The sequence below is a fragment of the Haliotis cracherodii genome, unplaced genomic scaffold (assembly GCF_022045235.1).
Source record: "Haliotis cracherodii isolate W230 unplaced genomic scaffold, xgHalCrac1.p SCAF_7, whole genome shotgun sequence".
Lineage (NCBI taxonomy): Eukaryota > Metazoa > Mollusca > Gastropoda > Lepetellida > Haliotidae > Haliotis > Haliotis cracherodii.
The window spans coordinates 22140475-22193999 of record NW_027266330.1 but is presented as its reverse complement, the minus strand read 5'-3'; the positions used below and the strand labels follow the sequence as shown (position 1 = coordinate 22193999).

Genomic DNA, 53525 nt, shown 5'->3' with positions numbered 1-53525 from the left:
TCCCCAAACACCATTAGAGCATAAATAAGTGTAACATACCATTTAACACCAGAATAACCATATTATATTGACCAAATACAATGCCTTTTCGTGGCTTGTTATCGAAATTCAATACCTTAATTTAAAGGACAGATGAGGGGATGAACGACAGGGTCTAATGCTTGAGTTCCCTAACCCCTACTTTCTCCCAAAACGTCATTGTTGCCTTAAATCTAAGGCTTTTCTGCATTTGATACTGCCTTCTCTTCTGTGAATGTGCATGACCATAACAAGTATCCTACTGAAGTTAAAGGATTCCTACTAAATGCATGAACTTTGTTGCACAAGATATATTGCCTATGTGATGTGAAATAAAGAAGAGGCTAATTTTTAAATATTGTCGAAATTGATTTCCATTTACAATTCATGTTTTAATAAATTAGTATATTTATGACATTATGATATCAGTATGCATATCCTGATGAACATTCTACAGGTTTAACCCCACTGTGCCCTCATCCCAAATGTTGTAACAGTGGATTATAGGGGATTAAATATATTTCCTTGGAACGGAAGTATATTAAGCTTTCTGATAACGTTCAAACGTTAACTGTAAGCATGAGTTCAATCATAATATGACATATCAAGGCATTGTTCACTTCTGGTCTAGACCTAAGTTAGTGCATGACACCAGAACTGGAGCATGATCCTCGGGAATACCACCCAGTGCACCCAGGGCAAATGCAATTGTGATTATAGGAGTTGAGCAAGCATTGGCAGTGATGATCGCCGTGCCTGGATCAAGGTTTTATGGTACTTACCAAATATCAGGTCATGAAAGGTTAAATGGGCGTGCAGCACAAAGATGCCTCGATGTCAGCTTGTGTTGTTACGAGCAATATATATATATATATATATATATATATATATATATATATATATATATATATATATATATATATATATATATATATTAATAATTAAATAAGTGGAGTAAGATTGAACACAGTTTTAATAGGCTAGCGCTTTCAACTCGTACCACGAGTCTCATCAGGCCATAACTGAATATATATATATACAATAGTATAAGCTATAAGAAAGAGTTTCTGATCACAGATGCAAAAAAAGAGGTGAAATGCTAATAAGACAAAGCAACATAAGTATGAATATATTGCCGATGTTACGTTAAAGCTTAACTCATTCACTCACTAAAGTTCATTGAAAGTAAGAAACATAGACTCATACCAATCATCTTGCATGCCACACTCAAGCCGTTGTCATGTGTCAAAGGAAACTGTTTATATCTGACTAGATTACACCATGAGCGTTCTATCGACATTATTATATTAATAACGTCAACTTGTGGACTAACTATTGCCTCTTGCTGCAGTCCGTAATACCACATGTACGTCTTTTTATGGATATTCACAGATAACGCATCATGCTATATTACTGGTAACGGCATGGTTGAATATCGATAGATGTATAGCTAACATATTAATCTTTGCAAAAGAACAACATCAAAGTTCTAGATAATCATGGACCATGAATAACCTATCTATCCATTTGACGACTTATGGACAATTCCAAGATAATCTGATTAATTTATCACTTTAAGAAAAAAAGGTCCGGTATATAATGCCAAAACAATGTTAATGTTCTAGATATAAACTTTACAAGCATGTGGGTGGTTGGTTGGTTTGTTGTTTTACGCCACACTCAGCAATATTCCAGCTTTTTTCTTCGAGTCTGGACCAGACAATCCAGTGATTGATATCATGAGCATCGATCCACGCAACTGGGATCGATGACATGCATCAACCAAGTCAGCGAGCCTAACCACCCGATCCCGTTTGTCGCATCTTACGACAATCATAGTCACCTTTTACGGCAAACATGGGTTGCTGAAAACCTATTCTACCCTGGATCTTCACGGGTCTTATGAACATGTGACCAGATCTGCGTGTAAGACCTATATCGCTGACATATTCATCTATTGACAGATAATGAGAGTTTTACCTTCTTGGTAGCATATGAAGGCAGCAACGGAGACGGAGTTACAAGGAACGTCAACCCATACTTGCAGTAAAAGGTCACTATACTTGTCGTAAGAGGCGACTAACGGGATCGGGTGGTCAGGCCTACTGACTTGGTTAATGCATATCATCGATCCCAATAGCGTGGATCGATGCTCATGATATCACTCACTGGATTGTCTGGTCTCGATATTTTACAGACCGCCGTCATGTAGGTGGAATATTGCTGAGTGCAGCATAAACAACAAACAAAAAAACAGTTGATTATACCCTCCTCCTTAGGCATTTGATTTCGTTCACTCAGCAGTTATAGTGTGCATAAAATAATACACGTAACACTGCATTTTGATTGTATAGTTAACGGTTTGTTGAGAAAGCAATTTAAATGTCCCGCAGATCAGAGTGGTAATGTTCCATGTTTTTATGTGTGGAACTTCATGGACATACAATTACAGTGGTAATACTTAACGTTTGGGACCTATGGAATTATAATTGTGTTTAGTAAAAATATTACTTGGTAAATGGTCATCTCGTAAATAATTCATATTGATCGTTAAAGATCGAAGCATCGCATGAGAACACCATAGGGCCACAATACTTGGCTCAACACTAACATCCACACGACATTCACAAACACAGGTTCCCTGTCTTGTCCCCTTATTGTGGAGGCATGGGGGACCCAGGGATGGGATGTGTCAGGGATGGCAGTTCGCTGTGCTGAGTTTTATACCTTGACATGATCCACTGAGATCCAATATTCCCTGTAGAATCTTGTTTTTTTATTTGTTTCGTGCTTAGTTTTTTGGGGGAGAACTCAGTTGTAATTATATGTTGGTCTTCTGTTCATTTTGCACATGCAATCAAAAAGTGATATGTCACCATATGGTCTCAGAAACCGAAACTAAAAACTGAGCAGCTTCTAGGTTAAGGCGTCTTGTTGCCACACCACGCATCTGTTAAGTGTGAACGCAATGGGGGAGGTGCTTATGGCTGCATAAACTGAGCACCTGAACGGGTTTGAGCTTCTGCTTCAAACGGGTGTCATGAAGAAGACACACGACAAAAGAAGCAGTGTCATTAAAAAATCTTCGAAACGAAGACGTGCTTTTGTTGCAAAAGCAAATGAACCGTGTATCTTTTATCTGTTTGTCGATGATATGGGCGTAGATTTCAGTGACGTTATCACTGCAGCATATGAATATGGCCAATATTGACCAATCAGATTCAACCTCTCGTATCACTTGCATTTGTTTCAAACAAAACGGTGGCGCCCAGTCAAGACGATCTGATCGATAATTAAGGTCTATGATGTTATAAAACGACTCTTACATCGCGAAGTGCATCAAATCACGTGAGCACCTTGATTAAAAACATGAAAATATTTAGAAAATATCTGTTGACAACGAGCTAGCGGTGCACATGCTTTGCAAATACTGCAGTCGACCGAAATCTGCATGACACTTTACGAACCGGATTTCGATTTCGGTGCGCGATTTTGATTTGACTATGCATAGACTCGTTAGTCCAGCCAAAATGTAACTCCATAATACCAGCCTAGTTCGGCAAGGTAGGAAACTGGACTTTTATAGTCAGTTAACTCACTTGCTTCGGGAAGATGGTCTAACACTGCCCACTAGGGCTCACTAGCTTCAGTGCTGGCTAACGCAACGCCATCGTCTGTAAGGATGGCGAAATTAAACCTTGAGGCAATATTTATTCGCATTTATGAACTCTGACTTGTTACCCGTGATCTTTGAAGATTTCGATATTACAATTAATTACCACACAATTAATTAATTTCTTCAACCCAATAAAACAGACAAAAAGAAGGATGGAAGCTCATCGGATGTCGTTATTTGGAAATACCCCTGATTGCTATAGTTTAATAAAAAAATATTCCTGCAACGAAAGCATTTGCGGATGCCAGATTGCTCGGATACAAAGATGTCTGAGATTGATTATATCCCGCTCTTTTAAATGTCTGCATAGATCAAACAATGTATAAATCATATACCTCACCAATAAAACAAAATGTAAATACAACTGACATTATAACAGATGACCGCAAGATGAAGCCTTCACTTGTACCTTAGTTCAACGTGTTACCGGAAAATCTATAAAAAAAATTCCCACATCGATAGCAAAGCTGACCATTTCAGCCCCTGCGTTATACAAAGAAATTGGAAACATTTCATGAGATATTCTTTGAAAATTATCGCTACCCTCGTTTGAAGTTCACCTTTTTTGCCATGGAAACTCAAAACATAATCCTTGAATAGCACAAGGCTCCACTTCAGTGTATTAACTCATGTGTAAACAAAGTTTTATGAATGAATACTGAATGTTGTACGAGTTATGCTCTGGATACGAAACGTGACGGACGGACCACATTTCTACATCCCAAACAAAACTTCATTTAGGCGGTGACGGTGGGGTTGCCTAGTGGTTAAAGCGTTGGCTCGGCTTGACCCGGGTTGGCGCAGCACAGATCGCGAACTGGTCGCGATTTCTGGAACATCATGCGGGTTTCAACGGGTAAAAAACAATAGCAAAAGCAACAACCGTTCCCAGAGAATTGTCAGAGATCAATGCCACTTAACACAGTGTTGTTGTTGTTTGTTTTTTATTGATCAGTTAACTGGAAACTACATCAGAATATCCAGCTCATAGTCTGTGCCATAAGCTTTTTCATTTCATCGCAGGTTACATTTGGCGCATATAAATCAACTGGGGATGAACACAGCGTTATGCTTTAACCCGTTGATGTCAAATACACTATGGATCACTATAACGTTTGTGGGGAACAGAGGCAATAATGTAGACATAAACTAATGTCAATAAGAACAGATCGTGTAGCACCTGATTTGAATACCAAACATTTGTCAAAGTAATATGCAAGCATCATTCCAAATATACATTTGTTTTGTGAAAACATCGTCAGCCTAAAGATATATTTACTACAGTTGGTATCTTCGGTAAGTGGACTCAACGTATACCTGCTTTTCCATCAATGCATATACAAAATGATGACTCAACTCGACACACATTTGGAAACAAACTGACGGCGGATTGTCGTTACTTGTTGAAACCGAGATGCTTTTGGGACCTACATTAACACGGACATTCTATCTATATCAAAGTTTTTAATTGTGTAATCGTGTAGTGACTGCACACCTGGGTGCAACTTTTATTTTAAGTGAATGACATTGCCGTAGCCGCCTTTTTCTGCCGTTTGTAAAACTAAGGGATCTCACTCCGAATGGAATGTTTGGGACAGATGACGTCTCGACGCCATGACTCTCCGCGTTGAAATAGTTCCTTTTAAATAATTAAAGTTTGATGTTTAATGGATTGTGTTGTTATGATTTATGTATCTGTCAATATAAGGATTGAAGTTGTATTTGTTGACGTTTATCAGCTGATGAAGACAGTGCCTCACATGAGCAAATTTACCAATATGCGCGAATTTGCTCACGTGTTGTTAGAGTGTTAAATATATAGAATAGTATGACGTCTACTTAAGTACCATTTTATAACGTCATTTATCATATAATGGGTAGGGTCACGGATGGCCCAGTCGTCTGAGGCGCCGCGATCCGCTGAGCAGAGTTTCGTCCCTTGGGCACGCCAGAAACCTATGAGGGCGGTTCGCCCCGATTATGTTTCTAGGTTTGTCAGTACCATACCCGTCCTCATGGGTTTCACCGAAGTGGTAAACGTCTGAGACCTGCATCACTTCGGGCTTTCTTCCCACATTAAGCTGACACACAGTGATAATGGAATAACTGGAATAATGTTAAAAGCGGCGTTAAACCCAACTCACTCATATAATGGGTATGTTTCACGACAGGATAAAGCCAACGGATAAACACGATATCCGTAGGGGTCATATGCGGATAGAGATGCAAATATCAAAGGTCAAGTAGGGACTACTTTCAGTGTTTATTAACAAACATGGTGTCGCCATTGTCATTCGGTGATCGAGTCAGAATTAACCATCGGGAATCTGGAGAAACTACTGGGATAATTGCTATCAGAATCAAAACTATTGTCACATATGCTGAAAATCAGTGTCTAACTGTAACACAGTTGAGGCATTTTACATGTCTTGGCAACTTTGGAGATATAAAGTGCGAAACAATTTTGCGAGGGCACCAGTTGCCATATCTGTGCTCGCAGACCTCTGCGATCAGTTGCCATATCTATGCTTGCAGACCTCTGCGGCTTGGAACCTTTTCCACAAATTTAAACAGCTGGATTTGGCAGGAATATGTTCGAATTGTTACCTTGTTTCGTTTTCTACATCTGACTGCGCTGCGTGTTATGACAGGACAGACCTACTGTCAACAACGTCTGTCTGTGGCCGAGACGTCTCATAGACTAGGGTTAGAGTAGCTTCCCTTCCCGCGTCATGACCCGGAAGTGACCTTTAGGTCACAGTGAAGGAAGTAATCTATCGAGGTAGGTGTGCCCTAACTGTTTGTTATCTCGCACGCCTGCAAACAGATAACTGTTCAATAATCAGGGCCAATACTTGCTGGTATATGTCACGATACTATCGGGACGCCAAATGTGGTACAAATATCCTTGTATACCAGCTGTATATATGCCGTGGAACCTGGCTATTAAATGCTTCGTGACAACAGTACGTTTCTACTTTCGTTTTATAACGAGGTGGGACATGCCACTCATACAAACCACGACCCACTTTAATGCTGTTACGTTGTGCATGAATAGCTCTGTCACTTGTATGTATGCATATATGTACCAGCTAACGCTGCGCCAATATTGATTTATTGAAAGCAGGTATTTTCCTTTGACATTTAGACGGCCTCAGTGGTCTAGTGATTGAGCGTTTATCCGGGACGTGGAAGTAGGGGGTTCGATCCCAGGATCATACCAAAAACCGTTATAAATGGTATTTTTTGCAAATATAAATAGAACACGGCATATAAAATCGGAATAAGTCCGGACTAGTACAATCACACACACACACACACACACACACACACACACACACACACACACACACATACACACACAGAAAGAGAGAGAGAGTTGTGTGAAGGTATGCGTTGGCTGACATAAGCAGGTGTTTAAACAGTGGTCGTTCAAAACAGTTTTCGGGTGATAGATCCCTCTAACCACCTAGGCTGCTGCAAATATGTATTATGTTCATGACACTGTTTGTGACATAATGGATTTTTGAATTGATTTCTACAGACATGACATATTTTGGGATATTTAAAGGTATGTGTTGATTTGTCTGATATAACATCAGGAATAACTTAACACAAAATGTGATATAGGAAAATATTCAATTTGATTGGTTAGAGGTCTTAAATCACAATGAGCACCTTCCACGGCCCTGGCGCGGAACAGTCTAATATTTACAGAAAAGTACTTGATAATGAAATGCTCAAAAAAAAGTATAGTGTTGTGGTAAATATAACATTCTATAGACAACAATGTTGTGCAGAAAACAGGATAGCAATCGACTGGGAAAGTGTATTTCCAGCTTTGGGCATTAAAGACTAAATGATAGCGCTTTTCTAAACGTGCTGGCGTCAAATGATTTGCTCACAATAAGTAATGTGACGTCATAATAGTGCTGTGCGGTGCAGAACTAAACCTTGAAAGACATGCTAATTACTCTACTACCAAGCTTAAGATCAAGAAAAATATGGAACTGAGAGATCGCTCATTAAAGTTTTCTGTCTTCAGAATGGACAGTTTCCCGAAGTGTTCTGTCTGTCAGCAGCAGTTTAACCTGAAAGGTCCAGTCCCCTACTTACTGCCCTGTCTACACGCTGTGTGTGAGACGTGTGTGACATCTGCAGCTGGTGGCGTGATATCATGCTCTACATGTCAGAGGAAGGTCAACCTCACAGACACAAGTCTCCAGAAGGATGCAGTCAGACAGAAGGAAATATTCCACCTGACTGTCAAACATCGACCCACAGAGCTTCTCTGTACACACGAAGATGACAGCAACCAGGCTGTGTGTTGGTGTCGGGAGTGTGAAGAGTTCCTCTGTGAATTCTGCCAGAACATGCACAACACCTTTAAACTCACCAGAAACCATTTACTGCAAAACTTTAATGACATCAAGCCGGTTGTCTCCAACATCCCAACCCCTTGCAGTATCCACAACCATGACTCTCTTTATCTTTTTGATCGAAAATGCAACATTTTGATTTGTGCAAGATGTAGAATTGAAAATCACGCAGATCATGAAGTTGAGAAGCTAGAGGTGTTTGCTGAAAGTGTCACAAAACAGTTAGTCCAACACAAACAAGACCTATCAACGTTACAGAATCGCCAACAATCACACATTCAGAATATCAGACAAGGAACCGAATTCACAGACAGAACACACGACACTGTGAAGGAAACTATTGGCCATACGTTCAGATCTCTGCGATCGCAGCTTGATCAAAGAGAGAAGGAACTTCTGACTGATCTTGAAAGTCAGACTGAGAAGACCAAGACACATCTACAAACGCGTCTCACCACATCTGAAGATGATTTGAAGACATGCACTGATGTTTTAGACTACATCAATAAGGTTCTCCTCTATGCCTCACAAAAAGATCTAACGGAGTTGGGGAGTTCCGTCGGGGAGACAACACGGGCCTTCCTGGACACGACTGTGCCTCAAACACATGGCATACCTGTAGCTGTCTTTAACACAAACGGCTTGTCAAAACTGAAATCAAATATATCAGAATTTGGTTCCACCTTGACAAGAGAAATAGAAGAAGAAAACAGAAGAGGTATTTATATGAAAGATAATTGTAAAGTCTTTTCTCAGGACTCTGTACAATTAGAACACGTTTTCATTGTGTTCACTACTGTCTCTATAAGCCTCTTGTGGTATAGTTACACTGTGTATTTTCACGTGGTTAGTGCGCTGATGTTGGTGGGCTACATTAAACTTTACTCGGATTATGCAACATCACTGTATTGTTTCAGACCAGGAATGTCAATCTAAACATGACTCCAGTATGCCAGAGTTGGAGGTAAAACACAATACGGTGAGTTTTGTCAATGATAAGACATCATTATTTCTAAAATGACCAGGGCGGTCGGGTAGCCAGCCTAGTGGTTAAAGCGTTCGCTCGTCACGCCGAAGACCCGGGTTCGATTCCCGACACTGGTACAATGTGGGTAGCCAATTTCTGGTGTTCTGGTGTGATATTGCTGGAATATTGCTAACAACGGCGTAAACTCAAACTCACCCACTCACACTAAAATGTGCAGCGTGCACGTTCCTGCTTTCAAATGTATCAATAAACACAATCATGATAACTTTCGGGTTGGCTGGCATTTGAGAACTGCATGTCGGTTTATGGAATATTAATTATCTATTCCAATATATTTTCAGCAGACTGCAGAACTAAAGACACAATTTGACTCAGACAAGAACAATATTGAAAGGCTTGAAACGCTAACAGATAAACTAAACGCTGAAATCACACACACACATATACGTTTTTGGATCAGTAGTGCGTAATACCGGTACGATTTGTCAAACATTCCTTCATTGGACCAGGCATACTGCCCATGATTGACCAGCTAGAAGTATTTGATACGTGTCAAATCTTATTTCGTTTAACGATTGCTCTTTTACATGTTACCTAGATCAGCGACGCTTACACACAGCTCACTTTCTGGTTTTCAAGCGACTTACTCCGAATAACTTAATTATGGTGCACTTTGTGTTTGGTGATTGTTCATTAATGTCATGTGTGTATGTTGCATCAATTATATGTAGGTATGATCGCCGATAATGAAGTAATTAGCCAATAACACTTTGGCCCGTCTTGGCCCGTCCCGGCCCGACTTTTAGGCAATGACGTGATTCTTCCTTGCACAATATGGAGTGGGGTTCGCTCAGTCGTAGTGATGCTACCCCCACACACAACCGATCCACCGCCAAATCTGTCTTGAAATCTCAGGTTGACATTGGCTTGACGTTCATTTCGACGTCGTCAGCCAAGACTACCCTATCATCTGAAAACACGCTTACCCCAGTTTCGACGTTATGTACACTATTGAAGTCTGTTGGAAATGTGACGATTAGTTGGGTGGCACAACATGAGGCCGTCGAGCATGGAGATGAGCTGTATGGAGACTTAGATTAGACATCCAATCGTCTGACGCGTTACTCGTACTCCAGTTGCCCGATGAAAGTATGAAGCAATTTGATTCGCCGTTTGAGTTTGATTTCGTAGAGCCTGGTTTCGATTCAATCGATCGTGTCCTGGGTCGTGGGACACGTTGAACGGGGTCGATCTTCAATATTTTGGGTTTGTTGGTACCTGTTCAATAATCTTCTAATTGCACTTTGTGAAACATTAAACGTATAGCCCACTGAACGCAGTCTTCCGTCAGTGTCCAGCATACCAATACGCTCGCACGCTCCGGACGTTGCAGATGAGACATCACTTGTTCGTACACAAACAATGAATGAAATCAAGTAAATCACAACTGTATGATAATCAGAATCAATAAGATTGACAGAAATAATTGTCCATATAAATAAATCGACCCTCCTTGAAAGTGTCGAAATCAGGAATGACATCTCAGGAAAGGAAGGGCGCTGCTGCGTTCAGCACGTGCAAACTGTCGGATATGTTTTGGTATTATGTTTTACAGACATAAACGTTCTTGGATAGAATGTTTGTCGTCAACTTATCTTTGTTCTAAAACTTTGTATTAACATTTATATTAACGATTCCCTACTTTTTTTAAGAGCATATACTATCTCCATATTTTATTTTCAGCGCATTGACGACGAAGAGAACGTGGGGAAGAGAGGTTCAATAGCCATCGATTTCCTGCTTGGTAAACGCTTATCTCCCTTTTTCAAGCTTTCCCTTTCTTAACAATCATGTTACAGGTCTAACTTGGAAATCACTCTGGTGTCATAGTTGTCTCAGAATGTGAAATGTAGTGAGTTAAACGTGTACGTTTCCTATGGATGTCCTCCATTAATTATGACGACAATCACACCACTATGTTTCATCTTGTATGAATGATGCTTGAAATATTGATGGTGCAGGTTTGGTCTCTGAATGCGGTGTTCATCTACTGACGCCAGGTGCAGTTGACAGGTCGATGGTGCTGAAGTGTGAGTATATTCAGCATCTTCCCCTGTAACATACATGTAACTACCGTATTGCCAAATCATGTGTGACCCTTGTGCTGTTTGTCGGGTACTACACTATGGGACCTGCCTGGTTGTGTTATCATTACTAGTATTTAAGTATTTGAGAAAACAAGTCATGCTTACGAGGTTTCGGTAGACAGAGCATGCCCTGGGGAGAGGGAAAAACCAAGGGGGGGAAGCCTCCGCGGTTTTTCCCGACCCCCAGGACATGCTCTGTCTACCAAAGCCGAGGGAAAGTGTTTTTCCATACTTATAAACCGAAAAAAGAAACTTAAAACAACATTTATCAACATTTTTATGTTTCGAACATACTTTCCATGAACCTTAGGAACCGCGCGAAAAATATCTGTTGCTGGCGTACGATCTTGAAAAGGACATTCTAAAAACCAGCGAGGCTTATCAACACCTCTGTAGCCTCGTGGTACACTCACTGGGCTACAGATACGAAGGTTGCGAGTTTGATCCTCGGGAATATGAAGAAAACATTTGTCATTTGATTTTACATTTCATTACATGTTACAATTTGAACGGAAGTTACATTGATATAATACCCAGGACATTATATCAGTTGAATATCCTATAAAATCCCTGGTATATTATTTAAAATCCCAGGGACATTACAACGTTCCTGTTTATGAGATTTAACCCGACTGGAAAGTAAAACCTCACAATAGGTTTTAATGCCTATAGAAAGAAGTCTCTTACTTAATAGCGATCCCAATGAAAAGGTTTATAAATAAGGGTGAGTATGTATAAAGCTTGTACATTTTATTATATCCTTAAAGATGATGCGTGGCACCCCGCATGGTTTATTCTCCCTGCAGCTTTTAATTGTACAATAAACAACTCTGACTCCTCGTTTATTTCTTAAATCATATCGAAACACCCAATCCCACCCAACAACCACCACACACACACCACCACCTAGACAAACATCTGGTCTCTGAGCCCAGAAACTCTTTTCAGTAATCTAGACTTGCCAAACATTATAGATTTGCATGGGTTGTATTGAATATATTTGTATCAGGGTCTGTATGACAGACTAACCACCACCACCCCTAACACACACACACACACACACACACACACCACCATCACTACCACCACCACCAACAACAACCCCAACACACACACACACACACACCACCATCACTTTCGGATACGGTTTTATGCAATGGATTTATCCTGCCTGGGGGCGGCGTTAAACAACTAAGAAACAAAAGACAAACATATGTAAGCTACGTTCATATTTTTTAGGTTTACATCTGCAATATGACAGCGACAGAGCCAATCTTGACTACGTCGTTATCTACACAGGAGGAGAGCTGGTCAACAGGAAGTCAGACACCAAATTTGCAGGGGAGGGACGACTGAAGAACTACAGGGGCACCTGCAGCAAAGCCCCCCTCCCCCAGCCTGGCTGCCCCCAGTATTGGGAGATGGAAACAAGGGTCCACCTGGAGAACCCGCTCACAGAGAACGCCCTCATCCTGGAGGTTGGCGTCTGTGCTGAGGTAGAGATGGACATGAGTTACTGTGTACAGGACAGTCCTCGTGCCTACTGCATGGGCGTCTACCACTGCCCTACACACGGCGGGATATGCAGGAGTACGTGGAAGGAGGGGAAGGAGGAGAGCGATGGTCTGCATCTGCCTGATACTCTCACCAACACTGCAGGGGCATCGGCCACGCTGCATTACGGCGTTGTCTACGATGACGACAGGGAGAAGATTGTCTTCATTGACGTGAAGGAGAACAAACTGGTGTCGATGTTAGACAACGTAGACTCCAGTCAACTACTGTGGCCAATGTTCGGGGTGTACAACCAAAATTTCGTCACTGTCAGCATGAGACTTGTTGTTGGCAGCGACATCTACATGACGGAGGAGAAGAAAGCAATGATTGTCATGGCACTGTCGTGATGTCATGACATGATACAGGTGGCCATGTTGACGAGTATAAACACACAGAGACTTGAATTTATTTAAAGGTTGAAGACAGAGTGTGCTTCAACAGTAAGTGAGTGAGTGAGTTGGGTTTAACGCCGCTTTTAACAGTATTCCAGTTATATCGCGGCATGTCAGCTTAATGTGGGAGGAAAGCCCGAAGTGATGCAGGTCTCGGACGTTTACCACTTCGGTGAAACCCACAAGCACTGGTATGGTGCTGACAAACCTAGAAACATAATCGGGGCGAACCGGGATTCGAACCCTCAATCATAGGTTTCATAGGGATGCAACTCTGCACAGCGAATCACAGCGCCTTAGACGACTGGGCCACCCATGCCCCCTGCTTCAACAGTAATGATAATATTTTAGATGAAAAACATGTTTTATTCCAATGTCTACTATACGATGATCAAAGATCTACATTAATTACGAGTATAACGTCTGAAATGTCAAACTTTTTAATCCCGTCAAACAAGGAGAATGTGTGTCCTTTTTAAACAGGAGGTGTATGTCACTGCCAACACTGGCTTTTTAATATTACAACGCAGAAAGCTATTGCTATATGGGTAAAACATTTGTATCTGTACATACCATCCAGTTTTGTGTATCGTCTCTCATAAGTATTTGAGAGGCGCTGTATTATTATTTTTATGTATTTTTTATGCTTGTTGTTTATTATGTACAGCTGTTAGACGAAGATAAAATACTTGTTTGTTTGTCTGTCTGTAGATCCTCTTCTGACACAGATTGTAGAGCTTAAAGGTGACCGTTATGATGAGGTTTCTCTGTATCGAGGACAGACAACACAATAGCTTAAATTTACAAATCCCTTTCAAGCTAGACGTTTCTTTCTGATTACAATAAATCACCTCGTTATACGGGATCTTTTACTGTCACATCAGAAATTGAAATATTTGTATTATCATTATACATGATTTACTCGCTACATCATCCTTGAATATGTATAAATTTCCGTCCTTCATAAAATAAACGGCTTGGCAGAACGTATCTGTGCAAGTTGGCTTTGGGTGTAATGTAATCGTATCTTTGTTTGTTATGTTTGTTTGTTGTTTATTCCCAGACAGTGTATAATTATTGGAAGTCAAATGAGCTGTAGTCTGTGCATTAAGTTCGTGTGAACCCTACAGTTGGCTGACATTGAAGCAATGATTGTTTGTTTGTTAGTTGTTTTACGCCGCACTCGGCAATAATACAGCTATATGACGGCGGTCTGTAAATGATCGAGTCTGGACCAGATAATCCAGTGATTGACACCATGTGCATCGATCAAAGCTAATGGGATACGATGACATGCATCAACCAAGTCAGCGAGCCTGACAACCCAATCCCGTTAGTCGCCTCTTACGACAAGCATAATCGCCTTTTACGGCAAGCATGGGTTGCTGAAGACCTATTCTACCCCTGAATTTCACAGGTACTGACATACAAACAACGATTTCAAGAACATGCTGTGTGCTTACAAAAGTCAAAACAGACCGTCTTATAGCTATATACTGAAGTTATCATCTTAACCTTTGTCAGGTCCCAAATGGTCAGGGTGTGCATGCCTGCCTGCGTTCTTGTACTTGGCAGACTGATACCGACGTTATAGTGCTAGCCCACTGAGATACCATGCCACAGTTTAACATGAATGCCCCACTCACAGTATATTGATTCCAAGTTGACCATTCCTTTAACCCCTTAATGCCAAGCACCACAATTTGCATGTAGTATCATTGATAAACAGCAATGTATATGAGAAAAGAACATATATATATATATATCAGCAAAGAGGTCTACTAACCTCAAAAACAATAGTGAGTGTATGAGTTTGATTTCACGCCACTTTTAGAAATATTCCAGCAATATCACGGCGGGGGACACCAGAAATGGGCTTCACACATTGTACCCATGTCGGGAATCGAACCCGGGTCTTCAGCGTGACGAGCGAACGCTTTAACCACTAGGCTACCCGACCGCCCCAACAAACAATAGAGATAACCATCCTGTGTGATGTATATATATATGTATGTATGGTATGTGCATGAACATCCATGTTCTTTCAACTTCATGGTTAAGTAAAATGTGTCGTAGTGAGTGAATGTTGTTAACTCAATGATGCCCATAAATAACCGAGTGTGCAAACTGGTGTCTGGAAGCATGATCATCAATCCACGCCATTGAGGCAATCAGCAAAACAGGAAACATGGCCACCCAATGTTCTCAAGTATCCTGTTTCAAATAGCATGAGACATACTCAGGGATCTATCCTTCCGTCTGACGAAGACTTGATAGTGAGTGAGTGAGTTGGGTTTAAAGCCGCTTTTAATAGTGTGTCAGCCTAATGCGGGAGGAAAGCCCGAAGTGATGCAGGTCTCAGACGTTTACCACTTCGGTGAAACCCACAAGCACGGTACGAAGACTTGATACAATTGGCTGGCACCTGGATTCAATCATGGTTTTCTGGTGTACCTATGGGGCGCAACTCTGCACAGCGTATAGCGGCACCTTGGACAGCTTGGCCAAATTGATATTGTGAACCACGATCCATGCTATGGGAGTACCATGACATACAATCTACATCACAGTGTCTGACCAACTGATCCATATAATCGCCTCTTATAAGCATATGCTGCTGGCGACCTATTCTGACACAGAATCCACACAGACCCACATGTATTAAGGGGTGGTGGAGGGACGTACCATACAAACACAGGATCAATCATTTTTTCATCAAAGAAACATTCATGTGTTTGTACACACGTAATTTACAGAAAAATGGTGTTATTGTAAATTTTACAATACATTGTATATTTATAATACATATCCTATCTCACACTATGCATTTCATGCCACTCCTTTGATCCGGGTGTGGAATTAATCCCAGAACGTTTCCAGCTTAAAAAACACTTCACCCCAACACATCCCAGCCGTAACCATGGTTTGCCATCATTACCAACGGTCTATTCACTGTTTGAATCTGGTGCTGATCATGTGACGTCCCCAGCTTACTCATTCTCTTAGACTTTCTTATTGGGTTGCTGACTAACACTAGCAAGTATTCTGACCATGTAAACGATGACATTATTCAATACCATAACATCAGCCTTTGAATGTAAAATTCATAATCTGAGTAGTATTTTCAAAAGTCCTATTGAAAAATACAAAAATACTGAGCTTGATCACGAACGATTTATTTCAGTATGTATATTATGTATAATATCAAATGTACAAATTACATTCGCTCTTTCACCACATGCATTCAATCTTTCTCTTATATCTAACAATATATTTCTACAATATAATACTCTTTTAACCATTCACAGGGACAACTTCACATCTAAATGTCAAGGGAGTGAGAAAGGTTTTCGTGGCTTTTAGTAATATTCCAGCAATATCATGGCGGGGTACACCAGAAATGGGCTTTACACATTGTACACATGTAGGGAATCAAACCCAGGTCTTCCGCGAGATGAGCCAACGCTTCAATCACTAGTCACCCCACTGCCCCTGTCATGACTGAACATTTAGACACCACTCTACTATGTTACACATAGTGGTAAGGAAAAAGATGAAATTAATTTCAGTAATTATGTAATGATCAGTGCTTCTTGTGGATTGGCTAGTTCACATCATTTGCTCCACTGGTTTCATTCCAAGTCGGAAATCAACCCCGGATTTTGGCTCGACGGGCGAAGGCTTTATCCACTGGGCTGACCGAGCATCCCCTCTAAATGTCAAGGATGACCAGGGCACGTTCCTTTAATTCCTCATTACTCCTCCCATACTTAAACAGAGATCACCATGTTGAACAATGCCAAGCAACATATCCTGATCTCAGGTACGTCTACAGTTGGTAATTCACTCAGTCTGAAGACCTGTGCTCGTGGAGCCTTGTACATATCGCCTGTGACACGTGACTGACAGGTGTCATGAGTGAGTGAGGATGTTGAGCGTGTGTTTCAGCCGCTGTATGGTGTGGTCCCTCCCTAGTGCGAGCATCATGTCCACCACGCGAGGCCCTTCCTGTAACACACCCGTGATTAGGCAATCTTTCAACATATGTTTCAGGCAATGCAATGGAGTTCTTTTTAGGGACGTAAAACAGCCAAATAAGAGAAGACAGAATTGTTTTCAGTCTGACTTATTTCAAAACAGTATTGTCCATTGATAAAAACAAATTCTCCTTTTCGAAGAGGGCTTAAGTATGTAAATATACTTATATATAAGATATGAAAATGTAATTGCATAACAGAGTCACAGTTTGAAAACATGCTCATCCTTTTTCTAAAGACTACTTTTCAAGGTAACATATAATATTGGGCTGAAGATAGACATCCTAAGGTTTTGAAAGATTGAAGACAATGGAGGGTTTGCTATATCTTCAGACAGAGAAGGATAACATCAGAGTAAAAAAATCTGATTTAAATGATATTGTGATAAAGCTTGAATGACTTGAAACAACAGTCACTCAGTCAATGATGAAGTCATGTATGTATCTGTCATGTTTGTATGAAGTCATGTATGCATGGGCGGATACGGGGGGGGGGGGGGGGCCTTTTTTTTCTTTGAAAAAGGTCTTTATTTCTGTATAAATTACCACCAAAGACAATAAATAGATCTTAATTGTGCATCCCCCCCTTGTAAAGAAAGCTGTATCCGCCCATGGTATGTATGTATGTATGTATGTATGTATGTATGTATGTATGTATGTATGTATGTATGTATGTATGTATGTATGTATGTAGTGCTTACCTTCAAACCACTGAGTGCCTGCCTCAGACTATGCATGACCGGTCTTGCAGAATATCCTTCACCTCGGACCAGCTCCTGCAGCTCGGTCTGGAGCTGATCAGCATCAAACCCAGTAATGACGGACAGTCGCTGACAGCAGCCCTCCAACAAGTGTGCTACATCAATAGAGGCAGTTTTCAAATCCTGAACAGTCTCCCTCCGTGGTGCGCTCCACAGAAACCTCCAGTCTGACTTCAGAAGATCCTTTGGTTTCATAATCCTGCCCTGAAAAACGAATCAGGGACCGTTGGTTGGTTGGTTGGTTGTTTGTTTAACGCCGCACTCAGCAATATTCCAGCTATTTGACCGCGGTCTGAAAATAATCGAGTCTGGAATAGACAATCCAGAGATTAATATGAGCATCGATTCACGCAATTGTGATTGATGACATGCATCAACCAAGTCAGCGAGCCTGACCACCCGATCCCGTTAGTCGCCTTTTACGACGGTTTCCAAGATATTCCTTAGAATTATTACCAGATGACATAGATCCAAACATAACAAATTTAATAAACATTTTAATCATAGCAGTGAGGGATGTGATAGGCGATGTCATCTTCAATTGTTTGAGACACAAACAATGAAACTAGTAGAGCAAATGGTGTGAACTAGCCAAACAGCATAAAGCACAAATCATTATCATAACTACTGAAATTAATTTCAACTATTTCCCTAGCCTCAGACATGCGTGAGTGGGTGAGCGAGTTACTTATTTTAACATCAATTAGAAAAGTATTTCAGTTATATCATGACATGTCTGGTTGGTGTCGGGGTAAAGTCCGAAGTGATGCAGGTCTTAGACTTTTACCACTTTGGTAAAACTCATGAACACGGGTATGGTGCTGACAAACCTAGAAAGAGAATCGGGGATTATAACCAATGATAACATGATCCCAACACAAGGGAAACTACACACACGCAGTGAATTACAGCGCCTTAGACGACTGAGACAGCCATGCCTCGCCGTTCCGTGTGAACATCTCACATTGGCAGTGAAATATCAGGACAATGCAGAAATGAGTGAGCATGGCTTTATACGCTGCTTTTAGCAATATTCCAGCAGTATCACCGTGGATGACACCAGAAATGGGCTTCACACATTGTACCCATGTCGGGAATCGAACCCGGGTCTTCGGCGTGAAGAGCGAACGCTTTAACCACTAGGCTACCTGACTGCCCTGCTATGAAAAAATGAATGCTCTACTGGCAAGTCTCAAATCCTAACTTGACATTTAATTAAAAAACTAAATGTTCAAAATTCATGACATAAGCCCCACATACAACACTGCACGCTCTGTCACATTAGTGTCTCCTTCTTTTCATGTCTCAAATGTCATTAGGTTTTTCAAGTATGTACACATATGGTAACAAGCAGATTTATATATTTTATTTGTTTGTTGTTTAATGCCACACTCAGCAATATTCCAGCTATATTTGTTGTTGTTTGTTTGTTGTTTAACGCCGCACTCAGCAATATTCCAGGTATATGACGGCGGTCTGTAAATAATCGAGTCTGGACCAGATAATCCAGTGATTAATATCATGAGCATCGATTCACACAATCGATGACATGCATCAGCCAAGTCAGCGAGCCTGACCATCCGATCCCGTTAGTCGCCTTTTACGACAAGCATAGTCACCTTTTACGGCAAGCATGGGTTGCTGAAGATCTATTCTACCCCGGAATCTTCACGGGTCTATTCCAGCTATAACAAGCAGAGAAAGAACTGGTACTCATTCTTACCTCCTCAAAGGCACAGTCAAGGATGTTACCAATGTACTCCGAGCTGAGGATCTGTTCTCTTAACGTCCCTTCACCCAAGCTGAAAACAATTAAAACATCTTAATATATAATATATATAAAAGTCGTGAACATCCGGGGTAGAATAGGTCTTCAGCAACCCATGCTTGCCATAAAAGGCAACTATGCTTTCATAAGAGGTGACTAACGGATCGGGTGGTCAGGTTCACTGACTTGGTTGATGCATGTCTTCGATCCCAGTTATGTGGATCGATGCTCATGATGCCACTCACTGGATTGTATGGTCCAGACTCAAGTATTTACAGACTGCTGTGATATAGCGGGAATATTGCTGAGTGCGGCTTTAAACAACAAACAGACAAACAAACTAATATATAACAAATTGGATCTCATATATTTTAGAACTACTGGTTCATATCTGTCCAGTGTAAAGCAGTCTTCAAGTCTAAGGCCTTGCTACATGTGAAGGTGTCGGCCCACCTGTGACTGTGTCCGGCCAGCACAAGTGTCCGAACGTCTTCTATAACCTGCTGTCTGCTGCTGCCTCTGCCCAGCTTGGCGCCAAGATGAATACGGTTTGCTTCATCCAGGTATTCCGGATCCAGTCTCCCAGAGTTACGACGCAGTCTCTCTAACGAGAACTGGAACAAACAACATTCGATGCAAGGAACAGGACACATTAACTTACAAATTACTTCATGATCGACATTGATCAAAGATTGCCTATAAGCCTAAAATACATAAAAGAATTGGTTCTCAGGCAATGACTTTTGTAGTGGTGCCGGTGGGCAATGTTTTTTTGTTTAGTTCAAACTAGTATGTAACCAAATGAACAGTCATGTACCATCAACCTGGGAAAGGGCCTCCTTACATAAACAAGCACACAAACTGCTATTGCCACCATGACCATAGCACGAGATGTGCAGTAAAGTAGTGTGCATGTAAAGGGAAGTAACTGCGTGCAATATTGGATCGCATTCATTCATTGTCTTCAGAATATCTTGCAGAAGTGCCCTCAGTGCAGAAATGTATCTACCTTGCAGAAAATCACATTTTGTGCAGAACTTGTGCAGAATTTTGCATTTATCTCCTGCAGTATTTGTCAAATACACTGCAGAAATTTAATATGTGAGTCGAAAGTTGACCAGATATATATTTCATTTTGAAGTGAGGTTAATGTTTGTATTATTGCTAACAGGTGCATGTTTGTATGTTTATTCCAGTGATCTACAGATTCACTTCAATTAGCTAGTATAGCCGTGAATAAGTAGATCATAAAACTGCCTGCCAGAAGTGAAACATATGCAAATCTACGAAATTCATGAAAACTTAGCTTAAGAGTTTGCAGGATTGTATGCAGAATGATCAAAATTTGGTTGCAGAATTTACAGAACTTGACCGCAGAATGATTTAGGTGTTGGGGGTGGCTGATTGGGGAGAGGGGGGTTGGTGGGGGGTGGGCGCAGACTACAGTGGGGACTGACAGACATCTTCAAGGTGTAAGCAGAAGGACTGTGTTACCTGCTGAATCATCTCCTCCAGGGAGAAGCCGCTAGTTCCGTCGCTTGAGAAACCACCCCCTATTTTGGTCACGTAGTTCAGCAGAGCTTCTGGGTAATAGCCTTCGTTCTACAAACACAAATATCTTCTCAGGTCGAGGTGCGGTGAAATGGGGTTAAGAAATGACATTCAACATTATTTCACTGTGTGTGGCTGCCTTTACTCATGACTCAGGACTTACATAGGTTTTACAGTACCAGCCTACTGAGATACAGTGATGTAGTTTAACATGGGTACCCAGTCAGTGTTTGACTATTGGAAGTCAAATGAGCTGTAGTCTGTGCATGAAGCTTGTGTGAGCCCTACAGTTGGCTGAAAATGAAGCAATGATTGTTGTTTTGCTTCTTGTTTTACGCCGCACTCGGCAATAATCCAGCTATATGACGGCGGTCTGTAAATAATCAAATCTGGACCAGATAATCCAGTGATTGACATCATGAGCATTGATCCACACAAATGGGATACAATGACATGCTTCAACCAAGTCAGTGAGTCTGACCACCCGATAGCCTCTTACATCAAGCGTCGTCTTCAAAAGCAAGAATGGGTTGCTGAGGACCAATTCTACCCAGGATCTTTGAAGCAATGAAATCAGTTTCAGAAAGCTGTGGCACATGTGACATGAGACATTTCGTTGACGGCTTCTGAGCACTCATTACGCTTTTTAAACAACAGGAAGCAATCACAGAGGTCATCGTTTGTGACGTCACAGGAAACAGCTGATCACATGCTTTTTCAAATGGCGACAGAATAACTCGCCGTTACAGTTGTTTATTTGCCTCTTTCAATAAAGTTAGATACTTGTTCACTATCAATTTATGAACTTTGCAAAACGTACGTAATAACTGTTGGCGATTTCATCTGTGGATTATATATTATAGCTGTGGATTACATATATTGTTACATGTAAAGATTGTGGAGTTTATGAAGAACGATAAACTTTAAACATTCAATTGAAAACTTATTATCAGAAGTTGTAACATGCATAACATTTTTTTAATAATGACAACATTGGTGTATAATAATAACTATACTATCATGAAAGTGTATCCCGTGGATAGGTCGACCCCTTTCTACGGAATCTTTTTACTTGTCCTCAAAATTTTGGCTTATCTGCGGACATATACGGTAGTCTAAAATAGCAACTGCACCACTAATCAGACGTACATATTCTAGGGGGAGTGGATGAATGCAGAGAACATCGATGAGGTGAGGTGAAATGGGGCTTAATATTGCAAGATTATTGCACTCATATTTAGCAGCATGCATTTTCATGTGGGCATGTGTGTGTGTGTGTGTGTGTGTGTGTGTGTGTGTGTGTGTGTGTCCTGACATACAGGTTTTATAGGGCTAGCCCACTGAGATATTATGTAACAGTATATCATAAATAACTCACTCAGACACAGAATACTGACTTTGCCAACCAGTCCTAGTTTTACCCCCCTCATGCTGAGTGCCAGGCAGGGTAACAATAAGTACCATCTTTTAACATTTCTAGGTGTGATGTGAAGATCGATGAGGTGTGGTGAAATGGGGTTTAACGTTGCGTCCAAGATTATTGCACTTATATAGCAATGTGCTTGCATGTGGGTGTGTGTGTGGCTGCTTGTACTAGTCCAGACTGATGCTGATTTTATAGAGCTAGCCCACTGAGATACAATACTGTAGACACAGTAGACTCCAAGCCGACCAGTCATTGTTTTCGCCCGTAATGCAAGCACCAGACAGGGTAACAACAAGTACCATCTTTTAATGTCTTTTGGTGAAGATCGATGAGGACACCAACACAACAGTAGAACAAACCTTGAAATGTTCTACTTGGACATCGTCTCCTCGTTTGGACAGCTTGGTTCCATCCCTGACCAACACACAAACATATATCCGTCAGTGTTAACGTCATTTCAAGAATGTGGTCTCATGAAAAGCATATGATCATCAAAATGTACCATTTTTATGTTAATGAATGTCAGTTTTGCAGGCATTTGTCCGACTTCACGTTCAATGGAAAATCTACATATCATGTAAACTTCACATTAAAAAATTATATAATTATGATTAATACCCTGGACATATTTGCCACAATAGATTCATTTTGAGGCTGATTCATATAACACCATGCTATAAATAGCCATCCAATCAAATTACTCTCACGAGCAAGAGAAATTCTGTGCTCAGTGAGCTTGGAGGTGGTGGCGTCACTTCCAAAACAAAGCTATGGTGGCGATGCATTGATCTCCACAGCACACACAACATGTCAAATGCAAGGTTGCAACTCACTTGTTGAGGATGAGAGGGAGGTGGGCATATCGGGGAGGATCCCAGCCAAATGACTTGTACAGTAACAGATGTTTAGGTGTGGAGGTCTGCCATTCCTACAGAAACAAAGGGAAGACAATAACACCCAATCCTCACACCACAACACCCAATCCTTACATCATGAGAGCCAATTGCCACACCATGACACCCAATCCTCACCCCATGACAACCAATCCTCACACCACAACACCCAATCCTCAGACCACGACAACCAATCCTCACACCACGACAACCAATCCTCACACCTTGACAACCAATCCTCACACCACAACAACCAATCATCACACCATGACACCCAATCCTCACACCATGACACCCAATCCTCACACCAAGACACCCAATCCTCACACCACGACAACCAATCCTCACATCATGACAGCCAATCCGCACACCACGACACCCAATCCTCACACCATGACACCCAATCCTCACACCATGACAGCCAATCCTCACACCACAACACCCAATCCTCAGACCACGACAACCAACCCTCACACCACGACAACCAATCCTCACACCTTGACAACCAATCCTCACACCACAACAACCAATCATCACACCATGACACCCAATCCTCACACCATGACACCCAATCCTCACACCACGACACCCAATCCTCACACTTTGACAACCAATCATCATACCACAACACTCAATCCTCATACCATGACATCCAATCCTCACACGACACCCAATCCTAACACCATAACATCCAATCCTAACACCATAACACCCAAACCTCACACCACGACACCCAAGCCTCACATCTTGACATCCAATCCTCACACCTTGACATCCAATCCTCACACCATGACACCCAATCCTCATACACCACTTTGAAAGTATTTCAGTTTTAAGATGGCGTGCCTCCTTCAAGGGACCAAAGCCCAAGTGACCCCATCTTCCCGAGGCAAGAGCGTCTGATCGACTAGGTCATTGCCTTTGGTAGCCATCTTTGTGAAGCTATACAAGATAAGAACAGCGATATGATTGGATATCGAGTTTTCATTACACAATTCTACGTGAGGTGGCGCCAGGGTCGAGCCACGAAAAGTGGCCTTGATGTGGCAAGGGTAGAAACTAGGCATTGATATAGGCTAGTGGACACGCTTGCCTCGGGAAGATGAAGTGACTCAGGCCAGGTACTGTGCTGCAGACCAAGGATGGTGGTGAAGGTGCATCTGGTTCTCATTCTGACATGAACACAATTCATCTTGTATTAACAGGAAGTTCCCACAACTTACGTCTCCTCGAAGAACATGAGTGATGCCCATGTGATGATCATCTACTACATTAGCGAAGTGGTACGTAGGAAACCTGTCACTTTTTATGAGAACCTACAACAGACACAAAACACACTAATTCTAGTCAAAGAAATTACAGGTTATTCTTTTCAAGTTCTGCCTTATAATAGAAGGGAGTGAGTGAGGATGAATTTGCTCCAATTACAGCGATGCATATCATTACGGACCTGTCTCCAGTCCTCCCCCTTTGTATACTCTGGAAAGATCTTGCAGTGGGACAAGAAGGTGTGAATGTTTCTCCCCGGATCCCAGGGGAAGTGGTTAAAGCGTTCGTTTCTCCCGGGTTCAGTTCCCGACATGGGTACAATGTGTGAAGCCCATTCCTGGTGTCCCCCGCCGTGATATTGCTGGAATATTGCTAAAAGCGGCGTAAAACCATACTCACTCATTCACTCACCGGATCCCCCTCTGCATCGGCAATGTTGTGAGATGTGCGCCCCTTTAACAGGTCGTCCCATGGCTCTGCTGTAGATTCAAGCTGAAACAGCAACATCAAACTTAATGTTGAAGATCTGAAAGAGTACTTCGTCAAAAAGTATAACAAAAAGTTACACAACAACTTTTGCTGTTTTGTCTTGTATGTTATCAATGTTACTCAAAGAAACACCTCAATTCTTATTAATCCGTTCAAAGCTGAACATAACTTTAAGCCCTTATTCTTTTAAGTTGAGAGTATTTTAAGATTGGTTTCAATGCAATAATGTTAAACAAAGTACTTTTATTCATTGCATAGAAAGCGATGCTCATGATGTCAATCACTAGCCTGTCTGGTCCAGACACGATTATTAACACACCACCGTCATAAAGCTGGGCCCAAAACTTTAATGGCCCATCAGTAAAATACAAGTAGCCATTGCAAATGATTTTTTGTTATAAACAATATACTTTGGGGGAAATCTTTAATTCAAATCTAGGAATTTGTAGACCTGAGGACAAATATCGGAATCTGATATCGCCTATATAAATGTGGCATGCAACAAGGGATTAGTGTGGCTAGCTGCAGTGGTGTCTGTGTTTGTTGTTAAAGAATCCCACTGAGTAGGGACGTGAACACACCCACTCATGCAGCATGCTACAAATGATTGGTGTTGGTAGTGTCGTGGTAGTGGTAGTGCTGTAGTGTCTGTGCGTTTGTCATTAAATGCCGCGCTCAGCAACATTGCAGCAATATGAGGGTGGCTGGTAAAATAATCAAGAATGGACCAGGCAATCCAATGATTTTTATTGTAAGTAATGATTCATCTCATCAGGATGGTGGCACACAATCAACCAAGTCACCGTGCGGGTTTGACAAACAAATCCATTAAACTCTCATAAAAAAAATAAACATCCTAGTAGAGGAGCTACAGTAGAACTGAAGCAAGATGTTTCAGCCTCAATTACTATACAAAATGGCTACAAGATTTCAAATTTAAAATACATTCCCTTGGTATGACACAGCCGGGGATCAAACCCCCGACCTTCTGCTCTCTGGCCTACCACTAGACCACAGAGGCGGTCCATGTTGTAAAGACACAAAGCGTCCTATCCTTGGTGAGTTTTGTGTTGAAACCCTAAATCATTGGATTCTGGTACGCCAAAGGGATGAAACTCTGCAAAGGTCCTATCCTTTGAAAGTCCTAGATTGAAACCCTAAGTCATTGGATTCTGGCATGCCTAAGGGATGCAACTCTGCAAGAGTCAATTCCTTGGTGAGTCCTGGATTGAAACCCCAAATCCTAGGAATCTCGCACACCAAAGGGATGCAAGCTAATAGCAGCACAACGGGACCCTGCACATAACTAAACCTGTTGTTTCAGCTCTCAACAGTCTCGCTCACCTTTAACCTGATAACATAGGGTGTATTTCTTGCTAACTTCTCCTTGACCTCTGAACTTGACCACTGGCGACACCTATTGTCGTACCTTGGTGTCTCCCCTCTGCGTGCAGCCTCCTTACGAACAAGTTCCAGTCTTCTCGGTGTACAGAAACAGTGGTACACACTCTCATTCTGCAACAGAAATATTCTGCTTTACACAACAAAACACAGTGGTCTTCACCTTATCTTAAGTACCCAGATTCACATACTCCAGACAAGACAGTTAAGACTTGTGGACTTTATCAAACTTCATTGTTTATCGATGCTAGTTCTTCGTAATGCTGATACTGAAGTTGCCATAGTTACTTCTGTAAATATTTCAAGATAGTTTTGAGTGAGTGAGTATCCATATAATGGTGCAATCTCATTAAAATCAGATCTTAGTTCTCGCTTCAGCTCAACAAAGATCTGAGGCGGCCCATTACGGGTCACGTCAAGAACGACCATAATGGGATGTCCACAGATCTTTGTTTAGCGGGTAGCGAGAACTAAGGTCTGATTTTAATGAGATTGTATAAGGTGGAAACAACAAATACAGACTTAATACATATCAAACCCAGGGCACCGTTCCACAAAGCGATCCCAGTGTGAAAGTATGGGAGTTATGGTCGCCTTAGCGCTAAGATGGCTTTTTGGAACAGGGCACAGGTCTGTGCTCAACACTTCAAGTGTGGGTGTCCATACTTACTTGAACAAGGACTTTGATGCTCTCTTGGTAAAGCTCAATTCTTTCTGACTGAAAAGAAAGGCAAGGAATGATATTTAAAAAAATCATTCGACAAAAGTAAGATCAACATGTACACATTTCAGAAAATGTTTTTTCTATAAAGCTATACCAGTACTTTATTTTTAATGTAGTCCCTGCAATATTCCAGCAATATCACGTCGGGGGACACCAAAAAAGGGCTTCTCACATTGTACCCAAGTCAGGAATCGAATGAGTGAGTATGGTTTTACGCGGCTTTCAGCAATATTCCAGCAATATCAAAGTCGGGTGACACCAAATAAGGGCTTCACACATTGTACCAATGTGAGGAATCGAACCCGGATCTTCGGCGTGACAAGCAAACGCTTTAACCACTAGGCTACCCGACCGCCCGGAAAGAAAGGAGGTGTGCTTGTTTTGTTTTTGTTAACACTGCACTCAGAGCATTATTGCAGCTATACCACAGGGGAATGTACATAATCCAGCCAACACGTCAAGATTCCAGGGTAGGATAGGTCTTCAACAGCCCATGCTTGCCGCAAAAGGTGACTTTGCTTGTCATAAAAGGCGACTAACAGGATCAGGTGGTCAGGCTCGCTGACTTGTTTGATGCATGTCATCAATCCCAATTGCGTGGATCGATGCTCATGATATTAATCACTGGATTGTCTGGTCCAGACTCAATTATTTACAGACCGCTGTCATATAGCTGCAATATTGCTGAGTGCGGCGTTAAACAACAAACCAACCAACCAACCAACCAACCAACCAACATAATCCAATCTGGTCCAGACAATCCAGTAATTAATATTCCAGCAATATCAGGGTGGGGGACAGCAGTAATGGGCTTAAGACATTGTACCCTTGTCGGGAATCGAGCCCGGGTCTAGGGCGTGACGAGTGGATAAGTTGGGTAACCACTAGGCTCCCCGACCGCCCTTGCACTGTCAGACAACTTATACCTGTTTGTACGGACCATAGCTGCCTCCCTGACTGGGCCCTGAAAATGAATGAATATTGACATATCACATATCATATTAGATGTAACATTCATGGATGTACAACATTTGAAAACATCCTGTAGTGAGAGCATACAACATCTAAAAGTGAGTGGATTATCAATCTCAGTTTTAAGAGCTGTATTTGGTGGTAGGGCGAGACATTCCTTACTTACCTTCATCAGGTGAGATACCTGCCCATGACAGCATGTCTTCTAACTTTTCTATTGCATTTGGTACTAAGCGAGTCTGTAAAACAGAACAAAATCAGTGATAATCATTACACAAATATTGTAAATTGAAAGACGTTTCAGCAAATACTGTAAATCTTGAAATTAACGCGAGCGTGAATTAAATGCGAAAAATGCGAGTGGTCTTTGCTTGCATTATTAAACATCGCATTTATATCAACAATAAGACATTTTGGATAGCAGAAATACCAACTTAGACATAGGCTGAAAACATACAACTATGTATTCCACATCACTGTTTATTGAGCAGCACTTGTAACACGTATATAAACAATATCATTCAAACAGTAATTACAAACTGTGAATTGTCACTTAGGTCATCAGTGATCACACCTGCAAGTCCAGACAGACGCCACCCACGCAACAAAGTGTCTTTGTTCTTTGCGACTGCGTCAAAGGTCGACACAAGCCAGCACGCATGTATTGTTTCAGTGGAAGTATTCTATTCTACTCAGCACTAATAGCGGTGCTATTTGGTGTGTAACTGGATTAATGTAAGATTGGATTAAGATGAGGATTCTCCTGTAAACCTGGGGGCGGGGGGGGGGGGGGGGGGGGGGGGGGGTGTGTTGTCGCATTCATATCGAGTCGCACTTTTGGCTAGGGTACAGCGGTCGCATTCTTTTGGAGACGCATTAATTTCACGATTTACAGTACTTATGTACAGAAGGAAGCCGCACATGACAAATGTAATAAATCATGTAAAATTGATTAACCTGATCTGTGTCTTCGATTCGTAGCAAGAACTTCCCTCCTGGTTTTGACTTTGCGAACAAATAATTGTACAGTGCCGTTCGCAGGCCGCCAAGATGTAGCATTCCGGTAGGGCTTGGTGCAAATCGCACCCGAACACATCGTTGGTGATGCAGCTTCCCTGTGCAGTGCAGTCCTCGTCTGAGGCAACGGCTCAGTCTCGACGCAGGCCATGCACCCGTGAGCGCAGCCATGTTGGAATTGGACAGATAAATACGGTTCAATTCCAAAACGGCACCTTATACAAAATGATCATTGAAAATATCAGACGTGATCTAGATCTTCTTAACGAATTTGGGATGCGGCTGACCCAATCGTCCAAGGACATCTTTCACCATTCCGATTTGAACCACATTAGTTGTTCTGGAATGCGGGGATCATCAGCGTTAGAAACTAATATTTTTAGTCCACAAGTCCTTATAATGATAACAAATAGTGAGTGAGTGATTTTTGATGATTGCTTTTAGCAATATTCCAGCAATATCACAGCGGGGGACACCAGAAATGGGCTTCACACATTTTATTCATGTCGGGAATCGAACCCGGGTCTTCAGCGCGACGGATAACAAAAAGCAAACCCTTAAAAAATGACTGAAAAAACAACAACTATTAGGCAGTTTGGCAAGGACTATAGCACTAGTGTCAATTTTTAACGTTGATAATAACTCTGATGAGATAATGATTTCACTCTCTCAGAGCTTTGTTCACGTAACACCGACAGGATGGTTACAACATAGTGTAATGACGTCACAATTGAAAATTAAGTCATGTTGAGTTGGTGAGTGTGTTGGGTTTGACTTAACTTTTAACAGTATTCCAGTTATATCACGGCGTGTCAGCTTATGTGGGAGGAAAGCCCGAAGTGATGCAGGTCTCAGACGTTTACAACTTCGGCGAAACCCACGAGCACGGTTATAGTGGTGACAAACCTAGAAACATAATCGGGGCGAACCGGGATTCGAACCCACGATCATAGGTTTCTGGCGTTCCCAAGGGACGCAACTCTAAAGACGACTGGGCCACCCGTACCCCCACGTCATGTTGACATTGCTATAAAACGTCATCACTGCAGTAAATACAAAGTGTGGGTAATAAAAAGCGTACTGCATTGGTATGTGCATGGACTCTATTAAAAATCATATTCAATGTCCATAGTGTGTGTGTCATTTGCAATTCTGAACTGCACCATCCCGCCCAGCAAATACAACAAAATGAAATTTACCTGTATTCCGAAACTACTGTCCACATTATCGCGATTGACATGATCGCATTACAAAACCCCACCAGCCAACGAAATTTGTTTATTTGTTTATAGATCTAATTCATTTTCCTAGACATTTAGTGATCGGAGGTTGGGTGAAATTTTGGCCGTTTTTTTTTAAATAAACAGTTAGGCATGAGGGCAGTTTTGGCAACATACTTGAGGATTCGGTTGTTGGTATGTCGCAAAATGTCTGCCACACAAAATAGTGTCGTATAATGTTTGACATAGTTACATCAATCTTAAATCATTAAATATTTAAAGCGCCTCGATTTGATCTTCCAAGTTTTCTTAAATAAAATGTTATTGAAATAAATAATGGCAAAAATCAATTGCAACATCGCGCACCTGTTATCCGTATCCGGACGTGCAAGGCCATGCAAACATTGCGTGTGATCACTATAGTTGGAATGTCAACATTTTGAGAGTATTTTAAAAGATCTCCACCACTGACGAATACACGACAGAACAGCAGTTTCAAGTCACATACGATGGTAAGAGCACTAGTCCTCTAGTTCTTCCCAAACTTCCCAATAGTTAAGGTATCACAAGGACTAGTAGAAATTTGTCATTTTTATGGGTTTGCTAAATGTTATCATTATCAGGACTAGTGGACTAAAAATGTAAGTTTCTACCACTGCATATGGATCAGTTGTTGGTGTTTGATGGCCGTCCTTACGTGACCTTAACCAAGTCACAAGCCTGACCACCCATTCCATTATTTTGGAACTTACAACATCTTATGTAGCCTGGTGTGGACCTCGACTGACGCGAAATCTGCAGGTATTATGATATACTGTTAGTTGTTGTCTCAACTTCCTTCATGTGCAAAACCTATAATGTAATAATGTATTTATCATGTTCATGTTGCCATGGTTTCAGTAAGTATATTTGATAGTAATATTTCTGAATTTGTTGATGTGCAGTTTGAGGTTTAGATTGAAACAAGATATCCACAATTTCACAGCCAAACTGTGATTTACTCTCCTGGGCTCCATTGTACAAAATAACCTTAGCGCTGCGACTGTCTCAATAAGTTTCCCTTACCCCGAAATCTGGTCCCGTGGATTCGACTCAGGGGTCCCCCTTTATGTGGTGATAACTACCACTAAGCTGTAAGTACCGGATTGCTTTCAAAGTTTTTTTCATCTATGGATATATGACTTTCAAAAAATCATACTGAGATTTTGCCACCCCAGGTGGTACCGCTTTATAAAATTTTGGGGTCTGCTTCCTGGACTATAAGGTATGGCAGTTACAATCACCTTAGCACAACGACTGTCGTAAGTGTATGTTAAGGTATGGAAGTTACGATCACCTTAGGGCTAAGGTGGCTTTCTACAACAGCACCCTGATTTCCAGTTTTGGTCTTCCGGCAAAAATGTATTCAACTCATTGAAAAAAAACACTTTATCCATGTTCCCTATTAACCATAGTTTTGTTACCAATGAAAGACAGGGAAACAGTATATGATTACTCTTGATTAAGCAGAAAAGCCACAGTTTCACCTATATTACTCATGACATGTACAAAGTCAGAGACCCGTGAAGACTCCGGGGTAGAATAGGTCTTCAGCAATCCATGCTTGCCGTAAAAGGTGACTCTGCTTGTTGTGAAAGGCGACTAATGGGATCGGGTGGTCAGGCTCGCTGACTTGGTTGATGCATGTCATCGATCACAATTGTGTGGATCGATGCTCATGATATTAATCACTGGATTGTCTGGTCCAGACATGATTATTTACAGACTGCCGTCATATAGCTGGAATATTGCTGAGTGCAGCGTTAAACAACAAACAAACAAACAAAAAAACAAAGGCAGAGGCTGGAAATGGGTTCCAGACTGTGGAACACTATCTCTATAAAAGAAAATATGTCCATCCATTTCTAAACAAACATGAAAATAATAGTATCTTAGCCCTAAATAATATTTTTAATTTGAAGTTTAATTGAAATATAGATTTTCCTTTGGATGAGAGGCCAGTCACATGACTGCAAAACTGACATTCATAAACATATGCAGGACATTAACATGATGAACGACACAAGTTGACGTTCGTGTTCATCCGTTTCTCATCAGACCGAAAACAAGCTGTGACACCCATACTGCAGTGAACTTACACAAATTTAAAAACATGTCACATCTGTCTGCCTGTATGATGTGCTTGAAACCGTGTCATCTGTTTTCAGTCATCAGGACTTGTCCTGGCAGGGCTCGGCCTTGCAGCTGTTGGATTTGGAGGTAAGTTTGTTTTATTTGTTTCTTGTTTAATGCTGCACTTAGCAATATTCCAGCTATTTGACGACAGATTATTCACAAGCATATAAATATCCCGGAGATCAAATTGTTAATGCACTGGTAACGTACCGCATTCAACAGGAGCCAATTACATGTACACCGATAGTTCTTCAGAACTCGAAACAGCATATTGTCTTTCTGCAATACATTTAATAGTGTTTTCACATGATGAATTTTATGAATGTGTGGAGTTGTTACCACACGTTTTGACAAGAATGCTGTATTGCTGGACACCTCCCGCAAGTGTTTTTTCGGTGTCCTTTTTGTCGTTTCTCTAAAATGACAGGGGGTTTGGGGGTTTATTATAACCATGCTAATAGTGGTATATGGGCTATCGCTATCAGTTGTATATGAGCTAACCTTGCCAATAGTGGTATATGGGCTATCAGTGGTATATGAGCTAACCATGTTAATAGTGGTATATGGGCTATCAGTGGTATATGAGCTAACCATGCTAATAGTGGTATATGGGCTATAAGTGGTATATGGGCTAACCATGCTAAAAGTGGTATATGGGCTATCAGTGGAATATGACAGACAGACAGACAGACCTTTATTCAGTATAAGGCCACTGGCCCAATAAACATAGTGTATATGGTATATGGGGCCTTTGTTATGGGCTATTTGGGGGTTTATTATAACCATGCTAATAGTGGTATATGGGCTATCGCTATCAGTGGTATATGAGCTAACCTTGCCAATAGTGGTATATGGGCTATCAGTGGTATATGAGCTAATCATGTTAAAAGTGGTATATGGGCTATCAGTGGTATATGAGCTAACCATGCTAATAGTGGTGTATTGGCTATAAGTGGTATATGGGCTAACCATGCTAATAGTGGTATATGGGCTTTCAGTGGCATATGAGCTAACCATGTTAATAGTGGTATATTGGCTATCAGTGGTATATGAGCTAACCTTGCCAATAGTGGTATGTGGGCTATCAGTGGTATATGAGCTAACCATGCTAATAGTGGTATGTGGGCTATCAGTGGTATATATGAGCTAACCATGCTAATAGTGGTATATAAGTTATGTTCTGTCTTTTTCCAGGTCGCTATCTCGCACGTTACGGACGGGTCGCTCAACAAACACTCAAGAAACAGCTGGATGCCCTTCCTCAGACAGGTGTAAGTTAATGTTCACTGTAATTTGGGAGTGGTTCAATGAATCCATCAAGAAATGGTCAGATTGTGTTGACACAACCCATTGTGATACTCTGGACCATCTTTGTGTAAACAAAGGGTCCTTGTGTCTACTGATGTTATTTTTGATTTCCCATGAATTCATGAAGTAGATTTTAAATTTATCTGTTTAACTTGGTATTGATCATATTTATCATATTCATCCATATAATCTGTATATCTTTCATTCTCTCAGGGGGCACTGGTGGCCCAGTCGTCTAAGACGCCGCGATTCGCTTTGATACTTCTTTCTCTCATTCACAATCTCATCTCTAATTCCCTTGTCTCTCTCTCTCACTCCCTCATCTCTCTCTCATGACCTAGTCTCTCTCATGACCTCGTCTCTCTCATGACCTCGTCTCTCTCATGACCTCTCTTTGATACTTCTTTCTCACTCATTCTTTCTCTCAGTCACAATCTCATCTCTCACATCCTGTCTGGTGCATGTTTTACCCAGTCTATCAGTCTAGTTTGAGGTCAGTATGGAATCAATGAATCTCTTCTTGAAACAGCACCAAGAACAGAACAAAATTCAGATATACAAAACATATGAAGCCCAGTGTGCTGCAGTACATTAGTTATTGTGTTTGCAGTGATGCTCTTGCTGTCGACCACTTGGTTACGTTGTTTCCTGTTCCACGTCTGATACAGCTGTTATGTTGCTGACTACCTGACTTCAGGTTAAAACCTGCATCACCAACACAAACACTTGTAATTGAAGAGTTTGAATACTGTGGAGTAATACACAATTGATATTTTTTATATATCAATATAAAATCATACCTGTCTAGTTAATTGAGACTGTTGGAGACCCGTGAAGATCCGGGGTAGAATAGGTCTTCAGCAACCCATGCTTGCCGTAAAAGACGACTATGTTTGTCATAAGAGGAGACTAACAGTATCAGGTGGTCAGGCTCGCTGACTTGGTTGATGCATGTCATCGTATCCCATTTGTGTGGATCGATGCTCATGTTGTCATTTCACAGGATTGTCTGGTCCAGGCTAGATTATTCACAGACTGTCGTCATATAGCTGGAATACTGGTGAGTGTGGCGTTAAACAACAAACGAACGAACGAATGAGATTGTTGGAAGGTGATTTGACACTGTTTGTATTCCCAGGCTTTCAGCAAGTACTACAAGGGAGGCTTTGACCCCAAGATGTCCAAGAGAGAGGCGGGACTGGTGCTGGGGGTCAGGTAAAACACCATCATTTGTGTTTTTGTCTAATCATGGTAGGGCCGTCGGGTAGCCTAGTGGTTAAAGCGTTCACTCGTCACGCCAAAGACCCAGATTCGATTCCCAACATGGGTACAATGTGTGAAGCCCATTTCTGGTGTCCCCCACCCTGATATTGCTGGAATATTGCTAAAAGCAGCTTAAAACCATACTCACTCACTCACTCTAATCATGGTAACTGCATCAACCACATCACTGTTGCTAGGGGACCCTGGTTATGTCGTTAAACCAGAAGTGGTTATGACTTCATTATTTATGTACCTAGAGGCACAGGCCGGCAGGGACCATACACCACTGGTATGTGTTCTTCCAAACTGGAAGTGATGGCGATTGGGATGGTGAAGTCAAATGGTTGATGATATATCTTTCTGGTGGAAAGGATTGGGGCATACAGGAACGGTGGGCGTTATGGGGCTCCTTCTGTTTTAGCCATCTTCCCGAGGCAAGAGAGTTAACTGACTTTTCACTCATTGATAAACTTGTTTTGATATAGTTGATATGAGAAGACTCTCGGGTGAGATTCTCTATATAATAACTTCTAAATATTATGCCTCTGTGTGGTTAAAAGTATGTTTGTCTCATCAGGACAAAATTGTGTTTTCAGTCTCACGGATATGTACATGAGATTTTTTATCCCCCCCGCATTTAATGCGGGGAGATATAGCGATCAGCCAGTCTGTCCATCCGTCCGTCTGTCCGTCCGTAATTATTTCCTTTTCCGGGGCAGAATTCCCAAACCATTCAGTGTATTTGATCAAAACTTGGCAAAGGTATCAGGCACATACTGAAGTGGTGCCTTTTGATTTTTTGGGATTTTTCGAACGTTTATTTTTTAAAATTTTTATGGAATAAAGTTGGACATAGACTCAATTGGGGATGGGGTTCGTTTCCCGGGCAGAATTCGAAAACCATTCAGTGTATTTGATCGAAACTTGGCATTTATATGGATGCGACCATGGTGGATCTTTTTTGGGTAAACAATGTATACTTCTTAAAGAACATTAAACTGTTGACTCATTACATACAGAATTGCACATTTACTAGTGGTTACTTTACAGACAGCTGCCGGGGGGATATGTCATCTTTCTGATGACTCTTGTTTCTACTCAAAAAGCAGTATAACGCAAAAAAAGCATTCTTAGCACACTGAACATGACCTGTTTGTCACTTTCAGCCCAGCTGCAAGCAAGGCTAAAATTAAGGAAGCACACAAGAGAATCATGCTGTTGAATCATCCTGACAGAGGTATGGGGAAGACATTTAAATTCAAACACATATCAGCCATTCTTTATTTTGTGAAGGTTATTTCAATTTCAAGGGACCTCCTTCGTGGTCTAGTGGACAGAGTGGAAGAATCGATCCCGACTGCATTATGTTAAAAGATGGTGCTTATTGTCACCCTGCCTGGTGCTTGGCATTAATACTGTTTGGCTCTGAATCAGTATGCTGTGTCTGAGTGGGGTAGTCACGTTAAATTGTGTCATGGTATCTCTGTGTGCGGTGTTAAACAGCAACAAACAATCAAAACGGATGTATATATAAACTACACTGGTTAATCAGCAGTAGAAACTAACATTTTTAGCCCACTAATCCTTATAATGGTAAAATATAGCAAAACCCGTAAAAGTGGCAAATTTCTACTAGTCCTTTATACTAACATCTAGTCTCTGAAATGAACATATTTTACAGAAAAAAAACAGTTGTTAAATTATAGTTATAAAATATAATAAAAAGGAGCCCAGAAACTTTCTTCCTCATACTGCAGTAGTCTAGACTTGCCAAAGATTATAGACTTGCATGGGCTGTATTGGATATATTTTTTTACAGGGTCTGAATGACAGACTAATAGTCCTTAGGATACCTTAACTATTGGCGAGTTTGACAAGGACTATAGGACTAGTGCCAGTTTCTAACACTGATAATCAAGCATGATTTGTTTCATGTAAAACTTGCATCATTTTTCCTTGATTTATCATAGTCATTGTGTTCTTCAGGTGGTTCCCCCTTCCTGGCAGCTAAGATAAACGAAGCCAAGGATTACCTGGACAACGCCCGGCCGGGAAGTTCCTGATTTCAACCTCAGTGTGTGCATGATGTGTGACTGTTAGAGGGGCCCCAATGAGACAAGGACATCACTCCCGGAAATGCTAGTGTGATCCGTATATTGTATATAGCAGGATTTGTCAATAAAGAAAACATACTTAGTTTATGGTTGTTATCATTTTGATAAGTGAGCAAGTATGTATGGTGAGGTAGTGACTGTATGAAGATTGCATGTTGGGTTCATATTGTTTAAGTTAAACTTTTGACCATGTCATGACTTCCCAATCCAACCCATGCTTGTCGTAAGAGTCGACTAACAGGATCGGATGGTCAGACTTGCTGACTTGGTTGACTCACGTCATTGTATCACGATCGTGTAGATCTATGCTCATGATCCAATCACTGGATTGTCTGGTCCAGAGTTGATTATTTACATATCGCTGCTGCATTGCTGGAATATTGCTGAGTGCGGCATTATGCAAGAAATAAACAAACAACTTCTTGTTCAGTTAATGTAATCTTACGACATTGTACAGAGTTGCCAGGGCAGTGTTGGCCTTTTCTCTCACTGTCACTGGATACTGCATTTTTTCATTAATTGTATGGGAACACCAAGATGGGGACACCATTTCTCAGATCTGGGAGTCAGGGCAGGTCCTCAGTACCCTCTGCTTGCAAGAGCTTTCCAAAATGAGCGAGTTGCATTTTCTTTTCACATCAGCAGTTTTTCAGACATAAACTCAAGTGAACATTAAAGTTCACAAAATGGCTGGCGTATAAACTGTATTGAATATCATGGGAGCTAAACAAATGTGAAAAACAAAAGCATTCACCTGTCATGCGGAGACCCGGGTTTGATTCCCGACATGGGTACACTGTATGAAGCTCATTTCTGGTGTCTGGCGTAAAACCATACTCACTCCTTTCTCTTTTGTAACCTGACATACAATGATTTTATGTACTCTTGAGTGAAATCCAGTGGTCCTGTTTTGTTTAGATTTCATGTAACTGCCATTGCAGTGTACTTTTCAGTGTTCAGGAGTGAGTGAGTCAGTATGGTTTTACGCCGCTTTTAGCAATATTCCAGCAATATCACGTCAGGGGACACCAGAAATGGGCTTCACACATTGTACCCATGTCGGGAATTGAACCCGGGTGGGGGTCGGGGTGGAATGCCTTAACCACTAGGCTACCTGACCGCCCCTCAGCGTTCCAGCGTTCCAGACACATTTCCAGTGATATTACAGCCTGGTGGCCAGTTCTTTGTGTGAATGTCATTTATTTGTTTCCAGTGGGCCATATATGGTGAAAGGCACTGGGAAATGTGCCTCTTGAAAAATATGTCCTCTGTCTGCTAAAATTTTGGCAATAACTGGCCATAAATTGGCATCTAACATATTTATATACTTTGCAGAGTTTGTGTGACCATCCACAACGACAAGGGTACTTACAGCTTCCATATGGTTAATATTGGTCTTTAGCGACCCATGCTTGCCGTAAGAGGCGACTAACGGGATCGGGTCAGACTGGCTGACTTGGTTCATGCATGTCATCGTATCTCACTTGTGTAGATCGATGCTCATGTCTGCCTCATGATGCCAATCACTGGGTTGTCTGGTCCAGACTCGATTATTTACAGACCGCCATCGAAAAGCTGGAATATGTTGAATGAGACGTTAAACAACAAACAAATCAAAACAAATGCAGCACCAAAACATGACACTCGACATCGAGTTTTCCTCAATTCTTCATTAATTCATTGCGTGTCATCGTACTCCTACGGCGTGATCACAACATCGATCACTGGATTGTCTGGTCCAGACTCGATTATGTACAGGCCGCCGCCATACAGCTTGAATACTGCTGAGTGTGTCGTCAAACGACAAACAATCAGTCAGCAATCAATAAAGTCTCAACGGAAGGCCAACATCACCTAACAATCTATCTGTAAACGACTTTTAGCCGTTACATCAATAATAGATACAAGCGACAAGACCCATATTCATAAGAATTCTCTGCTAAAAGCAGATGTACGATTCCGACCATGTCATGATCATGTGTTCATGAATCACCATCAAATAGTAATGATACCAAGTGTTCGTAAAAAGGTGATAGAGTCCTGTCCCACCGGTAGCACCCGTAAAAACACACGCGAAGGCAAGTTAATTGTTCACCTGGAAAAACACGGGAACGGACATCCATATGAAGCAATACTCTTACGTGATGAACGTTTACTGCATGAAGACAGTGACTTTGATCTCAGGGATTTACCGAAGCCTGTGTAATTGCGAGTCCTGGGGACTTTGAATTTGGGGGGACCCGGGAATATATTCGGGTACCACCTAAGTGACCACTGTACCAACAGCACAACAATATACACATTATGTGTGAGGCCTTTTGCTTCTTTCAGAAAGGGATTTTCTTGTTTGAAACGGAATTTAATGACTGAGTAAAGAAATCTGACATGAATTGTTTGATAGGCATTACTTAGAAGTTGACGGATGACAAGGTAGGCACAGTTTTATGGGTAACAACTTCTTTAATACTGTGCTTTTCAAAGTATTAAAGAAGTTGTTTTCCATAAAATTGTGTCTACCTTGAAATCTGACATGGAATGTCCGAACTTTGATACGGAAATATCATCCAAATTTATTTATTGTTTCCATTTGATCATCCCATCATCCATATCCCTGTGTGTCCAATGGATATGATTTGCGTCCATTCATAATTGTTATGTGTACAGGGCGCAATATTTTGCCCCCGGTAAAACCCTGGTGTCTCTACAAATTTGGATACCAGAATTCTGATCCGATTCTAAACATCGTTGCCATGTAAACCATACAGAACATGACATTAATTACTATTACATAATTACGATATTTTATTACTTATCTTTTAATGCATCATGACATCAGAGTTTTTTCATATAATACCAGTGTGGGTGTCTCTGGAATATGCATGTTGTTTTGTTGTATTGACATTTCTGTTAGTAGGTTTGGCATTTTCGTGGTAATATTGTTTAAAAATAGTTTTATTATTTTGAAAATATTCTAGAAAAAAGCAGGTTAGTTACAGAACTTGCATGTGCATGTGGCAGTATACTTGCATATATCATTATAAAACTGACTATTAATCCTAGCTCCTTTCCGTAACTCCAGCTTGTTTCCCCTTTTCGCGATATCTTCTGAGCGAGTTTGGTTTTACGCCGCTTTTAGCAATATTCCAGCAATATCACGGCACCAGACAGCAGAAATGGGCTTCATACATTATACCCATCTGGGTTTGTTTGTGTGTTTGGTTGTTGTTTAACGCTGTACTCAACAATATTCAGGTCGACTGACGGACAACATCGTATATGTCAGTTAAGTTGGGGAGTTGCTTTTAACGCCGCTTGAACAGTATTACGATCATATCACGGCGTGTCAGCTCAGTGGGGGATGAAACCCAAAGTGATACAGGTCTCATACATTTACCACATTGGCTCTGAGAAACATCGAAACATAATCGGTGTGAACCGGGATTCGAACCAACGATCATAGATTTCTGGCATGACTAAGGAACGCTGTACAGCTAATTGCGGCGCCTTGGATGACTGGGTCACCTATGCCCCTGTATATGCAAAGAGCACTTATACTAATTGGTTGGTTGGTTGTTTAACGCCGCACTCAGCAATATTCCAGCTATATATGACAGCCGTCTGGAAATAATCGAGTCTGTACCAGACAATCCAGTGATTGACATCATGAGCATTGATCCACTCAATTGGGATACGATTACTTGCATCGACCAAGCCAGCGAGTCTGACCACCCGATCCAATTAGTCGCCTCTTACGATAGGCCCAGTTGCCTTTCATGGGTTGAACCCATATGAATACCGCTATAAATTACCATTTATTATCACAAAATCATTTGCGAAATATGGAACAGAATCCAAGCCATATTACGGAGGGGGGCGTCAAAATCGGTTCAGCATGGTGTACCCATGTGGTGAATTGGTGTGACGCTTTAACCTGGCCGGACAAACCCCGCCAATGGCCTTGTCGGTTAAGATTATTTACACAAACAAATGTCAAATCAGGTTAGAAGTGTTGTATATTTCATGCAGGTGTTCACCAGAATAGTCACGTGATGTCATGGTCACGAGTTCAGCCAATCGGGAAACACTTCCGTTGCACTCCATGGATCGAAGCAGACGACGCTTACTTTGTCAAATGCACCGGTGCTTGTTAAATTAATTTCAAAAAGCTGTTTAGAGTTCATTTAAAATCGAGATTACAATGGGCTTAGACCCCCATTTCTCATGTTTATATTACCCACGCGCTACTTTGAACGCTGTGTTTAAAACTTTGGTATGTCATGTGCATTAAGAAAACCAGGTAAATTTTAAAATATATGGCAACTGGTTTGTTTGGATTTTTGTTTTGTCAAAGATTAATCTAAAATAGGCTACCTGACTTTGTTGATGCATCTCATCGATCCCAATTGCGTGGATCGATGTTCATGATATCAATCACTGGATTGTCTGGTCCAGACTCTATTATTTACAGACCGCCGTGATATTGCTGGAATATTGCTAAAAGCGGCATAAAATCATACTCACTCACTCACTCACTCATATAGCTGGAATATTGCAGAGTGCGGCGTTAAACAACCAAACAACCAACCAACCAACCAACCAACTCTATAGTAATGACCGTGACCTTATTGGTAACTCAGGGGCAGCTAATGTTATTGATTTAACAAGGAAATGCATGTGATCAAATATGATATAATTAATGTTTTTCTAGAAAAAGTAATTGTGTTTGGTTTCGGTTTCAACAACAACACCTAGGTTATCTATATTACTGAAAGACAAATATTTGACAAGTGATTAAATATTGTCTAGTATTTGATAATTGCATTCTTTGAAAACAGGTGATTAACGACATAGATGTATTCTATTAAATATAGCAATTTTTTTATATTTTGAGAGTAAATGTTAAGCACATATTTTCGTATCGTATTTTCGAGGATGGCGATTTGAAAAATCAAGTAAAATCCTCATTTGGGTTTAAAATGTCGTAAAGAAGTAACATATTTTGAACATTATCCAAAATTTACTTTCAAATATATTTTCGCAGAAAATGTTTGTTGAATGAAATTTACTGATCAATATAAAATAGACATTGTCACCACAATAATCTTTGAATTTTGCATTCAATGGACCGATTTTTAAATAATGATTGAAGTTGGTCTTTTTAAAATTCAAGTGTACATTTACCCGTTTTATATTTACAAAATATAGATACTTGAGACCATTCAAACAATAATATCATTGTAAAGGATAGGGTCACCGGACAAATACTATTAACTGACCCTCAGCAATGCTGTCAGACAAGCCATCGTCATCGAACTTTACCTGGAATAGATTTTACTCCATTACCAATGTAGATATTTCGCTCCTCGGCCAGATTTAAATCAAATCAGACAAATCAGTTTATTAGTTCTACTTCATTTAAAAGGATAGAAAAGGACCATATTACATGTATGTTCACGTTAACTTGTGGCGTGTTCCATGAGACAACATAACTTGACAATTCGTGAAATATATTGGATCTGTAGATAACGAAAGAAACTTACATTGTCATTATAACTCGTTCGTGTGTGCACTGCTTCCAGAACACTTTTGGTTTTGAGTGTTTCCAGGTATAATGTTAGTGATTTCTTTATAAACTTGACTTTTGACATAAACACAAAAACAAGCAGTATTGTGAAACTGATCCCGCTTACATCACGTAACATCAGACCTGAATACGCATCTTAAATGCTGAACGCCTGCTGTTCGATCATAGGTCTCGTCATTTCATTTAGAATAACGTCCCTTAATTACTTTCGTCCTTGACTTTGCGCGCGACGTGTTTTCATAAAGTGCTGCGCGCTCGCGAGAGGATCATTAGAAGGGAAAATAGTGAAGTATTCTTTGCACATTATTTCAATTCTAATAACTATAATGTGGTAACACTACGCTTATTGTTGATGACATTTATTAGGTTTATTAGGTTTGAAAAATGCCTTTGCATATCACAGCGTTCGCTCGTCACGTCCCCGCGTTCGATTCCCGACATGGGTACAATGTGTGAAGCCCATTTCTGGTGTCCCCCGCAGTGATATTGCTGGAATATTGCTAAAAGCGGCGTAAAACCAAACTCATTCACTCACTGACTTTGCATGGCACACGGATGCTATTTGTGTTCGATTATTCATTTATCATAAGAACAAAACGTCTACATATTGGACATATGTAGATATTGAACGGACTGTTACTCAAATATTTGCGTGTTAAACAGTGTGACCTGACAATGTGATTATGAATTCCATGTCACTTCTCCATGTTGTTATTGTCAGCTGGGACATACATACCCGTGACATCAGTATAACACCGCGCTTTTTCAATCTCTAACACAAATGAGTTCTCTGATGGGGATCGTAACTTTATACGATCTGCGACATATTTACGATAGTTTCGAAAATATATCTGATCTTAAACTTGACATATCTTATCTTTGAACGTATGTTGTTAAGATGAATCGTATCTAAGGATTATCGCTTCGAAAATCTAGACCGTGGTCTCTAATGTTTCAGCCCCAGTTGTGACGCGCCAATTCATATAATGAGTTAGTCTTTCATGTTTCAGCTCCTGTTGTGACGCCACACTTCATATATTGATTTCATCTCTAACGTTTCAGCTACAGGTGTGACGCGCCACTACCTATAATGAGTTGGTCTCCAATGTTTCAGCTCCAGTTGAAACATATGTTATTATGCTCCAGTTGTGATGTGCCACTTCATATTATGAGTTGGTCTCTAATGTTACAGCTCCAGTTATGACGTGTCACTTCATATATAATGAGATGTTCTCATATGTTTCAGATCCAGTTGTGACGAGCCACTTCATATGTTGATTTGGTCTCTAGTTTTTAATCTGCAGTTGTGACGCGCAACTTCATATAATGAGTTGGTCTCTAATGTTTCAGCTCCTGTTGGGACGTGCCTATTCATATAATGAGTTGGTCTCTAGTATTGCTGGGCCAGTTGTGACGGGTGGTTCTCATATGTTTCAGCTCCCGTTGTTGCGCGCCACTTCCTACTAGTATGAGTTGGGTATTTTTTAAGATTAATGTCCAGTTGAGACACATCGCTTAGACGTACCACCTCTAGTAACGATGATTTAGTCTTTTAATGTTTTTGATCCAGTTCAGACGTGCAAAATCCTATTTTAATTAGTTGGTCTTTCAGTGTTTCAGATCAATTTGAGGAGCGCCACTTACTGGTATAATGACTTGTTCTCATATGTTTCAGTTCCGGTTGTAACACGCCACATCATATAATGATTTGGACTCTAGTTTTTCAGCTGCAGTTGTTATGCGCCACTCTATTTAATGAGTTGGTCTCTATAGTAATGTTTCAGCTCCAGTTTTGACACGCCGCTTCATTCAATTAGTTGGTCTCTAATGTTTCAGCTGCAGTTGTGACGCGCCACTTCATATAATGAGTTGATCTCATAGGTTTCAGCTGCAGTTGTGACGCGCCACTTCATATAATGAGTAGGTCCAGAGTAGGCCAATCACTGGATTGTCTGGTCCAGACTCGATTACTTACAGACCGCCGTCATACAACTGGAATATTGCTGAGTGTGGCGTTAATCAACAAAACAACAAACAAATAATATGTAAAGGAGGCTTTAGCTACCAGGATGCCTTGTTATTATGAAATACTGTGCCATCTTGTTCCATTTATATGATTTTCAACAATATTTTGCTTTTACGCCAAATGGGACCTGTTTTGGTAGATAATCCAGACTGATTATTCTCTGGCGTTGCCGTTGTGAATTTTGTTTTGTATTATGTTTTATCATACTATTAGATACACTGAAACGATTTAGATATTTAAGCAACCCACAACAAATGTTTGGTCATTTAGAAAAGGCCAAACTATATGTTGGTATAATACATTTTAACATGGCTCCTGCACCCACGAAAGCTCTGCCTGGAACGCTAGAAGGGAAGAAGGGACTGTTATTATGCTCCAGTTGTGATGTGCCATTTCATATTATGAGTTGGTCTCATATGTTTCAGCTCCAGTTATGACGCGCCACTTCATATAATGAGTAGGTCTCTAATGTTTCAGATCCAGATGAGACGCGCCACTTCCTACTCGTATGAGCTGGGTTTTTTTTAATGATTAATGTCAAATTGAGACGCATCGCTTAGACGAAGCAGATTATGTTTCCAGGGAGAATAAAAAATTTTTCTCAATATTGTGGTGTAATTGCTGTGCTACTTTAACTCGGTGCTACCATATAGTTTCTGTAGTCACGGTGACTTTGACTGAATGTAAGCATGTCCTTCTACAATTGTAGGTTATACCTAGACGACCAAGGTGCCTGGACATTGGTTACACATTGCAACTGTCCGTGGTCATGTGGGCTCCATTCTGAGAAAGCCATGCTATGCTGGACTTTCTCTGTGAAGAATGTGGTCAGTAGATATAGGGGTGTATTTTGCTGGTCCGAATGTTCCGAGTAGTGGAGAAAGTATAACCTTCCGCATCCATGGTGAAGTGTAAGAATGAGTTGCGGGTGCTGTCCACACCCAATGATACCCCAGTTACCGTAGAAAGGCAGTTGTAGTGTCAGCTGAGGTCGTCTGGAAGTCTGATCTCTAGAGCACATATACTAATAGAGATTAAAAAGCTCTTAGCTTCAGGTTAAAATGAAGAGATACGCTGTCTCCGTTTGACAATTAACTTAGCACAATAGTCAGTGCAACTATTTGGAGTTATAGACCTCTGTGGTTTGTGCCCGTTGTAGAGGTTTATAACGATTTGCGTGTCACTACCAAAGGATCATTGTGAAAACAAAACCAAGACTCTATAGTCTATATTGAAATGTACCACCTCTAGTAATGATGATTTAGTCTTTTTATGTTTTAGATCCAGTTCAGACGTGCAAAACCCTTTTTTAATGAGTTGGTCTTTCAATGTTTCAGATCAATTTGAGGAGCGCCACTTACTGGTATAATGAGTTGGTCTCTTATGTTTCAGTTCCGGTTGTAACACGCCACTTCTTATAAAGATTTGTTCTCTAGTTTTTCAGCTGCAGTTGTGATGCACCACTTCATTTAATGAGTTGGTCTCTAATGTTTCAGCTCCAGTTTTGACACACCACTTTATAACATCCGTGATGATCCGGGTTAGAATAGGTCTCCAGCAACCCATACTAGCCATAAAAGGCGACTATGGTTGTCGTAAGAGGCAAAAACGGGATCAAGTGGTCAGGCTCGCTGACATGGTTGATGAATGTCATCGATCCCAATTGCGTGGATCGATGTTCATGATGCCAATCACTGGATTGTCTGGTCCAGACTCGATTATTTACAGACCGCCGCCATATAACTGGAATATTGCTGAGTGTGGCGTTAATCAACAAAACAACAAACAAATAATATGTAAAGGAGGCTTTAGCTACCAGGATGCCTTGTTATTATGAAATACTGTGCCATCTTGTTCCATTCATATGATTTTCAACAATATTTTGCTTTTACGCCAAATGGGACCTGTTTTGGTAGATAATCCAGACTGTTTATTCTCTGGCGTTGCCGTTGTGAATTTTGTTTTGTATTATGTTTTATCATACTATTAGATACACTGAAACGATTTAGATATTTAAGCAACCCACAACAAATGTTTGGTCATTTAGAAGAGGCCAAACTATATGTTGGTATAATACATTTTAACATGGCTCCTGCACCCACGAAAGCTCTGCCTGGAACGCTAGAAGGGAAGAAGGGACTGTTACTATGCTCCAGTTGTGATGTGCAATTTCATATTATGAGTTGGTCTCATATGTTTCAGCTCCAGTTGTGACGTGCCACTTCATATGATAAGTTGGTCTCTAATGTTTCAGCTCCAGTTATGACGTGCCACTTCATATATAATGAGATGTTCTCATATGTTTCAGATCCAGTTGTGACGAGCCACTTCATATGATGATTTGGTCTCTTCTTCATGTAACTTGTGTGTTAACTTTCTGTTCTTCTGTTCTCTGTTACCCCACAGAAATTCGACAGTCTGTCACTATACTTGTGGCTACGTACAGTAAAGAGTGAATGAGTGAGTATGGTTTTACGCCGCTTTTTAGAAATATTCCAGCAATATCACGGCGGGGGACACCAGAAATGGGCTTCACACATTGTACCCATGTCGGGATTCCAACCCTTTAACCACTAGGCTACCCGACCGCACAACAAAAATGGTTTTCTAAAGATGGTATTGTAACTTGACTAATCAAACTTTTCACACGGCTCGTTAGCCGCAAGTTTCTTAATACTTTCACGATAGTATTTAAAAAAAAAGTCCGTTTGAATCCAAATGATGAGAACGATGAATTGCAAAATAACTCGAAATCCAGAAAAGTGTATGAAACATCAATATGGTACTTGACCATGAATACCCTGTACCCAACAAAATCTGAATTTTGTTTATTTTAAGACCCATGACGTATGAAGTTCTTTAAGAAACTATCATGTAATTTTGTATGAGTCAAACAGACTGTAAGTTGGAGCTGAATGATCACCACCCCACAGGAGATCAAGGTCATTTCAGCTGACAGTCGTTCCGTGTGTACATTTATTGTTTTGTTTCTTGTTTCGGCGTTATTTATAACCACCTACAACAGGCGTCCTTGTGAAATGTGCTGCAACGCCCTGACTGTCAGAATATCTCTTTCAAATGTTGAATATTATTGTTATATGTACATATAAATAACGAGTCATATGTTGTCAACATCGTTTATTCTTTATATTTGGAGTAGTTCAGTCTCTCATCCCAGAAAGAAGGGACACTGTGTCAGAAATGTATCCCTGCTGGACCTCCCTGTCCCCAAGTGCGTACAGGCTGTAGTCGCGACTTACGTCGAAGTTGGTTGGATTCCAGGGGTGGTGGATGATCATCACGTCGTGGAGGCACCGACTGTTCTGACAGTGGGAACCACTCCCGTCCAACTCTATAAGCTGATCGCTTCGGCCATGGGATTTCATCGAATCTGTAGAGTGGGTATTACAAATGTTGAGTATAATGTTTCCCCGCGTTATGTTGATGCTGTATAGGAACAAGTATTAAACTATCCTAATATTTATTTATTGTCAATGTGAAGACATTGATGAGAGATTTATCAAATGAACGGGTTTTGATATCAATCAATTATATCAAATAATATAAACCGCATTGTCCTTTGTGCAAGACACTACCGGAAATAATATCCTCACAAACCGACAAAGTAGAAGTTGGTGTTACCCCGTCAACCCCAGGGACCGTACAGAAGAAGTGGCAGTAGCTTCATCATGATTAAAGTCAAACATAAGTCTCAGTACTGGTGCGAGAGTGGCCCAATCGTCGAAAGCGCCGCAATTCGTTGTCCCTTGGGCATGCCAGAAACCTATGATTGTGGGTTCGAATCCCGGTTCGCCACGATTATGTTTCTCAGCACCATACCCGTGCTCGAGGGTTTCACTGAAGTGGTAAACGTCTAAGACTTTCATCAGTTTGGGCTTTCCTCCCACATTAAGCTGACAAGCCGTGATATAACTGGAATACTGTTAAAAGCGGCGTTAAACTTACTCACTCGCTCACTCACTTACTGGCATTCATTGAGTACATAGATCCCATCCTAGCATACACAAAATATTCCTTCCTCAACATGGATAGGGCATTACCATCAGGTCCTCCTGCAAAATAGGAAAGTCATGTATTTAGCCAAAACACTAACAAATGTTTATGTATAAGACGCGTTAAAAATGTTGAATTATATATTCTCCAAACCTCAACCACGAGTGAAGATAATAGAGATAAATATAACGCGTGAAACGTTCTTTGTTAAATCATATGTTCTCGTATATAGTCATTGATAAAGGAGTAATGTTCACAAAAAGTACAGTACACCGTGAATCTCTGTGCCATTATATAAGTACCACATCGAAGATCATGTATCCATACAAAGCGAAACACATATAGAGAAGGCTGACATATAAAATGGTTTAAACATAAATTATAAAATACTATTTTCTTACTGTATGTACAATAGGTACTAAAAAACTGTTCTATTTGAAAACTCGTAATTTGGACTAGTTTAATGAAGTGTTGAAATAAATATCTTAAATGTCAACTTTTTTCTGCAGTATCATATCGCAACCTTACTACGCGTGTGTGTGCTGTGATTGTAAATATCCTGTATGAGGAATACACATTGTATTTAGCGAGTCTTGGCGAGCTAAATGAATCGTGGTAATCTCTTTCTTATATAATTTTATTCTTAAATTATGTCATTGAAAAACCTGTTCTCATCTCTCACAAAATGGTACCTAAACATAGCAAGTTTTCTTGGAATGCATTCCATAAATTAAGTCAGACGATCAGTCAGTCGGGCAGTGACAACTGTCAATATAGTTCCAACTGAAACCTGTTTTAGACAGTGGCGTGGCTACCTCAGGCAAAATAACAATTGCCTACATATGTTGTTTCTACTTGCCTTTCGCAGCAATTCATCGGTCCACCCGCAAAAGTAATTGCCCTTTATCAAAGGGAAGCTACTCTAGTCTATTAGAAGTCACGTTTGTTTAGAGACTGCCTGGCCTGTTATAGCGTTAGGAAATGCAGAGTATACTCAGTGACAAAATGAAACAAAGTAACATTTCGTACTTATTTCGGCCAAATCCAACTGAAAGTAGCAAATGTGAAAACTGATCACGCAAGGCGAGTGTTGTCGCTGAAGCGTTTCGCAATTTATGTTATAATCATATATACATACTTGCCAAAACTTGTAAACTGTCTCAGCTACACCCAAACAACAAACAAACAAAATAAACATTGACACAATGTCAATGTCGCCACCACTCGCTCGTCACATGCAATATAGAGTGTCAATAAATGTTATTGGCGATAGTAAGACAATGACAATTAATGAGTGTATCTCTATAAGTACTTTGGTCAAGGAATCCCGGTTTGTATTTATAAATGAGACGAGTGGTCAGGAATGCACTTTTACTTGCATGGGAAATGAAAGTGATCAAAGTGATTGCAATGATATTACCATCACCCTCCAAATTGTAGTAGATTATTTTCTGATTGAACTTTCTGTTGATGTCATTGGCAACAAGCTGACTGAAGAATTCATTGGCAACAAAGGCTCCGCTGGAATGTGCCGCCACAGCTACAAAACCTGGATTCTGGTGAGCAAGAAGGTGCCTGTAAAGGATGAGATACACTCTTTTTGTCTCGAAACCGGGTCCTTGAACAATTGTCTTGATAATCTGTACGTTAACCTGATTACCTTTCCATTTCAGTGTATGCTGATGTACTGCAAAAGAAACTTAAGAAACAACACAATCCGACAACCGAACATCTGCAAAATCCGTGCAGTTCATTATAACTGCAGGGTTAGAAGGTCTGAGACTGTCAGTTATCTGTTTACTTGCCACATCACGTGTTTGAGAATAAATGTTGTTAACTTACAATAGGCATATCGCCTCATAGCCAGTCTATTTCCTTAATGGAATATCTTTAGATTTAACCGCACAAATTAGTCTTCCTTTGTATTTTGTTTTTCATTGTGTAAAGGTACTATGTTTCAAACACTTCAACAAAGCTTTCCCGTAATTTAGGTCTGACCGTGTGCGTAGCTACTCACTGTACCAATTTGGAGTTGGAAATCTCCTTTGCATTATACAAGACATCCCGAGGGCCTTTAACTGCATAGACCTTCCCCACTGCCAGACTCCTGAGATCGGAATGGGTCACCAGCCGGTCTGCCCAGGAACGTGCCCACGTATCCGTTACCCCGTATCCACCGTAACATATCAGAACGTTTTCTGAAATAGCAACAAAACATTTCCAAAATATTAACACAGGTTTCTAAATTCTGATAACAAGTGTCGTTATGTGACGTTATCATGTGAGACTTCATCATTTGCTTCAAGTGTAACAGTTCTCTGCAGTGAACCTCGTAAGTCCGCACGGTGACGTTTCTAGAAAAATCGTCAACATTAATATATTTCCTGATTAACGAATCATTTTGCAGGGAAAGGGAGCGGTAGGTCTAAATAGACGTGCTCAGTAACATCGCAGAAAGAGGTCCAGACTAACTAGGTCTCACTGTATATGAAATCGCAACTTCTCTGTCCGCATGACCTCCGCTTGACAGACACATTGATTCTTTGATGGAAGAGAGTACATGTGTGTAATGGTTACCATTCACAGATTTATCCAGTCCGTAAGGACCCAGGATAGAAAATATCTCCAATGCTTCATTCCTTATAGTAAGAGGCATCCACATTGGACCGGATAGTATAAGTGCATGCAGTAGATTGTGTGTCGTTGGATATAATGAAAAACACTAGGCATTCTTCTTGCTCAGACAATATTTACATACCAACCTGATATAGCTCAAGTATTTCTGACTGCGGCGTAAAACAACAAAACTAACCGACAGAGTAACGCCAAACATCACTAAATGTTCACTGCCATCCTAAGCAACTTTCTCATTTATTCCGACTTTAGATCATGAATGTATTATGCATGTAGAATACTCACTTCCAAATCCATAATCCTCATATGCTACCCCAATGCCTAGCGGCGTCCACTGCAACATGTATTAAACCAGATTTGCAACATTATGACGGAAGAGAATGTATTAACCACACGTTTGCACTTTCAAATATTAGAATAACACTTCCTAAAAACCTTTACAATTTTGACACATATTTTGTTTTACACAAACAATCCTTGCCTCCACATGTGATGTATTTAACATGCAAGTGTTGATAGAACAGTCTATTTGTCATTCACAGTCAGGTAACCTTCATGACCATTTCTAGAAGAAAGGGGCGGTGGGATAGTCTAGTGGTTAAAGCGTGATATTGCTGGAATATTGCTAAAAGCGGCGTAAAACTATACTCACTCACTCCACTTCCAAATTCAAAATCTTCATTTATGCAGAATTTGGAGACAAAACAGGACCATTGTCATATCTTGACCTTTTGTAAATATACGTTCAGAAGCAAACCTGGTTGCAAATTGTGTTGAACGTTTTTGTAGATAAATTAAGAATTATGATGTTACTGAGAAGTACAAATGAATATAAATACAAGCGAAAAAAACCTTTCCATGTACATAAAAAATCTCTACCAAAAACAGAGTCGATTGTACGATTCAGATTATATCTTGAGCATGTGTTTATGAAAAACAAACAAATAGTGATGATACCAGGTGTTCGCGATAAGATAAGACAGGTGTATCCTGCCCCACTAGGGGCACCCGTCACCTTCATGGCGATTTCTAGATGAGGAGGCAAGGCTTGCGTGTGAGTGTAAATAACTGAATGTGGATATATAACCTACTCTGAAGTGTATGTTTAATGCTCATCTGTAGAGTGACACGTAATTAATTCATTAATATTTGCTACAGTAAAGAATGCTTGCAGACTGATACATTGAACATATCTTGCAGTTATTATACCTCCAGTGTACAAAGAAAGCGAGGTGGTAAGCACGAAAAGGAAGACATGATACACTCACGCCATAAACAGCAGTGGCACTGGCTAAAACGAACACAACAATCGTCACATGTGCCATGTTAGGGCCTGACTTCTCTCCACACACTAAATATATATCAGGTGATCTGTCAATGATAAGGTTGACATATGCCGCTTGTCCTAGATAAATATTGATAGAAGAAACAAGCTTTCTTCCAAAAAGTAGGACAATGCAGTGAGCAGCTCTGGTTAACCTGTTCAGGCTTTGTCATTACACTGGTTTAACGTCTTCACGCATACTCTGTTAGTGAGTGAGTGAGTTGGGTTTAACGCCGCTTTTAACAGTATTCCAGTCATATCACGGAGTGTAAGCTTAATGTGGGCGGAAAGCCCGAAGTGATGCAGGTCTCAGACGTTTACCACTTCGGTGAAATCCATGAGCACGGGTATGGTGCTGACAAACCTAGAAACATAAATAGGGCGAACCGGGATTCGAAC

At 40.8% G+C, this 53525-nt stretch overlaps 4 protein-coding genes across 4 annotated transcripts; 2 read left to right on the top strand and 2 right to left on the bottom strand.

Moving 5' to 3' along the window:
• The first annotated feature begins 6467 nt into the window (after positions 1-6467).
• LOC139447326 (protein PML-like) lies at positions 6468-14110 on the top strand. The gene is made up of 6 exons (XM_071228628.1): positions 6468-6476; positions 7740-8791; positions 8991-9052; positions 10805-10865; positions 11083-11151; positions 12448-14110. The coding sequence occupies exons 2-6, from the start codon at positions 7741-7743 to the stop codon at positions 13110-13112; spliced, it is 1908 nt and encodes a 635-aa protein (XP_071084729.1). The 5' UTR covers positions 6468-6476; position 7740; the 3' UTR covers positions 13113-14110.
• Positions 14111-16387: 2277 nt separating this feature from the next.
• Positions 16388-29635, bottom strand: LOC139447708 (nondiscriminating glutamyl-tRNA synthetase EARS2, mitochondrial-like). The gene is made up of 14 exons (XM_071229159.1): positions 29405-29635; positions 28614-28686; positions 28402-28439; positions 27422-27469; positions 26695-26865; positions 25273-25353; positions 24816-24908; positions 23533-23627; positions 23059-23113; positions 21217-21324; positions 20176-20336; positions 19678-19756; positions 17895-18158; positions 16388-17165 (listed from the first exon to the last, which is right to left on the bottom strand). The coding sequence occupies exons 1-14, from the start codon at positions 29633-29635 to the stop codon at positions 17070-17072; spliced, it is 1593 nt and encodes a 530-aa protein (XP_071085260.1). The 3' UTR covers positions 16388-17069.
• Positions 29636-31063: 1428 nt separating this feature from the next.
• Positions 31064-37626, top strand: LOC139448060 (mitochondrial import inner membrane translocase subunit TIM14-like). The gene is made up of 6 exons (XM_071229561.1): positions 31064-31196; positions 32892-32943; positions 34054-34130; positions 35306-35382; positions 36597-36667; positions 37417-37626. The coding sequence occupies exons 1-6, from the start codon at positions 31194-31196 to the stop codon at positions 37491-37493; spliced, it is 357 nt and encodes a 118-aa protein (XP_071085662.1). The 5' UTR covers positions 31064-31193; the 3' UTR covers positions 37494-37626.
• Positions 37627-48284: 10658 nt separating this feature from the next.
• Positions 48285-53155, bottom strand: LOC139448279 (uncharacterized). Its single transcript, XM_071229820.1, has 6 exons — positions 53071-53155; positions 52088-52136; positions 51186-51366; positions 50589-50743; positions 49141-49227; positions 48285-48545 (listed from the first exon to the last, which is right to left on the bottom strand). Exons 1-6 carry the CDS (start codon positions 53125-53127, stop codon positions 48316-48318), a joined length of 759 nt encoding a protein of 252 aa, XP_071085921.1. The 5' UTR covers positions 53128-53155; the 3' UTR covers positions 48285-48315.
• Positions 53156-53525: the final 370 nt, after the last annotated feature.

What these genes read in the sequence shown, in the direction of transcription:
- LOC139447326 (XM_071228628.1), top strand. Translation starts at nt 7,741, where the DNA reads ATGGACAGTTTCCCGAAGTGTTCTGTCTGTCAGCAGCAGTTTAACCTG. An exon ending in AGCCATCGATTTCCTGCTTG is followed by an intron (nt 10,866 to 11,082) that starts GTAAACGCTTAT and finishes TTGATGGTGCAG; the next exon opens with GTTTGGTCTCTGAATGCGGT. An exon ending in CAGGTCGATGGTGCTGAAGT is followed by an intron (nt 11,152 to 12,447) that starts GTGAGTATATTC and finishes CATATTTTTTAG; the next exon opens with GTTTACATCTGCAATATGAC.
- LOC139447708 (XM_071229159.1), bottom strand. Translation starts at nt 29,635, where the DNA reads ATGGCTGCGCTCACGGGTGCATGGCCTGCGTCGAGACTGAGCCGTTGC. An exon ending in CTCATGTTCTTCGAGGAGAC is followed by an intron (nt 23,628 to 24,815) that starts GTAAGTTGTGGG and finishes TTGTTTCTGTAG; the next exon opens with GAATGGCAGACCTCCACACC. An exon ending in CTGGCCGGACACAGTCACAG is followed by an intron (nt 19,757 to 20,175) that starts GTGGGCCGACAC and finishes AATTGTTTTCAG; the next exon opens with CTTGGGTGAAGGGACGTTAA.
- LOC139448060 (XM_071229561.1), top strand. An exon ending in TGCAGCTGTTGGATTTGGAG is followed by an intron (nt 32,944 to 34,053) that starts GTAAGTTTGTTT and finishes GTCTTTTTCCAG; the next exon opens with GTCGCTATCTCGCACGTTAC. An exon ending in GGACTGGTGCTGGGGGTCAG is followed by an intron (nt 35,383 to 36,596) that starts GTAAAACACCAT and finishes TGTCACTTTCAG; the next exon opens with CCCAGCTGCAAGCAAGGCTA.
- LOC139448279 (XM_071229820.1), bottom strand. Translation starts at nt 53,127, where the DNA reads ATGGCACATGTGACGATTGTTGTGTTCGTTTTAGCCAGTGCCACTGCT. An exon ending in TGAGGATTATGGATTTGGAA is followed by an intron (nt 51,367 to 52,087) that starts GTGAGTATTCTA and finishes TTGCTATTTCAG; the next exon opens with AAAACGTTCTGATATGTTAC. An exon ending in TCCAACTCCAAATTGGTACA is followed by an intron (nt 50,744 to 51,185) that starts GTGAGTAGCTAC and finishes CATCCTTTACAG; the next exon opens with GCACCTTCTTGCTCACCAGA.